This window comes from Poromitra crassiceps (genome assembly GCF_964638095.1).
Source record: "Poromitra crassiceps genome assembly, chromosome: 3".
Taxonomy (NCBI): Eukaryota; Metazoa; Chordata; class Actinopteri; order Beryciformes; family Melamphaidae; genus Poromitra; species Poromitra crassiceps.
Window position 1 is genome coordinate 85,120,070 of NC_139625.1, and position 72,089 is coordinate 85,192,158.

At 43.3% G+C, this 72,089-nt stretch overlaps 2 protein-coding genes and 1 pseudogene across 4 annotated transcripts in view; 1 reads left to right on the plus strand and 2 right to left on the minus strand.

Annotated features, from left to right (window-relative positions):
* LOC310773326 (protein phosphatase 1 regulatory subunit 37) overlaps nucleotides 1–4,561 on the minus strand; it is a gene marked incomplete at both ends in the record, with an annotated part of 61,390 nt that extends 56,829 nt beyond the window's left edge. Inside the window, one exon of the mRNA XM_083633200.1 lies at nucleotides 4,399–4,561. Within this exon, the coding sequence (XP_083489326.1) occupies nucleotides 4,399–4,561 (163 nt within the window). The remainder of the gene's footprint in view (nucleotides 1–4,398) is intronic.
* A 7,888-nt stretch (nucleotides 4,562–12,449) lies between these two features.
* vrk1 (VRK serine/threonine kinase 1) lies at nucleotides 12,450–50,720 on the plus strand. Of its 2 annotated transcripts, none has more exons than XM_083632816.1 (13): nucleotides 12,450–12,484; nucleotides 14,035–14,194; nucleotides 18,589–18,644; nucleotides 20,552–20,618; nucleotides 22,563–22,650; nucleotides 23,300–23,408; nucleotides 32,628–32,720; nucleotides 35,153–35,285; nucleotides 35,653–35,773; nucleotides 37,119–37,177; nucleotides 40,938–41,113; nucleotides 48,684–48,783; nucleotides 49,637–50,720. In XM_083632816.1, the coding sequence occupies exons 2-13, from the start codon at nucleotides 14,035–14,037 to the stop codon at nucleotides 49,801–49,803; spliced, it is 1,329 nt and encodes a 442-aa protein (XP_083488942.1). In that variant the 5' UTR covers nucleotides 12,450–12,484; the 3' UTR covers nucleotides 49,804–50,720. The 2 variants fall into 2 exon arrangements, with proteins under 2 accessions (XP_083488942.1, XP_083488943.1); XM_083632817.1 differs by having other exon boundaries at nucleotides 48,687–48,783.
* Nucleotides 44,280–44,894, minus strand: LOC310772876 (protein THEM6 pseudogene; annotated as a pseudogene). The gene has a single exon. The product of its transcript is annotated as a protein THEM6 pseudogene (transcript).
* Nucleotides 50,721–72,089: the final 21,369 nt, after the last annotated feature.

Genomic DNA, 72,089 nt, shown 5'->3' on the forward strand with positions numbered 1-72,089 from the left:
GTGTTAGCATTGTCCATCCACATACTGTTTAACATTAGCATTTGAGCTAACGCTATTGTAACAAACTATATCGAGGATGCACATTGCACATGCAACATTACTAATCTGATTAATATAACATATTTGGGTGATGTACCCTGTTTTAAAGCTAGAGCAAAGTTTGAATGGAAGAATTATTCAATTTGAATATGAAACATATAAATGTTGGTATAATAAACTTTGATTACCAGTCCTTTTCATCAAATTAGTAGCTATAATTTGGAGTGATGGTGTTACAGTAGGCTACTGGTGGAAGTGCACGGTCACAATCTGGCCGTCTGGTAGCAAGGAGATTTTTTTGTGGCCCTCTCTATCATCAAAGTTGCCCATCCCTGATTTAGGTGTTCCCAGGGGCGGACTGGCCATAGGGACATTCTGGACATATCCAGAACGGCCGCCAGGGGGCCGGACCGGCATTATAATTGTTTTTACGTAGTAAAAGTACGTACCCGGCCAGCGCTCATACATACAAATATAGCATTCGGCACATTGGAAGTTTTTAATAAAAGTTCGAATAACGTTTTTATTATTTTGAGAATTTATTTTAGATTTAGAACATAAATGGTCTATAAATTATAATACATTTTAATCTAATGTAATTTCACGTAACATTTATTTTTGGCTCACTGCCCTTCATCCAGATACATTTTTGGCTCTTCATACGAAATAATTTGGGCATCTCTGATTTAGCAGCTGTGCCGGACTGTTACGCTGTTCTGCTGTTGGGATAGGCGCATGTGTGTTCTGATATTCTGAATATATAAGCTACAGTACAGTATAAATAAGGTTGTACATTGATTCCCCTGCTGTGCTGCTGTGTTTGGTCATTAAATAAATGGAGAGAGAGAGTCCTCCAAAGATATCAGTTCAGTCTTTGTTTTTGTATATGTGAATGTTCATAATTAAGAGTGAGAGAGAATTGACTGAATTCTGTATGCAGAATATATAAGGACACAATAATTGTTTTGATCATTGTAAAGCCACAGCATAGTAATTAATGTGATGTGTGTAGTTCTTCATAAATCTAGCCTCTTCATTTTGCTCTCAAAGTGCACCAGATTGATGCATTTTTACTTAAAATAATTTAAAGTTTTCTTCCGGGGGGGGGCATGCCCCCGGACCGCCCTAGGGGGGCTTCGGACCCGGGAGACTCGGATGACGCAAATTACACTAAAGTTCGCCTCAGCGAATGACAGCTCACATATTCGCCCAATTTGAACATTTTCAACTCCAACTGACACATGGTGAATCATTCACAAAATGGAGCCTAGGATAAACTAATAGTGGCTGTTTGTGGGCTCCCGCAGCAATGCGACATCAGTCTCACGGAATAATACAAAGGAGAGCATTTGGAGAAAAGTGAGCGAGAAAGTTGGACTGAAGTGGAAAATTCTGAAAATATGTGTTTTATTCAAACTATCGGTTGTACTTTGCTATGAACCAAGTTAGTACAAGCAGCCTGTTTGCACAGCTGATAATGTTTTTGGATGTTTTTTTTTTTTGCATGTTTTTTTAGCAGGGGGTTCCTATCTGGAGGAAACCCCACGGGGGCACGGTGAGAACATGCAAACTCCACACAGAAAGGCCCTTTTTGACGACCCCCCACGTAGCCCGTAGTAGGCATGCACTGAGGACATGGGGGAGGGGACACACCCTCATCGCCCACAGTGTCCCAGGCCTGAATCGAACCCAGGACCTTCTTGCTGTGAGGCGACAGCGCTACACTGTGCCAGCGTGCCCCGATAATGTTAGCTGGAATAAAGTAACAGGAAGTAACAGACACATATTTTCAGAACTTACCAGGCAGTCCAACTTGCTGGCTTTTCTTCAATCCCTCTCCTTTTTTTGGTCTCTGTGCCAGGAGACTTGTTTCATATAACAACTTAGCACAAGCATTAGCCGATGTTAGCTAGCTGTTGATGTTTCATACAACTCCCAGGGCCCACCCAAGTTAGCACAAGCATTAGCCAATGTTAGCTAGCTGTTTCCCAGGGCCCACCCAAGTTAGCACAAGCATTAGCCAACGTTAGCTAGCTGTTTATGTTTCATACAACTCCCAGGGCCCACAAGTTAGCACAAGCATTAGCCAACCTTAGCTAGATGTTTATGTTTCATACAACTCCCAGGGCCCACAAGTTAGCACAAGTATTAGCCAACCTTAGCTAGATGTTTATGTTTCATACAACTCCCAGGGCCCCCCCAAGTTAGCACAAGCATTAGCCAACCTTAGCTAGATGTTTATGTTTCATACAACTCCCAGGGCCCACAAGTTAGCACAAGCATTAGCCAACCTTAGCTAGATGTTTATGTTTCATACAACTCCCAGGGCCCACAAGTTAGCACAAGCATTAGCCAACCTTAGCTAGATGTTTATGTTTCATACAACTCCCAGGGCCCACAAGTTAGCACAAGCATTAGCCAATGTTAGCTAGCTGTTTCCCAGGGCCCACCCAAGTTAGCACAAGCATTAGCCAACGTTAGCTAGCTGTTTATGTTTCATACAACTCCCAGGGCCCACAAGTTAGCACAAGCATTAGCCAACCTTAGCTAGATGTTTATGTTTCATACAACTCCCAGGGCCCACCCAAGTTAGCACAAGTATTAGCCAACCTTAGCTAGATGTTTATGTTTCATACAACTCCCAGGGCCCCCCCAAGTTAGCACAAGTATTAGCCAACCTTAGCTAGCTGTTTATGTTTCATACAACTCCCAGGGCCCACCCAAGTTAGCACACGCATTAGCCAACGTTAGCTAGATGTTTATGTTTCATACAACTCCCAGGGCCCCCCCAAGTTAGCACAAGTATTAGCCAACGTTAGCTAGCTGTTTGTGTTTCATACAACTCCCAGGGCCCCCCCAAGTTAGCACAAGTATTAGCCAACGTTAGCTAGATGTTTATGTTTCATACAACTCCCAGGGCCCACCCAAGTTAGCACACGCATTAGCCAACGTTAGCTAGATGTTTATGTTTCATACAACTCCCAGGGCCCACCCAAGTTAGCACAAGTATTAGCCAACGTTAGCTAGATGTTTATGTTTCATACAACTCCCAGGGCCCCCCCAAGTTAGCACAAGTATTAGCCAACGTTAGCTAGATGTTTATGTTTCATACAACTCCCAGGGCCCACCCAAGTTAGCACAAGTATTAGCCAACCATAGCTAGATGTTTATGTTTCATACAACTCCCAGGGCCCCCCCAAGTTAGCACACGCATTAGCCAATGTTAGCTAGATGTTTATGTTTCATACAACTCCCAGGGCCCCCCCAAGTTAGCACAAGTATTAGCCAACCTTAGCTAGATGTTTATGTTTCATACAACTCCCAGGGCCCCCCCAAGTTAGCACAAGTATTAGCCAACCTTAGCTAGCTGTTTATGTTTCATACAACTCCCAGGGCCCACCCAAGTTAGCACACGCATTAGCCAACGTTAGCTAGATGTTTATGTTTCATACAACTCCCAGGGCCCCCCCAAGTTAGCACACGCATTAGCCAACGTTAGCTAGATGTTTATGTTTCATACAACTCCCAGGGCCCACCCAAGTTAGCACACGCATTAGCCAACGTTAGCTAGATGTTTATGTTTCATACAACTCCCAGGGCCCCCCCAAGTTAGCACACGCATTAGCCAACGTTAGCTAGATGTTTATGTTTCATACAACTCCCAGGGCCCCCCCAAGTTAGCACAAGTATTAGCCAACCTTAGCTAGATGTTTATGTTTCATACAACTCCCAGGGCCCCCCCAAGTTAGCACAAGTATTAGCCAACGTTAGCTAGATGTTTATGTTTCATACAACTCCCAGGGCCCACAAGTTAGCACAAGTATTAGCCAACGTTAGCTAGCTGTTTATGTTTTTGGAGACACAACAGCTACAGACGGGGAGAGCTTCCTCTTCTCCATGCCGTTTATACAGAAGAGAAAAAGCGCAGCCTCAGTTGTGATTTGTGATACAGCAGAATAAAATGGTGCTAATATCGCAAAAAAAATTCTGCCCCACGATATGTATTGTCACATTTTTGTACTGCAATTTATTAGTATATATCGCCCCATCCCTAGTAACCACTAAACGTATGTTTTCCATGAAGTAAATGTATTGTTGTTGTTGTTGTGGTGTGTGTGTGTGTGTGTGTGTGTGCGTGCGTGCGTGCGTGCGTGCGTGTGTGTGTTTTTGTCGGTAATTTACTGTTAATTAGGTGCGCATTCTGATATGGATAATTAAGCTACAAAGGCAAAAATAAATCATTCCACTGTGACTTTAGCAAAGATAACCAAATGCCACAAGCTTGCATCACCGATTCAGCTGATTAAATCCCACTTGCATTCATACTGAACAGATACCAATATATGAACCACAGCTTACCGTTTCTGGGGGTGTCCTTGTGCTCGGCGAAGCCCGACACTATCTGTTCGTCGGGGGGGAACGACACATGCTTTTCGCCTTTACTTTTCTTCAGGCTCTTGCTTGGCTTTTCGGTCCCGTCGTCGCTGCTGTCATCGTTCTCTTGGTCACTACACCTGGTCATCTCTCCGTCTGCGACTCCACCAACTGCAGAGAGGAGTTTTCAAAAGCCACAGGTCACTTCACCTGGAGCGGCAAAAGCGGGACACGTCAGCAGCAGCCATCGTAGGCGTATCTCTTCAAGGCCCAAGTTTATTCAAGTAATCCTCTTTGCAAAGCGGCAGAAGCAAGAAGCCAGTGATGTACCAATAATTGTAGGGCCGACCACGCTTGGCTGTATAAAGTGCTGCTCTCACCACTCTGTGGCATTTGGAAAGACAAGGCACTAAAAGAACAATATCTTATTCATGAGTTGTGCACCGGCTTGCAAGTGAAATCCAATATCTTTGTATCAAATGACAGATAAAAAAAAACGTAAAGGCCCCCAGTCAGTTTCTCTACCTGTGTGACGGTTGGTGTTCCATGTCAAAGACAAATGAGCGCACACTGCATAATCTCACGTAATAATTTACGCCAAAGAACTTCCATTGATAAGAACCAAAGGCTAACAGCTTGTTCCACTGCAGCATAATGACTGCAGCACTGTTGTAAAGGAAAACAGAACAGCTTCGCCTCTCGCCTTGATTATACTCTTTGTCTGCACCCACACCAGAAATACCGGAAGCATTAGCCTATACGGCCACTTGTTCCCCACATCTCCGTTAAAAAAAACGTTCGTTTAGAAGCCACAATATTGCTTTGAACTTTGAAAAATATATTTGTATGATATAGAGCTCAACAGTGACCGTCCACATTTTCGCAGCTCCGGTTCCCCATTCATTTTCGTTTTCGTGTTTTAAAAAATCCTTATATAAAGAGTTTTAAGCCTTATATAAAGAGTTTTAACTGTAATTTTGTCCCGCTTTTTTTTTCTTCAGTCAAATGTTTTATGGCTGGTTGGCTTGGTTGCATGCGTAACACTTTATATAGGCTATAGGCATGCGTAACACTCTTTATATAGGCTATAGGCATGCGTAACACTTTATATAGGCTATAGGCATGCGTAACACTCTTTATATAGGCTATAGGCATACATAACACTCTTTATATAGGCTATAGGCATGCGTAACACTTTATATAGGCTATAGGCATGCGTAACACTCTTTATATAGGCTATAGGCATACATAACACTCTTTATATAGGCTATAGGCATGCGTAACACTTTATATAGGCTATAGGCATGCGTAACACTCTTTATATAGGCTATAGGCATGCGTAACACTCTTTATATAGGCTATAGGCATGCGTAACACTCTTTATATAGGCTATAGGCATGCGTAACACTCTTTATATAGGCTATAGGCATGCGTAACACTCTTTATATAGGCTATAGGCATACATAACACTCTTTATATAGGCTATAGGCATGCGTAACACTCTTTATATAGGCTATAGGCATGCGTAACACTCTTTATATAGGCTATAGGCATACATAACACTCTTTATATAGGCTATAGGCATACATAACACTCTTTATATAGGCTATAGGCATGCGTAACACTCTTTATATAGGCTATAGGCATGCGTAACACTCTTTATATAGGCTATAGGCATACATAACACTCTTTATATAGGCTATAGGCATGCGTAACACTTTATATAGGCTATAGGCATGCGTAACACTTTATATAGGCTATAGGCATGCGTAACACTCTTTATATAGGCTATAGGCATACATAACACTCTTTATATAGGCTATAGGCATGCGTAACACTTTATATAGGCTATAGGCATGCGTAACACTCTTTATATAGGCTATAGGCATGCGTAACACTTTATATAGGCTATAGGCATGCGTAACACTCTTTATATAGGCTATAGGCATACATAACACTCTTTATATAGGCTATAGGCATGCGTAACACTTTATATAGGCTATAGGCATGCGTAACACTCTTTATATAGGCTATAGGCATACATAACACTCTTTATATAGGCTATAGGCATGCGTAACACTTTATATAGGCTATAGGCATGCGTAACACTCTTTATATAGGCTATAGGCATACATAACACTCTTTATATAGGCTATAGGCATGCGTAACACTCTTTATATAGGCTATAAGCAAACATAACACTCTTTATATAGGCTATAGGCATGCGTAACACTCTTTATATAGGCTATAGGCATACATAACACTCTTTATATAGGCTATAGGCATGCGTAACACTCTTTATATAGGCTATAGGCATACATAACACTCTTTATATAGGCTATAGGCATGCGTAACACTCTTTATATAGGCTATAGGCATACATAACACTCTTTATATAGGCTATAGGCATGCGTAACACTTTATATAGGCTATAGGCATGCGTAACACTCTTTATATAGGCTATAGGCATACATAACACTCTTTATATAGGCTATAGGCATGCGTAACACTCTTTATATAGGCTATAGGCATACATAACACTCTTTATATAGGCTATAGGCATGCGTAACACTCTTTATATAGGCTATAAGCAAACATAACACTCTTTATATAGGCTATAGGCATGCGTAACACTCTTTATATAGGCTATAGGCATACATAACACTCTTTATATAGGCTATAGGCATGCGTAACACTCTTTATATAGGATATAGGCATACATAACACTCTTTATATAGGCTATAGGCATGCGTAACACTTTATATAGGCTATAGGCATGCGTACCACTCTTTATATAGGCTATAGGCATACATAACACTCTTTATATAGGCTATAGGCATGCGTAACACTCTTTATATAGGCTATAGGCATACATAACACTCTTTATATAGGCTATAGGCATGCGTAACACTCTTTATATAGGCTATAGGCATACATAACACTCTTTATATAGGCTATAGGCATACATAACACTCTTTATATAGGCTATAGGCATACATAACACTCTTTATATAGGCTATAGGCATACATAACACTCTTTATATAGGCTATAGGCATACATAACACTCTTTATATAGGCTATAGGCATGCGTAACACTTTATATAGGCTATAGGCATGCGTAACACTCTTTATATAGGCTATAGGCATACATAACACTCTTTATATAGGCTATAGGCATGCGTAACACTCTTTATATAGGCTATAGGCATACATAACACTCTTTATATAGGCTATAGGCATGCGTAACACTCTTTATATAGGCTATAGGCATGCGTAACACTCTTTATATAGGCTATAGGCATACATAACACTCTTTATATAGGCTATAGGCATGCGTAACACTTTATATAGGCTATAGGCATGCGTAACACTTTATATAGGCTATAGGCATGCGTAACACTCTTTATATAGGCTATAGGCATACATAACACTCTTTATATAGGCTATAGGCATGCGTAACACTTTATATAGGCTATAGGCATGCGTAACACTCTTTATATAGGCTATAGGCATGCGTAACACTTTATATAGGCTATAGGCATGCGTAACACTCTTTATATAGGCTATAGGCATACATAACACTCTTTATATAGGCTATAGGCATGCGTAACACTTTATATAGGCTATAGGCATGCGTAACACTCTTTATATAGGCTATAGGCATACATAACACTCTTTATATAGGCTATAGGCATGCGTAACACTTTATATAGGCTATAGGCATGCGTAACACTCTTTATATAGGCTATAGGCATACATAACACTCTTTATATAGGCTATAGGCATGCGTAACACTCTTTATATAGGCTATAAGCAAACATAACACTCTTTATATAGGCTATAGGCATGCGTAACACTCTTTATATAGGCTATAGGCATACATAACACTCTTTATATAGGCTATAGGCATGCGTAACACTCTTTATATAGGCTATAGGCATACATAACACTCTTTATATAGGCTATAGGCATGCGTAACACTTTATATAGGCTATAGGCATGCGTAACACTCTTTATATAGGCTATAGGCATACATAACACTCTTTATATAGGCTATAGGCATGCGTAACACTCTTTATATAGGCTATAGGCATACATAACACTCTTTATATAGGCTATAGGCATGCGTAACACTCTTTATATAGGCTATAGGCATACATAACACTCTTTATATAGGCTATAGGCATACATAACACTCTTTATATAGGCTATAGGCATACATAACACTCTTTATATAGGCTATAGGCATGCGTAACACTCTTTATATAGGCTATAGGCATACATAACACTCTTTATATAGGCTATAGGCATGCGTAACACTCTTTATATAGGCTATAGGCATACATAACACTCTTTATATAGGCTATAGGCATGCGTAACACTCTTTATATAGGCTATAGGCATGCGTAACACACTTTATATAGGCTATAGGCATGCGTAACACTCTTTATATAGGCTATAGGCATACATAACACTCTTTATATAGGCTATAGGCATGCGTAACACTCTTTATATAGGCTATAGGCATACATAACACTCTTTATATAGGCTATAGGCATGCGTAACACTTTATATAGGCTATAGGCATGCGTAACACTCTTTATATAGGCTATAGGCATACATAACACTCTTTATATAGGCTATAGGCATGCGTAACACTCTTTATATAGGCTATAGGCATACATAACACTCTTTATATAGGCTATAGGCATGCGTAACACTCTTTATATAGGCTATAGGCATACATAACACTCTTTATATAGGCTATAGGCATACATAACACTCTTTATATAGGCTATAGGCATACATAACACTCTTTATATAGGCTATAGGCATGCGTAACACTCTTTATATAGGCTATAGGCATACATAACACTCTTTATATAGGCTATAGGCATGCGTAACACTCTTTATATAGGCTATAGGCATACATAACACTCTTTATATAGGCTATAGGCATGCGTAACACTCTTTATATAGGCTATAGGCATGCGTAACACACTTTATATAGGCTATAGGCATGCGTAACACTCTTTATATAGGCTATAGGCATACATAACACTCTTTATATAGGCTATAGGCATGCGTAACACTCTTTATATAGGCTATAGGCATGCGTAACACTCTTTATATAGGCTATAGTAAGGATTTTTTCGAAACATCTATGGAGAAAATTAGTGGGGAATCCTCTTCTTATGGAACTGGAGTGGGCGGTCCCTGTTGAGCTCTGTAGGCAAAGAAACAACAAGAAACGCATGATAAAATATGATGAGATCAAATCAAACTGTAATCAGAGGAGCATAGTGTTTCTAATGGGTAATAAATAATAGGGTTTCTAACATGTATTTGAAAATTTAGATAACAAATAACAGTCAATTTTCCTGGAATTTTATGCAGACTACATTATAGGCTATATTTTATGTATTTTCTATTACTCGTTCCTACTGTTGTATCTCACGTCTTCTTGGTATCACCTATAAGCAGGGGTGGAAAGAGTACAAACAAAAACTACTCAAGTAGAAGTACTATACTTTTTAGACAGTTTTTGTTTTCTTGTGTTCAGACATATAGGTTTATTAGATGTTTTTTACCTTGACAGTTTGGGCGATAGCTCTGGCCTTCCTCAGAAGCAGTCTACTGACAGCTGGGTATGACGGGTCAACCAGTCGTTTTTACATGACTGGCCGGGTGCCCAGCAGAACCGGCAGGTCTGCTGGGCCGGCCACGCCCACTGTGACGGGGAGGGAGAGCAGGTGGTGACATAGGAGTGAGTGAGAAAAGGATCAAATATTGGTGGTTAAGACTGAATAATGAAATCACAACTGTTCATTTAAAATGAGTTATTCCTCTAAACCTGCCTTCAAATGCCCAAAAATTTTCGCGCTGGCGCCGTTCAGCCCTCAGCAAAAACTGGTAGCAAGAACATTTTTTTGTGGCCCTCTCTATCATCAAAGTTGCCCATCCATGGGTTATGGCATGACAATATTTGTTCGGCCCCCGGCAACAATCTGGGTTTCTCATGTGGCCCCCCATGAAAAATAGTTGCCCACCCCTGAACTAGGCTATGTATTACAAGCTAAAACTATGCATGTTTATGGTGCTATTATTCTAGTTGCCACAGTGCATGTCTGTTGCTGGCTGCATTCTGACTGCTTGCTAATTAAAACTGCAATATTTTGCTCCTTTTTTCTTACAGTATCTCTGCTGGTACCTGAGGCTACAATCACATTTATCAAAGTCCATTGAAGAATACAGGTCAAGTCAACATCAAAAGAGGTGAACAAAGTAACTTGTGTTTAGCCTGTTTAGCCAGTTTCTCGCCAGCGAGAGTTTCCTCCCTTGATTTCAAGCGCATATATATATATATATATATATATATATATATATATATATATATATATATATATATATAGTATAGTATATATATATATAGTATAGTATATATATATATATATATAGTATAGTATATATATATATATATATATATATATATACTATATATATCCCTCGACTCCTTCATGCGCAGCTCATGCTGCTGTCATCACAATTGCTCGAGTGACCATCACTGATCACATTATGGAGTGTTCGAGTGACGTAACTCAGGGCACAATTGCTCAACTTCGCATTATAAACATTGGGACATTTCGTGCGTTCCTTTATCGCAAAAGAACTGGGATGTGGAGGCTAAATGACGTCACATCCGTTTTGTTAGCATTCCATTTGCAGAAAAGTTGAGCTGGGAAGTTCACTGTTCACTGGTCAGATAGCTAGCCAGGCTAGCCATTGTTAGCAATAACAGTTGATAACAAGGCATTTCGTGGCATTTTGCGCATACAAACACTGCAGCCTCATGTCCACACAGATAGAAGTAGGCCGTGCTGTGTGTACAGCTGATTTAATGAGACACAAACAAGACAGAAGTGCTAAATAGCATTTATACGATTATAACTACTGTTGTTGCGCGGATCAGCCATCTTGGATTTTTTACGTCGGGGCTGCTGAGGCTCCTACGAGTTTGGAATGGGAAATACCAGCTCTAGTGACGTCACATCCCAGCTCATGAACTTTGAACCGGTAAGATTACCAGTTCCCAGTTATAAAGGAATGCACGAATAGACATCACTCAGCGCACAATTGCTCAACTTCGCATGTCATAGACTTTGTGACATCATCAGTGACATCACAATTGCTCGAGTGACCATCACTGTTATGACATCATCCAATGTGGGACAAAAATGGCAGAGAAACAGACAAACAGACATAACCAACTTACTCACTGATGACATCACAATTGCTCGCGTGACCATCACTGATCACATCATGGCGTGCTTGAGTGACATCACTCAGCGCACAATTGCTCAACTTCGCACGTCATACACATTGTGACATCATCAGTGACATTACAATCACTGATTACATCATCTGATGTGACACCAAAATGTAAACAGAGAAGCAGACAGACAGAACCCACTTATATAGGCTACTTTGTATATATATATAGGCTATATATATAGGCTAAGGCGGTAATGCAACTTTTTGGATGCCAACCGCCGTAAAACCAAACAGAAGAAGAAGAAGAAGATATAGTAGGCTAATGTTTGTTTAATTTGTAGTAGACCTATTATATTGTTGGTGATTTGGTTACATTATTTGCCCAGATACTAAGCTGGTAGCCTAACTGGCTGAGATAGTTTTCATTTTTTAAACGACACAAGTCCATCAAGACAGACAAGACACGTACAGGACAGGTAGAACAATATAACGTGGGGATAGGCCTAGTTGCTTACCATGTGCAGAACGCAACTGTGCAGTTTTGACAGCTTATTATGATTTTCAGCTGTGCAAAGTTCAACTTTCGTTTGTTGTTTGATGTATTAGAGTAATTTCCTTCCTTACCTGCCCAGCAAAACAAACCCCACTCACACCGCGTGTACTCCTCGTCGCGTCAAGTTACAACTTGACCAATAGAATCTAACCTCGCGTCACCAGGCTCTTCTCAAAACGCCGTGACGTCAGTTCCTGGCGTGGAGTTTTGCGGGAAGTTTGGTCGTTTTTTACCTCGAAGAGAAGGTTTGTCTTCTTATCATGTCAAATGTAGCTAACGTTATGCGTCGGTTTCACGATGGAAACATATCTTTGTATGTGTCTGTTAAACTGACAGTGTCACGAGAATGCGTGGATTTGTCTTAGCTAACGTTAGCTACTGGCAGCCAACTGTGCTAACCGACAGCAGTGCTGACGCTAGCATCACAGCTAACGTTAACTTTGCGTAACAGTTAACGTTAGCTCCTAGTTAGTTCCACTTTGACATACATAGCCCCTAGACTCTTCTACAGTAACGTTACCGCCTTCGGAGACGCCTTTAGCTTAAGCGGAGAGCAATAGCCAAGTTCAACCGTAAAGTATAAGTTTAGCTTAGCGTCAGATATGCTAGTGAATGATGTTTACTTTACTTTCTAAGCTGCTGTGTTGTGACTCAGCTACTGAAGTGCACGCTGGTTCTCCGTCCACGTAAACTAAAGCGTACTGTACTGTTATTAGCAAGAGTCTAGCCTCAACGCGAGACTCATCAGTCATTCTTCCTTCAGAAGGAATGTTTATTCATCGAAGAATGACTGATGAGTCTCGCGTTGAGGCTAGCAAGAGTCAAACTGCGAGGTTAGATTTGATGCGTTAACGTTAAGTCACAAATTAGCCGTCGGCTAAAGTCATGTTTAGTAGTTTCAATAGCTTCTGCTTCCCTGACGCGTCACCGTTGTCATGCCGAGTTGTGCACCCCCGGTGCAGAAAGTCTGATGTTACACTATGGTAAGCAGCACACCTGCAGCTGCTGTGCATTAATAACCTTTGGCTATTATAACTTCACACAAGGCCCAAACAACAACAATAGCTAAATGCAACATATATCACAATAAACGATGCTGTATCGACCACATCAAACCTTTATCAGGCACCTGACAGGTAGTCATGGTAAATGTGAAAGTTAACATAGCTCCTATGGATGGTTAGCAGGCGATAAAACACTCGTTAAACATAAAAGACTTGAGACCTGACTGACTTGGACTTGCAAAAACGACTTGTTCATCTCTGATAATCACTGTATTTTAATTGTCTTGCTATTGGCCATAGTCTTTGGCTAGTGTGCACAGATGAAGTCCAATCTAGCCAGCATTTCACTCTGGCTGGCTTCTGACAGTCTTGCTCCTGTCTCATCCCACTCCTGTCAATCTCTCAATGTTGAGCTTGTATCACACAGTTGTGAGCTGGATGTGAGAACAGACGCCCAGTGACCAGTCTGGCCTGTTTTGCTACATTTAACACCGTTCAAACTAACTCAATATTTTTAATTGACATTAGACAACTATTTTTTTTTTACCATCCATCTCACAGTAGATAATAGTAGAATTGGCTTTGTTAAAAGCACAATCTGTAATTCAAATTTGATGCCACCTTTGGGGCAAATTTACATGTATATTTGAAAATGAATTATTTGCTTTGCATGAACCCTGAGTTTGGGTCTGTGCACATTGCAGAGCTCCATTTGCATGTTGTAAGCCTATATCTGAACTGAAATGCATGAGGAATGAACTGGCGTCATGATACAAATGTGGCTGTTTCAGATGCCTCCTAAAGCCAAGGCACCGGGGAAGGGCAGAGGTCCACCGAAGAGGAAGCTGGCAGAGGAGTTTCCACCTGGAGAGGTCCTGACAGACCTTGCGAAGAAGGCCTGGAAGCTGGGGGCACCAATCGGGCAGGGGGGCTTTGGCCTCATATATTTGGGTAAGGATGGCTAGCCTGGGTAAACCCATCCCCCACGTGACCTGCTCTCAGACCTGTTCTCAGTCACTATGATAGTGACTGGGAACTGAGAGAGCAGGTCACGTGGTGGCTGGGTTTACCTAGGCTAAAGGATGGCTAGTGACCCAGTTCAGAAGTCGAATATACAAAGCCAAATGCCATCTGTAGCATGATGATGAGCTAGGGCTGGGCGATATAGCTAAAAAGTATAACGATATAAAATATCAGTCGATCGATATCGATGATTATTGATCATTTTTAATGACCCGAAAAAAGTTTGCATTTAAAGACGAACTGAACCCAACGGGACCCAAGTAGCGCGAGGGTCGGAGATGTTTCAGAGTCTGAAAACAAATCTTGTTGAGAGCCAGGCCATAATAATAGCGTGTCGATGATTGATTGATTGAAAAGTTTATTTCTATAGGGACAGATACATAAACATAGAGCATTCACATGAAACAGTCTTTGTTATATATCCTGACATTTATAGCCTAAGCTAGTTTGCAATGTTTGTCCCTAGATGTTATAAGGCAAGTATAAAAACAGGGTACAGAATACAGACTATAGAATACAGCTGTTAGGTTACACAAAATATAAAACATAAAACAAATATACATCTGTTATGTACAGTATACAGGATATGTAGTAAATATACATTAGTGTGTTAATGTAATACATTAATAACATCAAGGAAAGCAACATAAGATTAGCAACTTAAAATGGGGAGTTTTATCCACACTCATATTCTCAAATACACTACTGCCGCATGCGCTGGGACGCGTCATCAGTGATGTTATCTGGGGTCGTTAGGTGTTTCGGGTCTGTCAACATCATACACCCTCGCCCAGCAGACCCAGCCGAGGCCAATTAAGACCCCGACTCGCATCCCAGAAGCCGCTCACGGATCAGCCTTACTACTCTATCTGCAACGTTGCCCGCGGGAGGGGTAAACGAGAACGCCCAATCCGCTGCAATAGAGCTAGTGCTACGCCGCAGTATTGGCCCTTCGGTGCATGGAGGATCTAGGCTCTGTGGGTTACTCCCGGCCGTGCTCCTCCTTCGTCTCACCAGACCCTCCCGTGGCAAAGGCAATCCAGAGGCTGAGAGAATACCTCAAGGACGCCTCAAGAGGGCCTGTGCGCTGCACGTCATTTACCTGCGTCGAGCACCTCGCTCTAGCCTGGAGGACCTCAGGCCGCGCCGATCTTGCGCAGATTTTCAGGAGGCTAATCCGTAGCGTTTGTGGATTTCTCCCTCACGAGAGAGCCAAGATGGGGTGCTAATCCCATCCCGTACCGGGTTGCCGTCTCTCCGGCCGTCAACTGCCTCTCCAGCTCGTCACCAAACTATACTTGGTTGTCACCTAGTCTTTCCTAAGTGTCACTGGCCAGAGGCAAGCCAGAATTCTATATTCTCAAATACACTACTGCCGCATGCGCTGGGACGCGTCATCAAAGATGTTATCTGGGGTCGTTAGGTGTTTCGGGTCTGTCAACATCATACACCCTCGCCCAGCAGACCCAGCCGAGGCCAATTAAGACCCCGACTCGCGTCCCAGAAGCCGCTCACGGATCAGCCTTACTACTCTATCTGCAACGTTGCCCGCGGGAGGGGTAAACGAGAACGCCCAATCCGCTGCAATAGAGCTAGTGCTACGCCGCAGTATTGGCCCTTCGGTGCATGGAGGATCTAGGCTCTGTGGGTTACTCCCGGCCGTGCTCCTCCTTCGTCTCACCAGACCCTCCCGTGGCAAAGGCAATCCAGAGGCTGAGAGAATACCTCAAGGACGCCTCAAGAGGGCCTGTGCGCTGCACGTCATTTACCTGCGTCGAGCACCTCGCTCTAGCCTGGAGGACCTCAGGCCGCGCCGATCTTGCGCAGATTTTCAGGAGGCTAATCCGTAGCGTTTGTGGATTTCTCCCTCACGAGAGAGACCCATCCACTCTCACACTTAGTCAATTACACTGGCAACATCCATCTATCCTACACACACACACACACACACACACACACACACACACACACACACACACACACACACACACACACACACACACACACACACACACACACATCTAAAACAAGACACACGCGCACACACACTCGCACACCCACCCCACACATGCACAGCAGATCAGTTACAAGTGAGAGCATGACTGCTGGCTCTTCAAATACTGTTTCACATTGAGTTGATTTGAGCTAATTTGTCAATTCTGGGGACTGGATTTGGCGTTGGCCAATCCTGGCGTGTTCCGCCCCCAAATCGAGTGGGATTCAGCGTGTTGTGGTGCTATGCGAGTGGGATCTGCAGAGTACCAGGCAGCCAGCTGCTTCCGTGTGGAGCGGAGAATCCGATGCATGAGTGCTGCCTGTCCGCCTGAAGTCTCCTTACGTTAACGTTATCCTGGAATGCGAGTTTAACGAGCCAGTTGCATGTCTTTGCATTCATAGACATTACCGTTTGCTTTATTTTGTATGTTACATACAATTGACCAAGTTAGTTAGTTTATGGGCTAGAAATTCTGCCAGATTACAGACACTAGGTGCCCTTTTCTCCTTCGTTTCGAGGAGAAGATTGAAATGGAGATTGATTGACAGCTGCCATGTCGTGATATGATTGGTTGAAATGGGGTAGAAATGTGATGGTACTTATGTGACTATAAAATAGTGAAAAGAGTCCTGCGCACTGCCTGTACTTATGTGACGTCAGGAAACTGTAGATTACTGTTATGAATGAAATTTTGAAAAATGAATTTTTGATGTGAAAAAGTGCAAAAAACGAAGGAAATTTGATTTTGTGATTATAATTTTTTGCATACGTTATTAAATAGGTGCACTGAATACCCAGGTATTTGAACTAAAATAAAAAGAAAAGTAATTTTTGGGTTCAGGTCTTTACTGCCCTGATGAAGGCCATGTGTGGCCGAAACATGTTGGCTTTTTAATCTGTCCAGTAATGGACTAAGCCTTTATATTAAAGCTTTGTTTAATCTTTGAAGAGTGCCTTGGTTCAGCCTTTTTTTGATTACATGCTATATATCGTTCTGTATCAAATTTTTAATTGTGCCCCTAAAATTCTTTATGTGCACTGCTCCTAACTTTTTTTAACTCAGGAGCACATGTGCTCCTTGGGAATATGCTAAGCGTCGAGTCCTGCTGTTAAATGATTGGGTGTGTCATAGGCATGGGTCGATTTCCGGTTTTACCGGTTCGGTTCGGTGTACGAGCCCAAACCGGTTTGATCACGTGCGAACCGAAAAAACCTAAAAAAAAAAATTCTGATTGCACTATTGTTCGTATTGGCCTCTTCTCAAGTTGCACTAGTATCTTCTTCTTCTTCTTTCGGCTATTCCCGTCAGGGGTCGCCACAGCGGATCATCTGTTTCCATCGGTTTCTGTCCTCTGCATCGTCCTCCGTCACGCCCGCTGCCTGCATGTCCTCTTTCACTGCGTCCATGAACCTCCTCTTGGGCCTTCCTCTCCTCCTCTTTCCTGGCAGCTCCATCTCCAGCATCCTCCTCCCAATGTACCCCACCTCCCTCCTCCGCACATGTCCATACCATCTCAGTCTTGCCTCTCTCACTTTCTGTCCAAACTGCTCAACATGGGCGGTTCCTCGGATGTAATCGTTCTTTATCAAGTTGCACTAGTATGCAAAAGTCTTATTTTGTTTATTATGTTGATGTTTGAAGAAAAGTTAAGCTGAATAGTTATGAGAAATAAATACAGGGTGTGTTTGTTACACAGGTGTCCTGCTTCTTTTTATTCAGTATCATTGCTGGTTGACAATACCAGCTTAGAGGTGTATCATCGCTATCAGGTGGACTGAAGTTGCACTACAGACAGTTATGGGCCACACTCGGGGGCCCTGCTTAAAAAAAAAAAAAAAAAAATTAGAAAAAAAATCGGTATACCGGTTCAATCCGGTTTAGACGGCAATATCGACCCGGTTTTAAAATTTTCAAACCGACCCAGCCCTAGTGTCACTTGTTGCACGCTCCATTAACAAGGGACATGATAGGTTGTTTATGAGCCAGGGAAACTATTTTTTTATTGTATTGATGACGTACGTGTCTATCGTCGATATATATTACTATTGTTTTATCTCCCAGCCCTGTGATGAGCATAATTACTCACTAGGCTCTCATTTTCCCCTTCATTGGCTAGTTGATAAAGCTGAACTGTTTTGGACCGTGGACACAGACTATAGTAATAGTAATGCATATGTGTAACTTTTAATCAAATGTTTCAGGTCCTCTTGTAATATTGTACGGTACGAGATATAAACATGCAACCTTTACCATATTATTAGTGTAAAAATTGTTCAAGAAAGTATTCAAATTGTATCCAGTACATTTCCTTTTCTCATTTTTCAGCTGATGAAAGTTCTGCTAAAGCTGTCGGGGCCGATGCTCCATATTGCATCAAAGTGGTAAGATTCTAAGTACTCTCAGCATCAACTCAGGTTATGTATGACGTATACCTATACTGTATGTGTATATCATAGATTATACAATTTACATCCAGTGTTGTCCTTATTGGTGTTTTGATAATGATTATTGATCTCATCCATATGTTTACCATTTATTCTACACTATTGTACATTGCCTGTGTATTGCAGCTATTCACGGTAAACTATTTATTATGTTATGGGTTAGTCTAGGTCTAGGAACCCATCACTTCTTAGGTTTATGTTGGTCTCGACCTAGTTTCAAGATGAGGACCAGTCATGAAGTCGTACTATGCTGCCGGACACATGCCAGGGAAATGCAATCTGTGCTGGAAAATGCTGCTGTGAAGCGGAAAAGCACGAGAGAACAGCTGCTTGTTGCAAGCAGCCCAATTCATCAGTGAATTTGACATCCACGACGCTAATGTTAGCGTCCCTTAAGTTAGCGTCCCTTAAGTAGCTAAGGGGTAGCTAAGCTACCAGTTACTCTAGATTAAATATAGCTTCACTACATTGAAGCTATCCCCAGATAAATGTAGCAAGCTAAGCTACGAGCAACATGGCAAAAGTAGCTTGCTACATCGAAGCAATTCTTTTTTCTTTTTTTTTTACATTGAATCAACTTCATGCCAAATCAATGTTATCTCAGTGATCAAGAACAACTTTCCACCAAACAAATAGGTAGGCAAAAAAGAAGAAAAGCCCAGTTCAATTGGTTAATTTAAAACAAACTAAAACTCACTGCCACAATATTAGTTACTTCAGCACAAGATAAACTCAACTCTCCTCTCCCCTCCCCCCCCCCCCCCCCCCCCCGTCTTGTGTATGTTCCCTTCCCGACGGCAAGGAGTGCAAGGATGTTAATAACTAGGACAAGACAACACTTGTCCGTCATATGGAAGTGGTTGCTTCTATCGGCTACACTGCAGGAGGAGACAGCATTGTCTCCTCCTGTACTATTCCAGACCGCAGCAGAATCTCCGCACTGCCTGGGAGCTTTGCTCTTGGGATTTCTCTGGGAAAGTAACTTGTAGCATTTGTCGGACGCTACCACGCTACTTGGTCTATAAATAGCTTCGTTACTGGAAACGCTAATTGATTGAAAAGGAGCGACGCTACCACCAAGCTACTGAGAAATGTAGTTAAGCTAAATAGCTTCGCTACTTGTAGCAAGCTACTGCCCAACACTGACCGCTGCACGCTGGCACAACTTAAAACTCTCGTCACGGACAAGCCCGTCTTTTATTGTCACACGAACACCACAGTACATGCATGTGGCCACAACACACTCATGCTGATGGTGGCCGGTGAAAAGTGTCCTCTGCATTTAACCCATCCAGGCATGTCCTTTCCTCCGAGGGGCAGGCCAGGAGCAGTGGTCGCTTTCTCGTACAGCGCCCGGGGACCAACTTCGGATGTTGTCGTCACTGGTCGGATGACGATGACGATCTGATCTTCTGTATGTTTTTAGTGGGGGGGTTATATATGGAGGAACCCCCTGGGGGAGCACAGGGAGAACATGCAAACTCCACTCCACACAGAGAGAAAGGCCCTTACGACGAGATACCCCACCTGGGCAGTAGGCACTGAAGATATGGGGGGGAACACAACCACAGCGCCCACAGTGTCCCAGGCGAGAATCGAACTCAGGACCTTCTGCGCCACCGTACCCCCCTATCTTCTATTACTGTCAACACCCGATTTTTTTTTTTTGCATTTTTATCCCTGTATTCTACAGGCCTGGCAGGGCCGCCAGGCCTGTAGAATAGTAGGGGAAACACTGATGTCTTGTAGTCTGGTCTCAATTTGAACTTTCTTGTAGTCTGGTCTCATTTGAACTTTCTTGTAGTCTGGTAAAGTTTTAACTATACCTCCTGTTTTCACCACAGGAGCCCAGTGACAACGGACCGCTGTTCTGCGAACTGAAGTTTTACATGAGAGCCAAGCCTGATCTAAGTACGCTACCTCACCTCTCTCATCATCTTATACACACATGCGCATGCATGCACACACCTAGAAGTAAGCCTCCAAGTCAAACTTACTAGGGATGCGTGCAACTAGTTGGTTAAATGTTCAGACGTCCGCTACTCTCACTAGTCGGCACCAAAACACACTAGTCGGATAATGTAATAATTAAATGAATAATGTACTAACAACACCGGTATAGTATGTCAACTGTTGGGTCTACCGGCAGGTGGTAGGCCCTCTCGAATGCCCAGAGGTAAACACAAGCCACCATGGTTGAAAGTGGAAGTGGAGCTAACCTTAATGTTACAGTGCAGTTTGGCAATATTTTTGATTTAGAAAATGAAAATAAGGTTTGATGTAGGCTGTGTCAGATAAAACTGGCAGATAACCACTTGGTATACAACCACCGCTTTGGATAAAAGTGCTATATAAATGCAGTCCATTTACCATTTACCGTCATGTGGACATGAACCTGTAAGCAGGCTGCTGGTGATTTACTCTCTATGGTGCTAGATAGCACTGCTAGTTAGCCACACACCCTGCAAACGCAGCTCATCAGGGCAATGAATGACAGGGCAAGATATGCTTCTTCCACTCAACTGTGTTGAAGGCAAAGGCTTCTGAAACGTAATGGACTATATTGTAGGGGTGTCAAAAATAATCGATTATAAGATGCATCGCGATGCGGACGTGCACGATTCTGCATCGATTAACAAATATCAAAAATCGATTATTAAATACTTTTTTATTTTTTTATAATCAAATAAAATAGAATGTAAGTACATGCAGTTGTTTATTTTAATTATGGATCATAATACAATGCAATTCCAAATGCACTTTTATTTTAAAAGTAGCCACACAGTGAGAAAAAAGAAAGTGAGAAAAAAGAAATCATGTATTGCGGAAAAAGCGATGCATCGATTTAAGATGCATCGCGATGCATCGTTTAATCGAATCGAATCGAATCGTTGACAGATGAATCGTAATCGAATCGTGAGGCCAGTGAAGATTCACAGCCCTACTATATTGGCCCAAATACACAGTGCCGGGGTGAGTTGTCATGTTTTGTGTAATGTTCATAATAAACGGCGCAGACTAAGTGCCACAGGCAATTTGGTTATTGACTAATGCAAGTAACGGTTTCAGATGGCTCTTCAATACACGCAATATTTTTTGTACAGCGTTTTAATCTTATAGATTAAATTGTGCCCAGTTTTGACTGTTTTCTGGGTGTTTTCTTACTTATAGACTAGTCTAAAAAAAAAAAAAAAAAAAAATGTTTAACCGACAGGGAAATTAGTCGCTAGGAGCATCCCTAAAACGTACCCTCATGATCATAACACAAACACAACATCGTCTCTTAACCACCAGCGCAAACAAATAAAAGAAAGAGAACTTTCTTAATTAAAAGAGACAAACTCGTAACTCGGCCACGAAGGGGCCTCGCAGAGGAAGCCTCTCACCAACAGCGCGCTTTTGGTGGCTCCATTTGCCCCCAGGCCACAGCTTTGCATTTTAATATAATAACAATCCAAATGTCAATCTCCCCTGACAATTAACTGTTATATTACTAAGGAAGTAGAGGCTCATCTTTTATTCATGCTGGAATCTCACGTTGTTGGTAAATATTTGTCCCACCAGCAGATTAGCTTGCGGCCGCGCTGCCCGCTTTCCCCCACGGAATTGTACTCTTATTACTTTGAGCATCACCACCACCACCACCATCACCCACCTCCACCTCCACCAGCAACTTTGATCAACAGCAGCCTGCAGTGTTCACAATCATTTGTACGGAATGTTAACCTGACTTGCTATTCTGTCTTTCATTTATACCATAATGCATTTCCTAGATTTATCCACGCACTTTAGGAACATTTTAGCCAGGAGAAGTAGCTTTACTGATGGGTGTTCTCTCTTCTTCACTCTCTGCAGTTCAGAGCTGGATGAAGTCTCACAAGATGAAATATCTGGGGGTTCCCAAGTACTGGGGCTCCGGTCTGCATGACAGAGGAGGGAAAAAGTAAGCCCTTTTACCTGGACTCAATTGGGACGGGTGCGTAACCCGTAACTGGGTCTATTTCTCACTAGAAGAAATAGCACACAAACCACATTTGTACTCTAAAATTGTATTAAAGGCTCAATAGGCTGTGTGCGACTGACAAGTTCACATTAAATAATAGAATTCCTCATTGTTCAAGATATTTAAAGACCTTTTCAGGACCTGTTGGTGGACAGCCGACATTTGTTGCCAAAGGCTTTGGGAGCCGACTCTCAGAAATCGGCACAGAGAATGAACGGTTGGACGAAGAGAGACACGGCTGGTCCCATTTTTACCACGTGCGGCCTTGTCACCGTTTATTCAGCTCAGTCGGTCAACGATTGCCCCATCTAGCCACGACCCAGGGATGCCTGCCCCCACGGTTGCCGCACGTGGTCCGGGGGCCGAATTTGCCCTTGTTAAAGGGCATTCACTCATTGGCAATAAAAACAGCTTAACGTGTTAATTGCTTCCCGCTTCCTACACATAGGGCCTTTTAAGAAGGTGTGTGAACCCTGTGATACTGCTGAGGATCGCCACACCCACACCAACTTCCTATCATGAGGATTTGTCTGGTGCAGGTTGGTTGACTGCTATTTCTCCATTAAGAATGACTTGCCCTCCCCTCTAGGTATCGCTTCATGGTTATGGATCGGTGTGGCACAGACCTGCAGAAGAAGTTTGAGGAGAGCGGGAAGCGGTTCCCCAGAAAACTGGTTCTGCAGCTTGGCCTACGACTGGTTGGTTATTCAATTATCACATGCTCTTAATTCTTTTTGATATTGTGTAATGAACTGTGATTAAGTAGTCAATGTAATCCATCTAGTTTTGAGAGGTGTATCCCAGACAAGGAGATTTTATTGCAACTTACGGCGATATGCTGCCCTCTAGGGGTGTCACGATACACTAATTTCACGATACGATACACAATATTGGGTTCACGATAACGATACGATACGATATTTTAACAATATTTTTTTTAACAAAAGTAAATAATTTTTATGTATTTATTTATCATTTATTTAACCATGTGAGTCCCGTTGAAATCGAAAACTCTTTTCAAGGGAGCCCTGGGAAAATACTGGAAAAATAGTCTTTCATTTGAAATACACAAAATACAAAACAAATGCTGTTTTTGGAAATTGTTATTATAATAACTAGAAAACAACATGGAAGATAATGCTTCTCTTGCAATAGAATGTGTCACACTGTCACAAACTAAATGTTTGTTGCATGGTGAAAGAAAAATAAAGTATACAATCTATTTCTTAAATAACTCATGCTCAATGGTCCCTAAACTTATGTACCCCTTGAGCTGTTTTGCCATGCCAGTAGTAGTCTACCCCCTCACTCCTGCGTGTTGATTCTGCTAAATTTGTTCTATTATATATATATATTTTTTTACGATATAATTTTTTTCTGACGATACGCATATCGTGACGTTTCGATATCGCGATATATCGTGCGACGAAATATCGTGACACCCCTACTGCCCTCCCTTCAAAACACACAGCTCCCAGGGTGTGTTCAAACTAGGGGTGACCCTAAATAGCCGGCAATTACTGTAGTTTGTATGGGCCTGATTCACAGTCGAATAGTCGCAAAATGTGGTTATGAAACAAGGATAATTCCATTCTGGCTGTATGGGGGTGCTGAATGTCTGATTTTACAGAACTGCTTGGTTTCTCCCAATTCTTGCGGACACACTATCCTCTGGTTATTTTGTCAATGAAAGCCTGCCCGCTCGCACACATGCCTGTTTTGAAGGGGAGACGGCAGAAAGAGGGGTGAAGTGAGCCGTACTACAGCTGCACTACATGCAGCAGCCACTGCGTCTCGCTGGAGTCTGTCTGCTTTATATAGTCTGTGGGTAAACAAACAAGCACATCAATGAAACTGGCGTGATCTGAGCTTCGGTTTTTAACCAGAATATTACGAAAGACCCCACGAAGTCATGTTATAGCAGTCGGGTGCACTTGGTGACAAGCAAGACAACAGTAAAACTGACAGGTTTTTGTATTGAGTTTGGCATGACGCATATGAGAGCGATGTGAGCGTGGGTCTCGTTGCCAAATAAAATCCATTTTGGCCTATTCCACCCTTCCCTTGTCAGGAAAAGGGCAAAGAATTTAGTTGCTTTGTTTTGATTTCTGACAATTATACAAAGACCTTAGTATCTGATTTTAGATTAGATTATATCTTTTTTAATAGGCTGGTGGAATTTGTTTTGCGCACTAAACAGCGAGATAAACACTGAAGAAGATACTTTATTTATATTATATATATATATATATATATATATACATACACACAAAAATATATATACACACATTTATTATACATATATATATATATATATATATATATATATATATACTCTAAAATATAATAAATATATATATACTGTATATATATTAGGGGTGCTCCGATCCGGCTAAGCCACGATCCACGATTTGCAGATGACACCACCGTGACAGGTCTGATCTCCTGTAATGATGAAACAGCTTACAGAGCAGAAGTCTCCTCACTTGTCGAGTGGTGTGCCCAGAACAACTTAACCCTCAACATCTCCAAAACCAAGGAGATGATTGTGGATTTCCGCAAAAATAAAGCTGAACTCCAGCCTTTAATCATAAATGATCAGGCTGTTGAGAAGGTGAAAAGTTTCAAATTCCTGGGGACCACGATCTCCTCTTCTCTTAAATGGAACGTCAATGTGAGCCTTATCGTAAAGAAAGCCCACCAACGTTTGTTCTTCCTGAGGCAACTCAGGAAATTCAAAGTCTCAAAGATAGGGATGTGTCACTTCTACCGAGCTATGATAGAGAGTGTGCTCACATTCTCTATCACAGTTTGGTTTGGTAACTGTTCAGCTGAAGACAGAGAAGAGCTGAACAGGGTCGTGAAAACGGCATCGAAGATCGTAGGTAAGGATTTGCCGAGATTATCCGATATTTATAACGAGCGCATACTGAAGCTAGGGCTGAAGATAATAAGGGACCCCTCCCATCCAGCCAATGCTCTCTTTGCCCCCCTTCCTTCGGGAAGAAGAGTACGCAGCATCAAATGCCGAACCACTCGTCTGCGTAACAGCTCGTACCCTGAAGCAGTGAGGGCCCTTAACTCCTCCTCAGTTCAGTTCACCACCCCAACTTAATTTTACTCCCTGGTCTTTTAATGCACCAGACACTTTAATGCATTGTGCACTTTTTTTGTTGCACTAGCCGCCTGTGCCTACCCTGCACTGTACACTGTATTGCATACTGTTTTGCATTTTGCAGTTGTTTTTGATTGCATGTTCCTACTTTTTATACATTGCAGCAGATGTGTAGTTGTATTGTCTGTCTCTCATGGTCTGTTACTGTGATTGTTTTGTCTGTTGAGCATGCCAAGACAAATTCCAATCAATTTTGGTTGATATGGCAATAAAACTATTGAATCTTGAATCTTGAATCTTGAATCTTGATCCGATCCGATTCCGATTCCTGGGGTCACGATCCGATTCCAGAATCGTTTCCAACGATTCTCGATTCCAGAATCTAGAATCGATTCTCAATTATGTAGTTTTATATTGCAATAACACACAAAGGTAAATCTAAGACAAAACATTACAAATGTATTAATGCTGAACTTCAAATTCAACTTCTGAAGTATTACAGTCAGGGCCTAAATTCATTTTTCAAACTAGGGGGGAATTCCCCCCTTATGTTCTTCAGATAAGATGGATTTATAGACTGGGGGGGATCTGTAGACTTTGAGAAGGATTTATAGATTTTGGGGGGAATACATTAACCAGAGTTCTTAAGTGCAAGAGGTGGTGGCACCGTGGCAGTACAGTACACAAATGACATGAACATTTGGACACTTATTCAGCCGGTATCTTGCATGTTGCGTTCAGGTGCACTGTACTTTTTTTTTTAACAATACGAAGAAGAATCGATCCTTGGGAGTTTGGAATCGATCCAGGAATCGTGGCATTAAGAATCGCGATCCTTTCAAGAATCGATTCTTTTGGAGCACCCCTAATATATATATGTATATATATATACAGTGGGTTCGGAAAGTATTCAGACCCCCTTCAATTTTTCACTCTTTGTCATATTGCAGCCATTTGCTAAAAGCAATTAATTTCATATTTTTCCTCGTTCATGCACACACAGCACCCAATATTGTCAGAAAAACACAGACTTGTAGACATTTTTGCAGATTTATTACAAAAAAACACTGAAATATCACATGGCCATAAGTATTCAGACCCTTTGCTGTGACACTTGTATATTTAACTCAGGTGCTGTCCAATTCTTCTGATCATCCTTGAGATGGGCCTACACCTTCATTGTGCTTAATTATATAGATTGGACTTGATTGGGAAAAGCACACACCTGTCAATATAAGACCTTACAGCTCACAGTGTAAAGTCAGAGCAAATGAGAATCATGAGGTCGAAGGAACTGACTGAAGAGCTGAGAGACAGAATTGTGGCAAGGCACAGATCTGGCCAAGGCTACAAAAAAAATTCTGTTGCACTTAAGGTTCCTAAGAGCACAGTGGCCTCCATAATCCTTAAATGGAAGAAGTTTGGGACGACCAGGACTCTTCCTCGAACTGGCCGTCCGGCCAAACTGAGCATCTGGGGAAGAAGAGCCTTGGTGAGAGAGGTAAAGAAGAACCCAAAGATCACTCTGGCTGAGCTCCAGAGATGCAGCGGGGAGATGGGACAAAGTTCTAGAAAGACAACCATCACTGCAGCCCTCCACCAGTCGGGGCTTTATGGCAGAGTGGCCCGACGGAAGCCTTTTTTGGCAAAGCCCGCATCGGGTTTGCCAAAAAACACCTGAAGGACTCCCAGACTCTGAGAAATAAAATTCTCTTGGTCTCAATTCTAAGCGGTATTTGTGGAGAACACCTGGCACTGCTCATCATCTACCTAATACCATCCCTACAGTGAAGCATGGTGGTGGCAGCATCATGCTGTGGGGGTGTTTTTCAGCTGCAGGGACAGGACGACTGGTTGCAATTGAAGGAAAGATGAATGCAGCCAAGTACATTGATATCCTGGACAAAAACCTTTTCCAGAGTGACCTCAGAATGGGCCGAAGGTTCACCTTCCAACAAGACAATGATCCCAAGCACACAGCTAAAATAACGAAGGAGTGGTTTCAGAACAACTCTGTGAATGTTCTTGAATGGCCGAGCCAGAGTCCTGACTTAAATCCAATTGAGCATCTCTGGAGAGACCTGAAGATGGCTGTCCACCAACGTTCACCATCCAACCTGACAGAACTGGAGAGGATCTGCAAGGAGGATTGGCAAAAGATCCCCAAATCCAGGTGTGAAAGACTTGTTGGATCATTCCCAAGAAGACTCATGGCTGTATTGGCTCAAAAAGGTGCTTCTACTCAGTACTGAGCAAAGGGTCTGAATATTTATGGCCATGTGATATTTCAGTGTTTTTTTGTAATAAATCTGCAAAAATGTCTACAAGTCTGTGTTTTTCTGACAATATTGGGTGCTGTGTGTGCATGAACGAGGAAAAAAATGAAATTAATTGCTTTTAGCAAATGGCTGCAATATGACAAAGAGTGAAAAATTTAAGGGGGTCTGAATACTTTCCGAACCCACTGTATATGTATTATATATATATATATATATATATATATATATATATATATATATATACTGTATATATATATACACACACACACCCTTATATATATATAAGGGTGCTCCAAAAAATCGATTCTTGAAAGGATCGCGATTCTTAATGCCACAATTCCTGGATCGATTCCAAACTGTATATAGTATATAATATAAATAAAGTATCTTCTTCAGTGTTTATCTCGCTGTTTAGTGTGCAAAACAAATTCCACCAGCCTATTAAAAAATATATACGGTAATCTAATCTAAAGTCGGAGACTATGGTCTTTAGTATATATATATATAGACTGTGTATATGTAAGGGTTAATGCACGACGAGCTGTCCATTATCACTTTTTAAGGGACGACGCGAGAAGCGTGAACCGGTCAAAGGAGGACCGGTTGCTTCCGCGAAGTCCCTTAAAAAGTGATAATGGACACCTCGAAGTGCATTAACCCGCTTATACCATGGTCACTTGCCAACAAAACAACACCATTCATTTATATTTTCATGTGTTTTGCAATCAAAATTTAGTTTTTATAACCTTGGAGATGATTTAAAGGTCCCAATTCGTGCAGCTGTAACCTCTTAAAAACGTGTGTCTCTGGTCCATAAAACATGATTCTGGATTAATTTGTCGAAAATATAGCAACCCCGTTTGTTGTGACGGAGTTGTCCCTTCCTCATCTCGTTGTGTCCCAAGAATGGTCTGTTTCTATAATATATTCAGAACTAACAGTCCCATTGGCCGCTGAGGGAGAGCCCGCCCCTAACGTTACCAACGAGCTATCGCTAACTTAACGGTTGCTACGCTAAAGAGGACATCTCAAAATGCCTAGACTTACCGAATGCACCTCCGCAGTTACTGGATCACGTACAGTTGGATCACGTACAGTTGGCGTCGCTCCAGCTAGAAGTGTTAATTTTGTGGCTATAAACAAAATGGTGCAGGTAGCTTGTGTGAGAGAGACCCCGCGCAGTATGCTTAAAGGAGAACTTACCTCCAAAACACTTTTTTTCAGCTTTTAACCAATATATATGACTTTGGGGGTGATGTGTGAAGAATTCTGGTCAGAATTTCCACATTTGAGACCAAACTGTTGCCATTTTACCATTTGTATCATTTTTCAGCAGCATATCTGGCATAAGCGCCCTCTAAAGGTCGAACACTGCTTTTTTTTTCTTTTCTCAAATTAATGGGATATTAGGAACACACTGACGTCACAGTGTTCCCAAAGACTATGGGATTTCAAGATAATTACTCCCCTACCCCCCCTGTACCCTTTCGGCTCCTCAGAACTCCAAGCCTATTCCTATTGAAGTTTGCTCTTAAAATACTGAACCAAACGTCGTCAAAGTTGGCACATGTCTTAATTATAGTTAGTTTCCCGCTGAATGTGTCACTACTTTATTAATATCTTACCTGGATAAGCTCGAATGATGATGTACAGTATATATTATCAGTCCGAGTTGGAAGCAGCTGTCTCCAGCCCAGGCAGGCGGGAGCGGGCGGGAGAGAGTCGTACTGTAAAACCTCATGCACTAGCTCCAAGCTCCGGGGGCGCGCGTTTGCTGCGCGGATTGGGTTTGACCGTTTGATCAAGCAAGTAGCTCCTGTGCTCTTAAAATACTGAACACCACGTTGTCATATTTGACATATGTCTTCATTGTAGACAGTTTATCGCTGAATGTGTCATTACATTATAAATATCTTACCTGAATAAGCTCAAATGCTGTTAGAGGATTATCACACCGAGTCTGGAGCCCTTTCTGCCGACCAGGCAGCAGCTCGTAGGCACCCTGCCTTTTAGAGCGCGAGCACGAGCTGCTGTGTGCTCAGGCAGCGGTGACGCGTGGGCGGAGCTCTTCACATGGAAGTCTGACACTGCCCTGCGCTGCAGTAACTTTTAACAAGAATCACGAAAAGCCCCAAAACGCAAATTAAAAACGGATTTCATTGCGCGGTTTATCACTAGTTGTACGAGGGAATGACGTGGAGAAATCTCGCATTGTGTTACCCCAGAGCGGGGGGTTTCTCCTATTGTGCGGTGTGCTGCTGTAACGAGCCCATGTCACTTTGCTCTCGTAACGTAGTTTGACACTCTGCCATAGAGATACATGCAGAAAAATAATTAAATTTCTAGTTCGCCACTGAATTACCAAATTGATATAACTTTCAACCATTTTCAGATTTTCTGTTTCCATACAGGCCACCAGCGTTGGCTAGTTGTTGATATTTATAAAGATATTGCCCCTCTCAAATAAATTATTTTTGAGGCAGTAGGCAAACTGTAATGGCGTCGATTTCCGAAAAAAAATCTTGACTTGAACACAGCCAAAGAGTCTAGTATAGACAAGAGTATAGGTCCTTGCACATAGAGTCCGTTTTTTCGTCCGAAATTGACGCACGAAAAAAATAAAAATACGACCTCATTTGTGTCAATCATCATTGACACACCGAGTCCGACAATTACGTCCGTCATTTAAGTTTTCGGACGAGGTTCGATTTTCTGCGTTTTTCCGCATCCATGAAATCGTTTTGACAGGTGTTTGACCACTCAGAGCTGCTGTAGTGTTGCTATTCACAATGAAAAATGGCGTCTGAGAAGTTAATTCAGTTCGTCTCCCAGCACAAAGCATTTTATGACAAAGCAGGAATACAGAGATTCGGAATTAAAAGACAGAATGTGCCGTGTGATTGCAGACCAGCTTGGAACGCGGTGTGTGTGTGTGTGTGTGTGTGTGTGTGTGTGTGTGTGTGTGTGTGTGTGTGTATGGGGAAGGGGGGGGGGGGGGGGGAGGGAGAGAGAGCCACACAGACACACTGCCAGTTGTGGATCAATAGGATCGCGGTAGTTTTCTTTTCGTTGCGAATCTTCGCAACGAATATTGGATAATTAACGCATCGGACTCAGTGTGCAAGGTATCTGTGCGTGACGTGTTTTTTTCGGATGACGGATTAAAAAAACGCAGCGAACAATTCGGACTCTGTGTGCAAGAACCTTATATGTCATTTCTTGGTTTTTTCCATAGGTATTTTCAAATCACTGTTCTAATACATATCTAGGGGGTAAGTCCTCCTTTAAGGAAGCGAGTGACATCACATTAACCCGTCTGGGGGAACAGAGCGTTAGGGGGCGTGGCTTGAAGGAGACTGCAGGGGGAAGCTGGATAGGGACAAATCCAACTGTGGCAGTTCTGAGCTTGTGACCACTCATTACAGGGAGGGATGACAGCAGTATATATGCATTTACAACTAAAAACAGCTTTTGCACGGAATGGGACCTTTAAGAATCGCAGAGAAAATAGTCCCCTCGCTCAGACCGCAACATGGGACATGATGCTCACACGTGTTCAGAGGGCAGTTTTGTTACAGTCGGGATTCTGCCTCCATTTCGGCTCGCCCCCGCTCAGCTTGCTTTCTGTATTTGATATGTACTATGTGCGCACAGGACTCTGTGCGCCCAGGGACTACAGATGCAAATTAGCTCTTAGCTATCTCTGGTGCAATATGTTTATTGTGTACTGTCCCTGCTCAAATAAACAATAAAGATAAAGATAAAGAGGCACGCGCGTCACTTAATGGCTCAGAGCCGGCTTCTGTCAGGGGAGGGAAATCTCCGAGTTTTTTTCATAAACTGAGCACACGGGGGATTTAAATACTTACTTTGACTGACTCATTTTTTTTCTCAACTTACAAAAGTGCCATAACCCTTAACCAAACTGCTCTCTTGATAACACTGTTGAAACTATGGCTATTATAACTATTGATATGAATGGTGAACAGACCATTTGGCTGAACGACTTTACCAATTGTACTTTAGCACTTTTTAATGGACACTCTGCAGCCAATCAGAATTGAGTATTCACCCAGACCATGGTATATATATATATATATATATATATATATATATATATATATATATATATATATATATATATATATATATATATATCAAGGGAAAAGTAGGCTACTCGTGCACAATCCAAGCAGGGAGGTGCTGGTCACAGCAAGCAGGATCAAAATAACATAAAAACAGTCTCTACAGGAACAAGTCCATATGAAGTTGACCGCAACACTCCAGAAGAACAGGGTGACCAAAGTTATATCAAAAGATCATATTTATTACTAAAATAAATATGATCTTTTGATATAACTTTGGTCACCCTGTTCTTCTGGAGTGTTGCGGTCAACTTCATATGGACTTGTTCCTGTAGAGACTGTTTTTATGTTATATATATATATATACCGTATATATATATATATATATATATATATAAACACTAACATGGAGACATAAGATCTTTCGTTCTGTTTTAGTTGGATGTTCTGGAGTTCATCCATGAGCACGAGTATGTGCATGCCGACATCAAAGCCTCCAACCTGCTGCTGAGCCACAGTGATCCCAACCAGGTCAGTAGCAGTTCCTACCTAAGAATATTGAAACAATGTGTTTCTTATATCACTGTTTCTCAACCACTGGCTCATGGGCCACGAACGCCCTCTAGTGGGCCACAAAATATTTTCAAGTTGATGCTCAGAAAATTATTGGGCCGTGAGTCCGTGTTTGACGAGGTCTTGGGCGCTCAATTTTTTAATTAATTCTTTTTGCTGGGAAGCAGGTGTAAAATGGCTCCAAAGTTGATGAAGTTTTTGACAAAGGTAAATGGGCATGACTATTTAGCTTGTACAGCTATGTTTGACATGTCAACTACAATGGGTTTAAGAGCTCCAGGGTCCTAAAGACAGTGAAAATATGTTATCACCATCATTACGTTTTCATTGAACAATGAATATAAATAAATATGAATATAAATATATTTATATTCATATTTACGGGGTACGGTGGTGCAGTGGTAAGCGCTGTCGCCTCACAGCTCGAAGGTCCTGGGTTCGATTCCCACCTGGGACGCTGTGAAGCTGAAGGAATGGTGCACGTCCGCATGTCCTCGAGTGCCCACCGCCCGGGTGGAGTCGTCAAAAGGGCCTTTCTGTGTGGAGTTTGCATGTTCTCCCCGTGCCTCCCGGGGGTTTCCTTCATATAGGAACCCCCTTCACCAAAACATGCAATATCCTGGTTGCTAATGTGGTTCCTCCTCTGGTCATTAAGGGCGCCTGTTCGGAGGGAGGGTAACTGGTTGGAATAGCGTGAACCTCCCACGTGCTATGTCCTACCGGTGAAGCTTCCCCTGTCAGGTGAAAAGAAGCGGCTGGCTAACTGCCCATGTCTCGGAGGAAGCATGGAGCCAGTTTCGGCTCTCCCCAGATCGGCAGAGGGTGGAGTAGCAACCAGGATAAATAAATTAAATTAACACTAATGGGGGATAAAAAAAATATTAGAAAAAATTAATATAAATATAAATTAATACAAATTACAATTAAAACCCACATTTTACTGCTAATAATCATGTGTGTCTACTTTAACTAAAAACATTTTCTTTCTGAAAAAATACAGGAATTATCTAAGAAATTGCAATATTATTTTACACACGACCCCCAGTGTTGTTTCAACCCCGTAACGCCATATAATCCCCCCCCCCCCCCCCCATAAAAATAATGGATCAGCCCCTGTAACATGATCTTGGAGGAAGTGATAACACACAACTCTTTTGAACAACATGCTGCAAAGAAAGGCATGTGTTTTTATTGTCTTGTTGAGATTGTCAGGCTCAACAGTTCAACTCTGTTATATGAATAAATCATAGTAAAGATTCTGTTAGGAAAAAATAAACAATAGTTTTGCTAAATATTACAATTTTATGATGTCCTCAATGCCATGTGGTGCTAATGGCTTAGCTAACTAACTATGGAGTTCTGGCATTCAACATTCAACCCCTAACATTTTAAATAGAACACATAAATTCCTATTCATTTTTGGGATTTCATGCCTGAGGTGGGAAAATGTATTTTATCAAAGGTTTAACTAGTCCACTATCAGACCTACTCATCACAAATCCAATTATTTGAGATAATTTTTTCCCCCAAAAAATATGACCTAAAAGGCACAAGTGTGAGAGAATCAACCCCGAGCTCTGCACTTCCTGGTGTTGGAAAAGCAAGGCGCTCTTGACCCCACCATTGTAACTCGGAATGTATTTCTTTGATCTTAATGCGCTTGTGCTGCTTCATTAGATTCAATTAAGGCCTGGAGTGTGTGAGTGTGTGTGTGTGTGTGTGTGCGCGCGCGCCAACAGAGGATTAAATGACAGCAGCAAGGAGCTTTTTCTAGCAAACAAGATGGGGGCAGGGGCAAATATTTAATTTGGAGATTAATAATGTATCGTTGGTGGTGTTATTAAAGCGCTATTTATAAGGGACAATTTAGAAATGGGCCCCCCTCGGGATTTCAGCAGGGGCTAAGCTAAGGTTTTCTGTGGCTGCGCTGGTCTGATACCTTCCCCTGGTGTTATTGGCTATGTTGGCTTGGCTTTTTTATGTTTCTTATGTTTGTGTTTATCTTAGCCAGTGACCAGCTGTAGTATATGAGTATGCTGTAGACACAATGGTAATACTGGAGTTAAGCTCACATAAGTGGCAATAAGATGTGGAGTCCAATTGGTCTTAAATTCAATTTCAGTCACTTTAAAAATGTCTTGCAACTGGTAGATACCCTCTGCGAGTATCCACTTGTTGTTTTGTGAACATGTGTCTTAAGGAGAGAGTTTCGAATCGTCGAAGGGTGCTGGGTTAAAAGTAGAGCATTTGAAGGAACCTGATGAAAATCACTGGCTGATTGAAACGTCGTTCCTTTTACCAAATAAAGTCGAAAAAACTGAGTTCTGGTGTGCGGTTGTGAACATGTGTCTACATGCCTGAATTGGTCTGTGTTTGTTTGTGAACTGTAGGTTTACTTAGTAGATTATGGACTGGCATATAGGTACTCAGTCGATGGTGCCCTGAAGGAGTACAAGGAGGACCCCAAGAAGTGCCACGATGGCACCATCGAGTTCACCAGTGTCGATGCCCACAAAGGAGTGGGTAGGTAGAAGCAAAGACCTACTATTACTGTACTGTGTTTATACAGATGCTTAGAAAGACATAAAACTAAAAGCAAGAAGTCTCCAGTCTAAAGTATCGGATATCGGAATTATCCTCGCCCACAGACACGGCCAATTGTGTCTGTAGGAACCTCTGACCAAACCAGAGAATCATTTGCAACACTGATCATTTGCATTGTAGTCCTCACAAAATAATAGTATTCCATTGATAGATCTCTAGAAATGTCCATCTTAAGTTAAATGATGATGGTGTTATTGATGTTGGTACACAAGATGCTGCTGCTGCCATTTAAGACGGTAATGCTATCACTGCTGCTGCTGCTGCTGATGTGGTTGTTTGGCCCCAGCTCCTGGTAGGCGAGGAGACCTGGAGATCTTGTCCTACTGCATGGTTCAGTGGCTGTGTGGGCGTCTGCCCTGGGAAGACAAGTTGCAGGACCCCGTCTACGTCAGGGACTCCAAGATCAGGTAAGGGCTCCACACCTGGATTACTGCTGCTATGGCTATATGAATATATATGAATATGACTATTCTTTTTTTACATTTTAATGTAGGGTTTAGGGTCAACATTTTTGGTGTTGTTGATAACTTGTCATCGTGGGACATTTTGAAAAGAAAATGCACAATGATAGGCCTGATGACCTCATATGGTCATTGCTCCACGCACAGCGTTGCCTCGTCTGCTCCATTACACACAGCACGGCAAAGTCACTTCAGCTGTTGACCTGTAGTGGTGCACTCTCTCTCTGTGGCTTTGTCTTTGTTCTCTTCCTCCCTGCATTCTAACTGATTCGCTGCACAAGTTCCATTGATTCATCGTTTTGCCTGAATAATCTGTGCCAATAGGAAGTTTTACAAACTATCGTTATTGGCCGAACTTGGCTCTGATAGTGGCCTATGGCTGCGGGGGCCTTATTGTTTTCTCTTTTCAAAACTTTATTCAACGAGAGTAAAGGTCCTTACACACCGAGCACGTTTTTTTCGTGCGATTAATTCGCACGTCGATAATATTTTCCGAACCTATATCAGTCAATGCAACCGTGCATACCAACGGCGAAGTTTCGCGGAGCGTTATTGCGGTGTTTATTTTTTCGAACCACGGTCGATTTTTCAGAAATTCGCTTCCGACGTGTACACATCTGTGGCTGTGATTGACAGGTGGGTCAAAACTCGCATCGCAATTTCGTGCCGTATATTCGCATCACTCTTGATGTGTCAGGACTTTAAAGCACGTCAGATGCGCGGCGGATTGTCACAGTGATAAATTAACTCTTAAATTAGGAATTCAGCGAGTTCCCCAAGCGCCGGTAGCCGGTGAAATCTCCGCCTAATGGCCTTTGTCTGACCTATTTCCGATAGACTTTGTGGGGAGTTGGGGCAGGCTGTATTCACTGAACAAGATGATATTAAATCTGTGCGACTCTGCGGCCGCCAATAACACACACACCCCATTGCCACGTGTTGTTGCATTAAGCGCATATGAAAGTGCACCATCTTTTTTTCCGCCTGTCATTCATGATCCATCGCTGTCATAACATGACTCATGAGCCCGTGAGGTAAGCTAAGTAAATAACATGCTCTGATTCAGCTTTCCAAAGATGAAATATCTTAACTAAATTAGCGCTTATACTGTTAATAATGCTGTTGTCATGTTCATTCATTAGACTTAGATTGACTTTACAAAACGACCTACGTATGTATTTATCTATTTATTTATTTATGTAACATTATTAACATTATTGGCATTTTACCTTTACATTTTACTTTGTTTTGGTGGGAAGAAAAATCATGTTGCTTGTTTTCTCTATTCCAGGAGTCAAGAGAACATCTCTGAGTTCATGTCTAAGTGTTTCTCCTCTCAAGACAAGCCAGGTGAGACACACACACACACACACACACACCACTGACCTAAAAACATATGGACAGAGCTATCCCATTGATTTAGGACTCCCATTTTGAGTTGAAGTGTTGGCCGTCACCATCTTGATTTTTCGTCAGCAGAGTGGGAGGGAGTGGGTTGAGTCCTTGTGCAGCTCATGTGACCCCCCCCCCCCAAAAAAAACAAAGAAGTGGGGGGGGGGGGGGGGAGTATATAATCCCCCCACCCAAAGGCTATAAATCCCCCCTATCTGAAGAACATAAAGGGGGAATTCCCCTCAGTTTGCAAGATTAATTTAATGCACCTGCAATTAATCTATCCGTCTGTCTTGGGGGACATTACCCATTACTAAACTACAAGTGCTGAAAGAAGCAGGAGGTGCAGGAGCAGAAACAAGCGTTTGACACAGGTGCGCTCATCTGGGGAATATGACATGCAGGCTGACAGCAAAGATTAGGAGCAATGCGGCCTTGCATTTAAAATAACTGAATGAAACTTAAACACTAAATAGCCTGGAGAAAAATAAGTCAGCAAAAATAACTGCCAGAAGTCTGACTGAAAATTAAATAACTCGGTTTACATGAGCTATGTGGGCACGGTGGCGCAGTGGTAGCGCTGTCTAGGAGGTCCTGGGTTCGATTCCCGCCTGGGATGCTGTGGGCGCTGAGGGTGTGCCTTCCCCCCCCCCCCCCCCCCACGTCCTCAGCGCCCACTGCCCAGGTGGGCTATCTCGTCGAAAGGGCCTTTCTGTGTGGAGTTTGCATGTTCTCCCCGTGCTCCCCCAGGGGGGTTCCTCCATATATAACCCCCCACTAAAAACATGCAGAAGATCGTCGTCTGACCAGCGGCGGTTAGAAGAAGTTGGTCCCCGGGCCTGAATCATGGAGGAGGACGAGCCAGGATGGGTCAAACTCGGAGGACAAATTTCACGGCGCCTCCAAAGTATGTACTGGCTGCCGTGCACGTGTATATACTGGCTGTCGTGCACGTGTGTATACTGGCTGCCGTGCACGTGTATATACTGGCTGCCGTGCACGTGTGTATACTGGCTGCCGTGCACGTGTGTATACTGGCTGCCGTGCACGTGTGTATACGTGCACGTGTGTATACTGGCTGCCGTGCACGTGTGTATACTGGCTGCCGTGCACGTGTGTATACTGGCTGCCGTGCACGTGTGTATACTGGCTGCCGTGCACGTGTGTATACTGGCTGCCGTGCACATGTGTATACTGGCTGCCGTGTATGTGTGTATACTGGCTGCCGTGCACGTGTGTATACTGGCTGCCGTGCACGTTTGTGCATGCCAAATTTTGCCAAATGTTTGTGACAAAATAAAGATGGGGTTTGTCCATCCGGTTTAATCTTAATCTTAAAGTGGAGCTGAACCTGTTCGTCACGTGCATAGAGTCCGTTTCAGACTGAAAACATAGTTTGTCTAAGATGACAGGTTGAGAGGCGGGTCATAGTATCATGTCGATGATTTTATTTGACAATTCTGGGGACTGGATTGGACTTTGGCCAATCCTGGCGTGTTCCACCTCCAAATCGAGTGAACAATTCCCACAATAACTTGACGCACACCCTCTAAACTGCGGTCATTTTCAACTATTAACCACCCGGTCTTGATTAGACGTAAAACAGACTTGAACCCGCAACTCTCCAAAACTATCCGCAAGCAGGTCTACTTTTCCTGATATCACCGCACGTGACATAGGAGGCACGTAACTTGTTGCAGTCTTTGAGCCTTTTCAACACAAATAATACATTACATTATATATGGTAGTCTACTATACTACTAATAATCATATCAATACTAACACTGACTAGTACTACTAACACTACCAATACTTCTACTACTGCACAATAACAAATGAGAGAACTCTCCTTTATCTTCCTTCACCTCTCCTGGCTCTCCTGTGTGGTTCTGTGGGTAAAGCATGGCACCGATTTTTTATCCCCCATTAGTGCTAATTTAATTTATTTATCCTGGTTGCTGCTCCACCCTCTGCCGATCTGGGGAGAGCCGAAACTGGCTCCATGCTTCCTCCGAGACATGGGCAGTTAGCCAGCCGCCTCTTTTCACCTGACAGGGGAAGCTTCACCGGTAGGACATAGCACGTGGGAGGATCACGCTATTCCAACGAGTTCCCCTCCCTCCGAACAGGCGCCCTTAACGACCAGAGGAGGAACCACATTAGCAACCAGGATATTGCATGTTTCTTAGGTGAGAGGTTCCTATATGAAGGAAACCCCCAGGGGGCATGGGGAGAACATGCAAACTCCACACAGAAAGGCCCTTTTGACTACCCCACCCGGGCGGTGGGCACTCGAGGACATACGGACGGGCACGCACTCCTTCAGCGCTCACAGCGTCCCAGGTGGGAATCGAACCCAGGACCTTCTAGCTGTGAGGCGACAGCTCTACCACTGAGCCACCATGCTCAGTGGTATTTGCACTTTTACTTGGAATTTGTGTACTGCCACGGTGCCACCACCTCTGGGGAAGAATAGGACAATGTAAGAGGCATAGTTAACACATTCACTGCCAGCCGTTTTTTTTTTACTGTAGGTAGCTTCTGCCAAAGGGTTTTTTTGAGGATTCTGGCTCATCTTTCAAGACCCGAGGATTCTTTTCTGCTAAGATTTTGTGAACACAAAATATCTCAAAAGAACTAATAGAATGTGTGCTTTCTCTGTCTAAAAGAGTTAGTTTGTAGAGTTAGTAGTTATGTAGGCATTAGCACTTGAATACAGCATGGTTTCAGCGTCTGAAAATTTAAGCTGAGATAAATAGCTTTTTGTGAAATTCGATAGAACAGTCACTTTAACCATTCATTTTTGGCATCAGTAAGACGTCAGACATCTAAACAATAGTTTTGAACAGTAATTTCCTCCATAACAGCAGGAAACCCCCCTCTCCTTCAAACTCCTCCCTCCGTGTGTGTTCTTCTTGGCTGCAGCGGGCGTGTCACAAGCGAGTTTCTGCTGCTGCTGCTGCTGCTCCTGTCTGCTGGCGGCCGCTGGGCAAGTCTGGATGGGCTCGCTCGTTTCTTGGGGTTTCGGTTGAGAGCTTTGATGAAGCTTTTGCGATTCTGGTCTTATTTATGCTGCGTGTTTCAAAGTGTGTTGCACCCATAATCTATTATGCAAATTTGCAATCCCCCACCGCCAGCAACGAGCGTGAAAACGAAAGCGTTTTCGCCAATCCATTTTACAGTATGAGAATGGTTTCATCGCGCGTTCCCCTGCAGTTTTGGCTCGGCTTTTTCTAGTCTGGAGAGCACTGTCGCCACTTAGTGGGTCGGTGGAATGGGTTGTACACGTTCGGTGGCTCCCATATTTATATAGAAGAAAAAACTTTTTTTTTTTGACGTATCAACTCGTCATTGGCAGTCAACCGTTGGATTTTTTTTGACGTATCAACTCGTCATTGGCAGTGAACGTGTTAAACACGGTGTAAGTGCCTCACCCCCAAAGTCTATAAATGCCCCCTATCTGAAGAACATAAGGGGGGCATTCCCCCCTAGTTTCCAAAATGAAGGCCCTGTGGGTTTTATGGTAACCTGCAACGATGTATGCTGCAGTAGCCAAGTCACTGTTTGGTCTTTACAAAACCTCAATGTAATTTCCACTGACATTGGGGTGAGTAGATAATGATAGGCTTTGATAGGGGTGACATCCTACTGTGTTGTGTTTCAGATGAGATCCAGATAGGCTTTGATAGGGGTGACATCCTACTGTGTTGTGTTTTAGATGAGCTCCAGAGGTTCATGGAGGAAGTGAAAACTGTGGGCTACCATGACAAACCACAGTACGAGAAGCTGCGCAGCATCCTGCAGGCTGGACTGAAGGCCATCCAGGCCAAAGATGACGGCAAGCTGGAATTTAACTCCACTCCACTCAGCGCAGCTGGACCCGCCCCTCGCCAGGTAAACACACACACTCACACTAGGCTTGGGCGACATCCAAATGTATATATTGCGATATAGTCCCAGCCCAAATATTGCTATATACAATATTATCTATGCAGCTCTGATTCGTGCAGCTCTGTGGTGATTAGCTAATGCCTCCGTGGCATTTCGATGATGAAAATTGTCATTTCCTTGTGTGCTGCTTCCCTACACACCTGCCCTCAATGTTGCCCTGTTAGCCATGCATGTGTAGTGTTACTGTAGTGTTGTGACTACTTATACCATGGTCTGGGTGAATACTTGTCTCTGATTGGCTGGCAGGTGTGCATTAGAACCGTGTAACGCACACGTAGTCCGGCTCAAGTCTAATCACATGTTGTAAATTCATCCACTACCCAATCTGCACAGCTGTTTCATCAAACAGCACAGCTAACGTTGTTCAACTCGTTACCTCAGCTTCTAGGAGCTGAGCGGACTAGCTTCCCTGCACCATACCAGCTCTATAAGCTGAGCGGACTAGCTTCCCTGCACCATACCACTCTATGAGCTGAGCGGACTAGCTTCCCTGCACCATACCAGCTCTATAAGCTGAGCGGACTAGCTTCCCTGCACCATACCAGCTCTATAAGCGGAGCGGACTAGCTTCCCTGCACCATACCAGCTCTATAAGCTGAGCGGACTAGCTTCCCTGCACCATACAGCTCTATGAGCTGAGCGGACTAGCTTCCCTGCACCATACCGCTCTATGAGCTGAGCGGACTAGCTTCCCTGCACCATACCGCTCTATGAGCTGAGCGGACTAGCTTCCCTGCACCATACCAGCTCTATGAGCTGAGCGGACTAGCTTCCCTGCACCATACCGCTCTATGAGCTGAGTGGACTAGCTTCCCTGCGCCATACCAGCTCTATGAGCTGAGCGGACTAGCTTCCCTGCACCATACTGCTCTATGAGCTGAGTGGACTAGCTTCCCTGCACCATACCAGCTCTATGAGCTGAGCGGACTAGCTTCCCTGAACCATACCGCTCTATGAGCTGAGCGGACTAGCTTCCCTGCACCATACCGCTCTATGAGCTGAGTGGACTAGCTTCCCTGCACCATACCGCTCTATGAGCTGAGCGGACTAGCTTCCCTGCACCATACCGCTCTATGAGCTGAGTGGACTAGCTTCCCTGCACGATACAGCTCTATGAGCTGAGCGGACTAGCTTCCCTGCACCATACCAGCTCTATGAGCTGAGCGGACTAGCTTCCCTGCACCATACCGCTCTATGAGCTGAGCGGACTAGCTTCCCTGCACCATACCGCTCTATGAGCTGAGTGGACTAGCTTCCCTGCGCCATACCGCTCTATGAGCTGAGCGGACTAGCTTTCCTGCACCATACCGCTCTATGAGCTGAGTGGACTAGCTTCCCTGCACCATACCGCTCTATGAGCTGAGCGGACTAGCTTCCCTGCACCATACCAGCTCTATGAGCTGAGCGGACTAGCTTCCCTCACCATACCGCTCTATGAGCTGAGTGGACTAGCTTCCCTGCACCATACCGCTCTATGAGCTGAGTGGACTAGCTTCCCTGCACCATACCGCTCTATGAGCTGAGTGGACTTGCTTCCCTGCACCATACCGCTCTATGAGCTGAGTGGACTAGCTTCCCTGCACCATACCGCTCTATGAGCTGAGCGGACTTGCTTCCCTGCACCATACCAGCTCTATGAGCTGAGCAGACTAGCTTCCCTGCACCATACCAGCTCTATGAGCTGAGCGGACTAGCTTCCCTGCACCATACCGCTCTATGAGCTGAGCGGACTAGCTTCCCTGCACCATACCAGCTCTATAAGCCGAGCGGACTAGCTTCCCTGCACCGTACAGCTCTATGAGCTGAGCAGACTAGCTTCCCTGCACCATACCGCTCTATGAGCTGAGCGGACTAGCTTCCCTGCACCATACCGCTCTATGAGCTGAGCAGACTAGCTTCACTGCACCATACCGCTCTATGAGCTGAGCGGACTAGCTTCCCTGCACCATACCGCTCTATGAGCTGAGCGGACTAGCTTCCCTGCACCATACCGCTCTATGAGCTGAGCAGACTAGCTTCCCTGCACCATACAGCTCTATGAGCTGAGCAGACTAGCTTCCCTGCACCATACCGCTCTATGAGCTGAGCGGACTAGCTTCCCTGCACCATACCAGCTCTATGAGCTGAGTGGACTAGCTTCCCTGCACCATACCAGCTCTTATCCAAGATTCTATTTACTGGAAGACATGTGCCAACTTTGACGACGTGGTTTTAAGAGCACACTTTTTTTTTTTTTTTCTTTTCCTGAAAAGTTGCTGTTTTGGAGATTCGAGTTTTCGCCCCATCAGCGATGATATGATCTGTATGTGGGTGTAGGCTGTTAATGAACAGAAACATTATGTTGAAACAAACATTTATTTGAAATGTAAACCTGTCTGCAATAGAAAATCATTTCACACAATGGAAAACAGGGTTTTCCTGGCTCAGAATGGGCTTTTGGGGGGTTACTATGCACAAACATGATCATGTGCACATTTGACTTTTGGGTTAGTGTGGTCTTGACTGGTCTTGAAATCAAACCCAGAGTCCGGCTTGTCCGAGACCGAGTCAAGACTGAGGGAGGGCGAGTCCCAGACCGAGTCAAGACTGAGGGAGGGCGAGTCCCAGACCGAGTCAAGACTGAGGGAGGGCGAGTCCCAGACCGAGTCAAGACTCAGGGAGGGCGAGTCCCAGACCGAGTCAAGACTCAGGGAGGGCGAGTCCCAGACCGAGTCAAGACTGAGGGAGGGCGAGTCCCAGACGAGACCAAGACCATCAAAATGCGTGGACTTGAGACTAAATCCGGTCTCCAGTACTCACACACTAGTCTGTGCAGATCTGCAGAGTCTCCCCACCTCCTCCCCTTCCTGAACTCTCTCCCCACACTATTCTAAAGCATGGCACCCATTCTCTTTCTCTTTCCCACTTCCCCTGCTCCTTCCCCACCTCCCCTTCCTTGTCCTCTCCTCCCCCACATTTCATATTCCCTCTGCCCTATGGGACATACTTGTGAATTAGGGCTATACAAATAAACTTGACTTGACTAGATGATATGTAGGCTGAGTGCGCGTGTGTGTGTGTGCGCCCATGTGCGTGCAGATACAGCTCATGATGACATCGTGCTCTGGCGTCACTTGTTCTTGTCTTCCAGTCCACTCTCTGCTCTCAGCGCCTGACTGCTGGCTGTAATGAAGCTGATCCAGTGCTTCAGGTCCTCAGGAAACACTGGACTGTCGATCTTCCTTTTGCAGATGAACTCTATCATCTTGTCTGGGCTGCTGTGCACCACGTTCTGCCTGCAGAACATGACGGCCGAGGTGAAGCCATCCTTCTTGGACATGAAGTGCTGCTGCACATAAAAAGCCTTCTCATCCCAGGCCACCACTTTGGTCCTAATCTCAAAAGCCTCACCGAAGACCAAAGAGCGCCGGTAGCGGATGGTGGAGGCCCCGATCACCATTTTGGCTCCCAGTTTGTGCGAGGCCATGAGCAGCCCGCTTTGCATGTAATGGTGAAAGCGGGCAAAGTCACATTCCCTCAGGTAGCGGGAGTTGTTCATGTGACCCTTGTAGTCCAAGTCATGAGGGAGAACCGTGCCACCAACACTTTGCTCAGCTAGAAGGTCCGTTTTGGGTTGAAACGAGGCCTGGAGAAACACCTGCGCTCCACGGAGGAAGTACCAGACATCCAGGCTGCAGAATAGCAGGAAGAGGGCACCCAGCACCAGCACCAGCAGCAGCAACATCCTGCTTCCACAACAGACTGATACATTTGGCTGCAATGCTTGAACTTGAAGAATTAGAGTGCTCGAGTGACATCACTGATGGCATCATCACCAATGACATCACAATTGCTCGAGAGTGACATCACTGATGACATCATCACTGATGACATCATCAGCGATGATATCACTGATGACATCACCAATGGCATCGGTGATTTATGACATCAGTGTTTGTGTTCTAGGAAAAAATATCATCTGTGATATATGAAAGCTTTACATAGTATTAGACAAACAGAATCCAGGAGGTCTTGCTTGATGTCAGTCCCCAGGTTTTGATGCAGACTACCATGGAATAAAACTAAGGCACTCCGTCTTCAAGTAGAAATATGGATTTAATCGAGCATAAGGCAAATAGACAGACCAACGCGTATCGACCTGCTAGGTCTTCATCAGGGGCTGGTTCCGTTCAGATGGCCCTACCACAATGTCCTGGGTTTGGGACCTACGTTGCATAATTTATCTTCTCTCTCCCCAGTTTCTCTTCTCTCTTTATAAACCAGGGGTCCCCAATTACTTTTCACCAAGGGCCACATTTTGCTGAGAGCTGGCGCCCTTTGGCCGGCAACCTTTGGTCGCCGGTGAAAAATGTGGGACATTTGAAGCCAGATTTAGAGGAATAACTCATTTTAAATTAACAGTTGTGATTTCATTATTCAGTCTTAACCACCAATATTTTATCCTTTTCTCACTCACTCCTATGTCACCACCTGGCCTGCTCTCCCTGCAGGGCTTGAAATTAACTTTTTTGACCACCTGCCAATGGCTGCTAGATTTTAAAGTTATCAGCCAATTCGAATTTCCACTAGCCAAACCCAAAAGAAAAGACTTTATTTTCTTTTAGTTCAAATACCTGGGTATGCAGTGCACCTATTTAATAATGTATGCAAACAAAATCACAACAATCTAATTTCTTTAGTTTTTCACACTTTTTCACATCAAATGTTCATTTTTCAATATTTCATTGATAACAGTAATGTACAGTTTGCTGACGTCACCTAGTACTATCAAATTTTACCCCATTTCAACCAATCATATCACGACATGCAGCTGTCAATCAAATCTTCATTTCTGAATAATTTTCTCTTCCAAATGAAGTAGAAAATGGCGCCTAGTGCCTGTCATCTGGCAGAATTCCTATCCCATAAACTAACTACTAACTTGGCCAATTGTTAGAAACATGAACAAAAAACAAAAACTATAATCTCTAAGAATGCAAAGAAATGTAACTGGCTCGTTAAAACGCGCATTCCAGGGATATCGTATTAACAGCAGCGATAATGGCGCACGCATCCGAGAGCTTGGTTGTCAGGGGTCGCACTTCGGAGATTCCAGGCCGACGTGCTGCACTCTCCGCTCGGCAACACGAAGGCAGCTGGCTGCCTGCGGCTCGCTGAGCTCCATTCCTCCCGTCAAAAGGCTCTTCCCGAGAGGAGCGCCACAACACACTGAATCCCACTCGATTTGGAGGCGGAACACGCCAGGATTGGCCAAAGCCCAATCCAGTCCCCAGAATTGTCAAATAAAATCATCGACATGATACTATGACCCGCCTCTCAACCTGTCATCTTAGACAAACTATGTTTTCAGTCTGAAACGGACTCATTATGCACGTGACGAACAGGTTCAGTTCGACTTTAAGAATGTGCTTACAATTAAAGATATACTAAGGAAGTGTGTAAACAGCTGTGTAACATTGCAATCAAATAACATTGTAGTCAGATATACATAAGAGTAGGTAAAATTAACTTAAATATCGCTAATCGCTCTCCCCCTCTATTTATCAATCCATCTATCCTATCCTTATTTCTTCCCCTTTAGCACTCACTCCAGTTTCTTGTTCTTTCTATGTCTCTCTCTCACTGCATATGGAAGATGCCACTGGGGACATGGCGTTGCCAGCCGAAGGGTTAGCGGTCCCCGGCACCGGTTATTGTATGTAATTATCCCGCCAGTCTGTTCACCTCAGCGGGTGCCGCATGGTGATCATGAGCTAGCAATTGTCAAAATGGAGGCAAAAATGGAGAGGGGGGCGTGGGAGGGGTTGACTGATAGTTCAGGTTTGAGAGTGGAGGTTCATTATACAGTCGGAGGAGTGGAGGGAGGACTTGATTGCCTTTGATAAGTGCATGACTCTTTAAGAGGTCAACTTTTCTGTCTTTATTCCAGACCTAATAAAGTCCTGGAAAACATAGTTCATGGAAATGGTCGCTCGAATGGCTCTGCGTGTCCGCTGCGTTTTTGTGAAACCTAAATCTTTGTTGAGCTTGCCTTCTAAACGAGCTTTACGCGCAGAAAGGAGGGGGAGTGGAAGCACCTGCCATCTCCGTTTGTAGCGTCATATATAATGGCATGTTTTAATTGATTAATGTCTCCGAGGTCTAGCTGGCCAGATAGCGGAGGGATAATTGCATTTGCTCAGACTTCACAGTAAGAAGTGCTGGAGGCTTCGACAAGTCGGCTCGCCTCAGTACCAAGTCCAGGTCTCACTTTAATGTTAACCTCAAACGATGGTCCACGTCTTGTCATTGTCTTTCTTTTGGGGAAAATCCACCCTAAAACACTTGGAAAACATCTATTCCCAATGTACTGTAGCTTGCATTTCCTGTCACATGACAAAATATTTCCAGAACACCTACAATAAAGTTTGATAACAGGGAGAATACAGTACAGGGAGAAAACCATTGTAGAAGAGGCAGAGAGACCAATTTATCCACAGCCAGTAGCCTCAATAGACCAGAATGCAATGCAGCCATAGAAGAGTATAATATCAACACACATAACCCACAGCTGAACTCACTTTCACATTGGTTCAAAAGTTTAGACCCGTTCGCTGGGGTTGTTGAAAGGCATTCTGGGAAATGTAGGAAATAACTAACTGAAGTAGAAGTACTCGAAGCAATTTGAGGTAAAGTAGATGCAACAATAAAAGTAAATTACAACACTTACACTAACTCATCGTGGAATGCACTGAACACAGACTGATGATATCCAATGGGGATGCACCGATTGCAAAATTCTGGGCCGATACCGATGTTTAAAATAACAATTTGGCCAACAACCAGTACAGATATTTTTTTATTACCCCTTTTGTGACAGGGAAACAAAGAAATCTTCATTATGAACAAATACAGTGCACTCCTCTTAAGCCCCTTTTAGATGGCCAAATATCCCACTAATATCCACAAACTAGTGGCATTTTCTTCAGTCTGAAAGTTGCCAAGTCGGGCCGTTTAGCCGATAGAGAGAGATCGCGGCATCTCTGTCTGTGGAGAGATGGTGGTGTCTGTCTACGTGAGACCGCTGTGTTAGAAACAGCTGGAGGCCTAACTTACTGTATGGATTTTCAAGTCAATAACATTCCTTTACATTCATGTAATCTATATATAAAATTGAGTATGTGGGCTCTGTTTCAAATTCTGTGTTCGGCCACAGCTATGCCGTTTTACGTGCGATCGGGCTGAACCCTTCAGGGTGTGTAAAGGGCACCCGTGCGGGTGACCTGACCGAGCCGGATTTTTTAATTAGGCTAATTAGCTAATGATGTGATGTCATCAGTGATGATGTCAAAAGTGATGTCATAAAGGCATACACACACACACAAGGAGGCATTGTGACAAGACTGATCATGTCACGCACACACAAGGAGGCATTGTGACAAGATCAAGTCAGTGATGTCATAGGGGGCACACACACACTGAAGATGTCATCAGTGATATCATAATTTGAATGCATTTCTTTTTCCTCTTTCAGAAGACGCCTAAGAGAAAGAAAATGTCTGATAAAGAGGAGGGGGCCGAGGAAACTGGTGAAAGCACCAAGAAAAAAGTCAAGACGGCCCCAAAGAAGAAAGGTGAAGTTTCCAGTCCTCATTGTGTTCTAAAAATAGAAGATACGCCTTGAGATTACTCTTGTTCTGATTTGGCGCTATATAAATATACATTACAATTGATTGATTGATACCAAACACAAATACATTTTGTACTAACTTTAGAATCACCGAAATTGGCGGCCCTCTTGGGGTGCCATCTTGGATTTGGAACTAATGGTAATTTCACTGATTCAATTGTATTCGTTTAGCCCTAAAACCTAGACACCAAAACCATCTTTCACACAGGAGCCCACAAACAAAAGCTCCCCCACTTGAGTCTCTCTCTCTCTCTGTTCTAATTCATCACGTTACTTGAGCACCAGTAACACAAAGACATTTTCCTTGTATGTGAAAATATACTGTTGTAGAATGGAATTGAACAATAAATAAAGCCAATCTAACTTAAATTTGTATACGTAACATAACTTGGCGAATAAAATAATTCTGATTCTGATATTATATATATATATATATCCATTTTAAGCTCCCGGCAGCCATCTTGGTCGCCATCTTGAAAATGACCCCTTTCCGGAAGTCAGATTTTCCTATATTTTTCTGTGTTATTTAGCATGCCCAATGGTACCAGAAACCATTGAACAACCTTTGCAATTTGTTCAGGGTTCAACCTATATTGACTCTGTTATTGAGGGAAAACTCTTAGTTAATGGCCAACTAGTGGTAGAATATGGTCATGAAGAAGACGGCATTAATAAGTACGTTATGACTAACAAATTATGCTACTAATATGCATGCTATAAGCAACTAGTTGAATAATAATGGTGAATATGTATTATTAAAATTAAAATTCAGACTTTGTTTTCTGTTCTCCCTACAGAGGTGAACGGAGTAAAGAGTCCTAAGAAGACTGCTAGACCAAGGAAGGCCACCACCCCTGGAAAACATGCCGACCCAAAGTCCTTGCTGGTGGAGATGGGTACCCAGACCTCTCCGGGCCTGGCCCTCCAGAAGCCCAGAGGCAGACCCAGGAAGACCAAAGCCTGACTATCTCTCTCCCTTTTCACTCCCTCCTGCTGCATGCTCCCCCCCTCTACTCTGTCTGCATTTTAATAACCCGTTCCTAAAGGTTTTGTACAGTATGGATACAGTGTTTTGTATGTGTTGTGCACTGCTCAGATTTGAAGGTTTTGTTGGTTTTGTTGAGGCTAAATCCATAGTAATAAAGAGGTAATTAAATGTAACATGTGGATGCATCATCAATTCGATCCCATTTTCAATCAGCATCGGCTCTACAGGCAAATAGGTCTAGGGTAGTGAGATCACTAAGTTCAGACTGAAATAAGCTCACCAGCAAAAAACAAGATGGACACTCATCATATGTCTAGTCAACGGCAAAGCCCACACATCTCAACCGAACCAGGCACAGTGCCAGAGATGGCCAGATGAAGGTGATACAAAAGGAAAAGAGAATCAGGATGGGGATGGCCAGGAGAAAGCTGAGGCCACTGAGTGGCCACCCAGTCAGGTCCAGAGGACCCTACCCTTGAATAAAGGAGGGTAAAATATGACTAGAAAGCATATTCACAATACTCACTAAAATTATACTCAGCATTCTAACAGACTTCATATGCTGAGAGCATTGCACTCAATTTAAAATATGATTATAGACTGACTGTTCTTTCCCTGAATGTTGAATGTTTGAATGGGAATTCAAAACGAGGATAAAATATTTTTGTTTTTTCTTGTGTTAGAAAACATGCACATGTCATAATGTTACAAGAAACATATTATTGATGATGTAGAAAAAGTGAATAAGGAATGGAAAGGAAAAAGCTATACATAATGTTGGGACAAACCACAGCAGGACTGTACGTATTGTATTTGATCCCAAATTGAATAACAGAACTGCAAGAGTTTACGGATGATCTTGGGAGAAAACTGTCAAATGTAAGTTTATTCCAATTCCAATGCCAATAAAGTTTATTCATTTTTGAATGTGTGTGCAGACAATTTCATTCTTGAAGGAATTGTCTATTTGGCCAAATGGTATTGACATCTATGGCATAATTATCAGAGGTGGATATACATTAATTTAAGTGTTGTGGCCCAGCCCGCACAGGCTTATAAGACACTAAAAACAAAAGTCTTGCATGGTGTGTAAACAAATCAACAGAAACATATGTATGCATCTATATACATATAAACTGTAAAGGTGGAGGTTACAGGTGTAGCCAGCAAGTGGGACATCCAGGTGGAATGAGGAGGACTCAGAGGAACTAATGCCAGGGTTTTTATTTACAAACCAAATCCCTTGATTGATGATGGAAAATCATGTGGACAGATGATTTGGCCTAAAAGACAAACAAGGTATTAACAAAGGATTTGATCAAACAAGGGAAAACAAATGCAACTGTAAAGTAATATAATAAATCTATTTCGAATCAAATAAATATACAAAGGAAATAACTAACTGTAACAAACTAACACTTTAAACGATGCATCTGCACATGGACAATCAATTGGGAAGAACAGAACAGAGCAGCCTCCTCTCAGCAGCATACATGGCAAACTGAGCTTCACCCAATGAACCACCCTTTATTGAGCCCAGGTGCAGCTCAATCAGGGTGCCAGGTGAGGCTGAAGTAGTGGGGGGATTTTGTACATATACATATGCACGTACATATACACATTACAGAACTCAAATATACAGCATATTTTTTCTCTTTTCCCAGGCTTTAGAAATAAAATTGGCTGTATGGAATGCTCCTTTTCTAAAACATAATTCAAGTTTGTAATCATCCAAATAAAAGAAATTGTATAACAAGCTAATTTTCTCAAAAAGTACATGTCTAAATTCATCATACAGAGGACAGAAGAACCTAAAATGAATCTGGAAAGAGTAGGCTACTGACAAATCTTTCTCAAGTATTGCTACTTTAGTGAAAATTAACTCAAATACAATTAAAAGTACTAGTCCATGAAATTAATCAAGTAAGAGTAAAAAAGTAGCCTATTTAAAAGTACTACAGTTGTGTTACTTTAAAAATGTTTTGTATTTTAATAGGCTACATGCACAACTTCTTTACTTCCTGAAATTAGTACAGCTTCTTTATTTCCTGTCCTATTGGATGAACTGATTAACTCATTGAGTGCCAGCCACTTTTGGAGAACGGGCGCTCCCAGTGCCAGAGTTTCAGAGCGTTTTCAGTGATTTCTCGAGGCCCACAGAATATTGTGTGATATTACTATGTAAACACCGAACACGCACAAAGAACGAGGAGACTCTATTGTATCATCAGCAAAAAAAAGTTTATTGATACCATTTTCCGTTCTTTAGTTATGAGCCGGAGAAGATAGGTTGTTTTGAGCAAAAACAGGCGTTTCAAATTAGAAGCTGAGATATTCCGCCTTTTGTGAAATTAAGCATTTCAAGCACATTCACTGAGTCTGAAGCTAATATTTTCTGATGTAGTGACGTGGTGTAGTTGTGTGGTGCCCTGCGTGCCCCACCCCCCCCCCCCCCCCCCCCCCCTCAGCTGCAAACTCCTCCCCACACTAACACACAGCCTCACGCACCCAGCGTCTATTTTCGGAGTGCTCCGTTTTTGTGCGCCGGCTCCCAGCGCGACAGGGAAAAGCCAAACCGGACTGCTGAGAATGGTTTGGCCCTTCGGCGTCGGGTGCTGCTTTTCTGGCGGCTAATCGTGTGGAGAAACTATACAGCAGAGACAGAGAGGCTCAGTTGTGGCCGCGGATTGACTGCTGTTCGCAGCCAACGTTAACTCCAGCCAGAGCAATCTATATGGCTCTGGCTGCAGCATGAGCGGTTTCTCTTTCATCACAGGGCTTTTTCCAGCTGTTTTCCTGACCTTTCTCTAATCTGGAGAGCACTGTCGCCACCTAATGAGTCCGTAAAATAGGTTATACACCTTCAATAGCTACAATATTTGTACAGGAGATGCAGGAGGCTTTGATCCACGTCCCACCGTCAAACGCATTTGACGTCGATCGACGTCATTGGCACTCTACGTCACTATTTACTTTGACGTCGATCGACATCGTTGGCACTCAATGAGTTAATCAGGTGTGCCTGATCATTGTTGTGACTGCAGCACACCTGACATTAATCAGTTCATCCAATAGTGATGACAGGAAATAAACCCACATGGAAAGAATCTATATGAACATATATGCAACTATATGCAACCTATATGCAACCTATATGCAGCATATATGAGCATATAGGCCATATATATGCCGCATATAGGTTGCATATAGGCCAGATTTAGGTGCATATATGCGCATATAGGAGCATATAGGCCATATATATGCCGCATATAGGTTGCATATAGGCCAGATTTAGGTGCATATATGCGCATATAGGAGCATATAGGCCATATATATGCCGCATATAGGTTGCATATAGGCCAGATTTAGGTGCATATATGCGCATATAGGAGCATATAGGCCATATATATGCCGCATATAGGTTGCATATAGGCCAGATTTAGGTGCATATATGCGCATATAGGCCACATTTATGCCGCATATAGGTTGCATATAGGCCAGATTCAGGTGCATATAAGTGCATATACCGGGCATATAGGTCTCCTATAGCTTCTTTATATCCACATATAGGTACTATATGTGCACATACAGGGCATATATGTCTCCTATATAGCTTCTTTATATACACATAAAGGCCCTATATGTTCATAATACAGGTCATATAGGTCTCACTTCTTTATATCCACATATAGGCCATATATGTACACAATACAAGGTATATGCCTCCTATATAGGTCATTTACAAATCTGTTTGTATACACTGTGTCATAATCCATATATACCCAGCGAGCACAAAACGTTTTTTCAACGTTGATTTTTAGTTTAAATCTGGGTGATATTGGGTTTGAACGTCTAAGACCTGATTTCACCCTCTTTTCAACCGGCTAAAATGCGGTTACAACGTAAACGTGTAAAAAAACACAATTTGGTTCATCATATTGTTAAAACATTTGTTGTAGTTTGGAATAGAGACAATATTGATAGTGTGTGAATTGGCATTTTATTGTCTTTTATTGTGTAACTGAGAGTTGAAATCTGATCTACACGAAAACTACATTTCAACGCATTTTATGTAACATAAATATGGGACTATAGGCTATGTGGTGCCAGCAAAAAGCTTCCAGGACACAACTATGGTTAATAGTTTAGCGCAATACTATAAAATAATTCAGTTCCTGCAGCAACGAGCATGCGCAAGTACTTCCCGATCGCTGACAATTGTGGTCTACTTTGTGTGCGAGAGAGTATATAATGTGCCCGGCTCTCTGCTTAGTACAAGAAAATGTATAGCTCAGCACTAGAGCGCACGGCTTGAACCTTGGAGAACGGGGTTCGAATCCCGTGTGCGCTGCTATTTTTTTTTATTTAAAACCTACATATAGGTACATATATGTACATATAGGTTTCCCATATATGGTGCATACATAAAATTGGCCGATTTCCTATATTATATGTACATATAGGTACATATATGTACCTATACATATAGGTACATATATGTACATATAATATAGGAAAACGGCCAATTTTATGTATGCACCATATATGGGGAAACTATATGTGGCCCTATATTAAAACATATAGGGTACATATAGATTCTTTCCATGTGGGAAGAAGCTGTACTAATTTAATTTCAGGAAGTAGTGGAGTTGTGCATGTAGCCCATTATGCACCCTATTACATTTCTCACATCTAGCACATGTTATGTTACCTAAGCTGTCCCTCTCTTTGTCTACCTTGTCCTTCATACTTTCATAACAGCTGGTTCAGATGCAGCCAGAGATGCTCAGTTTGGCGATTCTCTCCTTTGCCAGACAAACTAGAGCTGCTAGTAGCAGCAACATCACAATCACACGTCCATTTTGCTATCAGCGGTCTCAAATGAAACTGAGATTTCTGAACTAATGTGATGAGGATCATTACAATTTGATTGTCTAATTCAATTGGCCAGTCTTGAGTGATTTAATTTAATTGGCCACTGCACTAACAAGCCACCAGTTTGGGGGCCATAAATGCAGAAGTGATTCTGGACCCGTTGGTGAGCAGTCCCAATGCTGCCATGCTGTTTTCATCGTGCGGTGTGCAAAACAAAAATCTAAATTCACTAAGTGTACATTTAAAAGTACCCAAGTAGAATATCTATTACTAAAATTGCTCAAGTAAGAGTAAAAGTATAGCACTATAAAAAATACTTTAAAAAGCAGAAAGCACCCAAGTGCTTCCACCTAATTATTGGTGGAGACTCTACTACTGTCTTGAATCTGGAGGTGGATAAAAAAAAACTACAACCCACTCACTAATGTATTATTGTAAAGCAGCTGAAGAAATTGGTAATTTTTGTAAAAACTTTAAACTATATGATGTATGGAGAGAAAAACATCCAGGGTTAAAGCCGTTTACATGGAGGTCGCTTGTAGGTAATGAACCAAGATTTGAAACAGAAGGTGTTTAATGCAGAAATTAAAGCTGTTATAAGAACAGATCATCATGCCAATGATTTCAGAGGTCATGATCATAGAACATTTTGGGATCCTGAAAAGGTAGACTGCTTTCTGGGAAAAATAAACATAGATCATGCTTTATCTGAGGAAAATCAACATCTGCTTGATGGACCACTGATGAATGAAGAGTTTCATGATGTTATAAAGAGGCTCAAAAAAGCGCAAAGTAGCCTACTGACAGAATTACATCAGCATTTTATCAGTGTTACTGGGATGTTGTAGGCTACGAAATGATCAGATAGCTGACTTCCATAAAAGAGCTATCTTGAAATTACTCCACAAAAAAGGAGCCAAAGATTTATTGGATAACTGGAGTCCTACATTTCTTAAATACAGATTTCATAATCTTTGCTCATGTGTTAGTGTTACAGTTCGATCCCTCCAGATCATGTGTGGTAGATATTGCTATATTTCTCGAATGTCTTTGTCTTTGGCTGTCTTGATGATTGAAATATGCCTGCTCGCCAAATATGCCTGCTCACCCTTTTTGGGACTTCCATACTGTTCTATATAATGGTCCCCCCCCCCCCTATATCCTCTTTTTATGATTGCGTCGTGCTCAATCATTCACCTGTCGGTCATTATTTCCCCAGTAATCACCGGCTCACTATTCATAGCTTTCAAGCGGCGTTACGTGCTGCCGGGAACGCCCACCTGGCGGTCAAAAAAAAAACTTGTTAATTTCGCTGCCACCCGAGTCGACTAGTTTCTCACGCTGTGTTTGTTCAGCCGTTTGTACACACGTCTCTGCGGCCAACATTTCATCAAAGGTAAGCTCAAGTAACGTTACAATAATGATTAAAATACCCCGTTAACGTTACTTGAGCTTACCTTTGATGAAATGTTGGCCGCAAAAACGTGTGTACTTTGATGGTAGAAAAAAAGCCATTTGCCCTCCCCAGCGACTGAACCACGTCTAATCGCACAAATCCACAACCTCCTCCTGTCTGAGTTTTCTTTCTCCGACGGGATTCTGTAAAAGCACAAGCCAGGCGTGTCTCCTCGTCGGTTAGTGCAACCGATAGCACAACAGGTATCCGGCATTTTGGCTGAACAAACACAGCGTGAGAAACTAGTCGAGGCGGCCAGCGGAATGAACAAGTTTTTTTTTTGACCGCTAGGTGGGCGTTCCCAGCAGCACGTAACACCCCTTGAAAGCTATGAATAGAGGGTATGCACACCCACTGGAACACGCTCCCTCAATCGGGAACGAGTGTCAAAATGAGTGTCAAATTCCTCCCTGAGCAGCAGGTGTCACTTATCTAGGCTGATTACTGCATTCAAGCTCAGTCTTGCTGTGACTCAGTGGGCGTGACCCCACAGTGACTTCTGCCTCTGTGACATCACATGCATACCCTCTATACATTATCCCGCTTAGAACACGGCCTACAACTAAATCATTCAATAATCTGACAAAAATAATTATTCAAATAGATTTTTTAATAGCGTTTTCAACGACAAAGCGGTTTCATTCGTAATTGACACACAAGACACCACAGCTGCAACTGGTTGGCCTAATTAGTTCTGCGTCTCTGTCTGCTGACAAAAGGCTCTTATCAACTGATTAATCCAGGTGTGCCTAATCATTGTCGTGAGTGTTGACACAGCTGGATTAATCAGTATAACCAGCAGCAGAGCAGCGGTCGGTTGTCGAGAAATAATGACCGGTGAATCTTGTTGATTGACCAATCAGAATCGAGTATTCAAGAGAGCCGTGTTCTAAGTAAGGGATAATGTATATTGAGGCGGTGATTACGGGGGAAATAATGACCGACAGGTGATGATTGAGCCCGACGCGCAGCGGAGGGCTTAATGATTCACCTGAAGGTCATTATTTCCCATTAGAACACGGCTCTCTTGAATACTCGATTCTGAATGGTCAATCAACAATATTCACCGGTCATTATTTCTCGACAACCGACCGCTGCTCTGCCACACCTGGATTAATCAGTTGATAAGAGCATTTTGTCTGCAGACACTACTAATTAGGCCAACCAGTTGCAGCTGTGGTGTCTTGTGTGCCAATTACGAATGAAACCACTTTGTCGTTGAAAACGCTATTAAAAAATCTATTTGAATAATTATTTTTGTCAGATTACTGAAATAATTTAGTTGTAGGCCGTGTTCTAAGCGGGATAATGTATAGTGAGCCGGTGATTACTGGAAATAATGACCTTCAGGTGATTGATTAAGCCCTCCGCTGCGCGTCGGGCTCAATCATTCACCTGTCGGTCATTATTTCGCCAGTAATCACCGGCTCACAATACATTATCCCTTACGTAATCACCGCCTCAATATACATTATCCCGCTTAGAACACGGCCTACAACTAAATCATTCAATAATCTGACAAAAATAATTATTCAAATAGATTTTTTAATAGCGTTTTCAACGACAAAGCGGTTTCATTCGTAATTGGCACACAAGACACCACAGCTGCAACTGGTTGGCCTAATTAGTAGTGTTTGCTGACAAAAAGCTCTTATCAACTGATTAATCCAGGTGTGGCAGAGCAGCGGTCGGTTGTCGAGAAATAATGACAGGTGAATCTTGTTGATTGACCAATCAGAATTGAGTATTCAAGAGAGCCGTGTTCTAAGTAAGGGATAATGTATACTGAGCCGGTGATTACTGTGGAAATAATGACCGACAGGTGAATGATTTAGCCCGACGCGCAGCGGAGGGCTTAATATTCACCTGAAGGTCATTATTTCCAGTAATCACCGGCTCACTATACATTATCCCGCTTAGAACACGGCCTACAACTAAATCATTCAATAATCTGACAAAAATAATTATTCAAATAGATTTTTTAATAGCGTTTTCAACACAAAGCGGTTTCATTCGTAATTGGCACACAAGACACCACAGCTGCAACTGGTTGGCCTAATTAGTAGCGTCTGCAGACAAAATGCTCTTACCAACTGATTAATCCAGGTGTGGCAGAGCAGCGGTCGGTTGTCGAGAAATAATGACCGGTGAATATTGTTGATTGACCAATCAGAATCGAGTATTCGAGAGAGCCGTGTTCTAATTAAGCAATATCACACGAGAGGGAGTGCATTGTTGGCTAATATTGGCACTGCTGTGATTCGGTCGCAGGCACGAGGCCGCAGGCCGAGTGCCGTAGATAATCACAGCAGTGCCAATATTAGACAACAATGCACGACCTCGAGTGTGATATTGCTTTTATACAACAGTTCTATTAAACAAAGCTGATTAAAAAAATGACAAAAAGCTGAGAAAATAGATGATTTCTGTATTTATTCCTCCGCCAACAAAAATAGTCCCCCCAGCTTTCCCTTTGCAGAAAATGTAGCCTAATCAGCCTAATTAACTGCAGGCTGTCTACTCTACTACTGTCTACTCTACAGCTGTGAAGCATTTTGTTGATTACGGCAGCTGTGAAGCGGAGTGATCTACACACAGTGAAGCGCCAGTGCATTATCATGAAATATAGGCACTCGTAGGATCCCTCTTGTCCAATCAAATTGCTCGGCCGGAACTACCTGTTGTATAAGCAGTATTATACAACAGTTAGTTCCGACCGGGCAATTTGATTGGACAAGAGGGATCCTACCAGTGCCAATATTTCATGATAATGCACTGGCGCTTCACTGTGTGTCGATCACTCCGCTTCACAGCTGCTCTAATCAACAAAATGCTTCACAGCTGTAGAGTAGACAGTAGTAAAGTAGACAGCCTGCAGTTAATTAGGCTGATTAGGCTACATTTTCGGCAAAGCAGAAAGCTGAGGGAACTATTTTTTGTTGGCGGAGGAATAAATAGAGAAATCATATATTTTCTCAGCTTTTTGTCATTTTTTTAATCAGCTTTGTTTAATAGAACTGTTGTATAAAAGCAATATCACATTCGAGGTCGTGCTGTTGTTGTCTAATATCGTCACTGCTGTGATTCGGTCGTAGGCACGAGGCCGCATATTAGCCAACAACAGCACTCCCTCTCGTGTGATATTGCTTAAATAATGACATCACAACAGTCTAATCCTAATGCTAAATTAAAATTAGATATTCCTCTAAATCTGTCTTCAAACTGCAAAAGGGAAAAAAAAACGTCCAAAGTTTCCTCCCTTGCTTTCTCGCTCACCAGCCGCCACTGATATATATACATACATACATACATACATACATACATACATACATACATACATACTGTACATATATATCGTATTGTCTTGTCAAATGATCAAGCAGGGACTTGACATTGGACAACAACATAATATTACACAGCAATAATCATTGCATCACTGTATATGACAAAAATACCAAAGAAAATAAGAAATTATTCATTTAATCAAATCGTTTTTGTTTATTTATAGTTTATGTATAATAATCATATAATTTTGTTACAGATGGCTACTGACATAGAAAAAAAGATGAGATGAGTTTGCCTTTTCGTGGGCATACAGTATAGCAAATAGCACCCATTTTAATTTGAGTTCTTCTTTGAACACAGCCGTATTCCCCAAGTAGCCAGATGAATAACTCACAAAGGCCTTCTCACAAAACAATATTAGCACGAGAAGTATCTCTGTAAGCAGAATTACAGGGAGACTGCATCATCTCAGGTATACATGAATAGAGTCAAGATTTAACAGGCCCGTTCTACGCCCGGATGGCCCGGTCTCTCTACGGGGCCCCGCCGCCCCTCGGGCTCCAGGCCCCTTACCCCTCGGGCTCCAGGCCCCTTACCCCTCGGGCTCCAGGCCCCTTACCCCCCGGGCTCCAGTGCCACTGCACTGTCTGTATTTACACCCCTGACAGGGAATGAGCAAAAACTCAATCACAATCACATTCCTACGTACAGTCCTAAAACTCAATCACAATCACATTCACGTACAGTCCTAAAACTCAATCACAATCACACTGCCATTCCAATGTAAAGTCCTGGAAAGTCTAGAAATGTATGGGACAAGCATTTGGCATTTTCCTGGTCCTTGATAAGTTTGGAAGTTACATAAACATTTGGGAAAGTATTGGAAAACAAATTTGCACTGTCAATACATACAACACATTTCCTGCAGTTTTAGATCCTGACATCTTACAGTACATATTCTGACATTTGATTTGTGGCTGCCTCATGTAAATCACACTGAATGGGCTACATGCACAACTACACTACTTCCTGAAATTAGTACAGCTTCTTTATTTCCTGTCATCACTATTGGATGAACTGATTAATGTCAGGTGTGCTGCAGTCACAACAATGATCAGGCACACCTGATTAATCAGTTCATCCAATAGTGTAGGACAGGAAATAAAGAAGCTGTACTAATTTCAGGAAGTAAAAAAGTTGTGCATGTAGCCTATACCAGCATCTTCAAATCAGGAAATGAAAGTCTGAAAAAAGTTTGGAAATTGAGAGACTGGGACAGATCACCAGGAGGGACTGTTCCATCTTGAGCTTGAATTCTGAATTCTGGATTCTTCAACATGAATAGATTCCAACCTTAAATGGTCAGGAAACAGGGTTTTCACCACTGCACCATGTTGCTAATCTCACACTCTGTAAGTTCTGAGGTTGTCATATAGGGGTGGCAGAGAGGGGGTTGTTCTCCAATGGTGCTATACTGTAGGTTGGATTTGTATGTATGCCTACTAGTTCAGCATGAAGTAACCACTACAAATTGTGTTTTCAGGAAGTCAAAATAATAGGATTTTGACATTTTTACATTTATGATACACATGCACTAAGATGGTGGTGGGGGGGAATCCTTTTTCATTTCATACTGATTTACTACCTTTGTTGTCTTGACATTGTGCATAAAATGCTGTCTGTGGCCTCCTGTGTCTTCAGTCTACATTCCCTATCTCCGCAATTGTCACAGTTTAGGCAGTAAATATGCATTTGCACCCAAACTCCCGGCTGAAAAGTTGCGATGCGGAAATGACACTCTGTTGGTGCTGTAATTTAGCCCTCCCCTTCCCTTCCACCACAAAAAAATATAGACCCCTCTCTCCCAAAAGAAAAACATTAATATGCACACCAAATAGCAGGTGTGGTGTGCATGCAGTTACGGTGCATTTGCCATTCTAGTTGTGTGTCTAGTTGCTGGCATCAGGACAAGCCGCAGTAGGCACTAAGACACACATCCTTATCAGTGTTGTGTTCAGACTCCAGCACAGTACAGGCGTCCTTATCGGTGTTGTGTTCAGACTCCAGCACAGTACAGGCGTCCTTATCAGTGTTGTGTTCAGACTCCAGCACAGTACAGGCGTCCTTATCGGTGTTGTGTTCAGACTCCAGCACAGTACAGGCGTCCTTATCGGTGTTGTGTTCAGACTCCAGCACAGTACAGGCGTCCTTATCGGTGTTGTGTTCAGACTCCAGCACAGTACAGGCGTCCTTATCTGTGTTGTGTTCAGACTCCAGCACAGTACAGGCGTCCTTATAGGTGTTGTGTTCAGACTCCAGCACAGTACAGGCGTCCTTATCGGTGTTGTGTTCAGACTCCAGCACAGTACAGGCGTCCTTATCGGTGTTGTGTTCAGACTCCAGCACAGTACAGGCGTCCTTATCGGTGTTGTGTTCAGACTCCAGCACAGTACAGGCGTCCTTATCTGTGTTGTGTTCAGACTCCAGCACAGTACAGGCGTCCTTATCAGTGTTGTGTTCAGACTCCAGCACAGTACAGGCGTCCTTATAGGTGTTGTGTTCAGACTCCAGCACAGTACAGGCGTCCTTATCGGTGTTGTGTTCAGACTCCAGCACAGTACAGGCGTCCTTATAGGTGTTGTGTTCAGACTCCAGCACAGTACAGGCGTCCTTATCGGTGTTGTGTTCAGACTCCAGCACAGTACAGGTGTCCTTATCGGTGTTGTGTTCAGACTCCAGCACAGTACAGGCGTCCTTATCGGTGTTGTGTTCAGACTCAGCACAGTACAGGCGTCCTTATCGGTGTTGTGTTCAGACTCCAGCACAGTACAGGCGTCCTTATCGGTGTTGTGTTCAGACTCCAGCACAGTACAGGCATCCTTATCGGTGTTGTGTTCAGACTCCAGCACAGTACAGGCGTCCTTATCGGTGTTGTGTTCAGACTCAGCACAGTACAGGTGTCCTTATCTGTGTTGTGTTCAGACTCCAGCACAGTACAGGCGTCCTTATCGGTGTTGTGTTCAGACTCCAGCACAGTACAGGCGTCCTTATCGGTGTTGTGTTCAGACTCCAGCACAGTACAGGCGTCCTTATCGGTGTTGTGTTCAGACTCCAGCACAGTACAGGCGTCCTTATCGGTGTTGTGTTCAGACTCCAGCACAGTACAGGCGTCCTTATCTGTGTTGTGTTCAGACTCCAGCACAGTACAGGCGTCCTTATAGGTGTTGTGTTCAGACTCCAGCACAGTACAGGCGTCCTTATCGGTGTTGTGTTCAGACTCCAGCACAGTACAGGCGTCCTTATCGGTGTTGTGTTCAGACTCCAGCACAGTACAGGCGTCCTTATCTGTGTTGTGTTCAGACTCCAGCACAGTACAGGCGTCCTTATCAGTGTTGTGTTCAGACTCCAGCACAGTACAGGCGTCCTTATAGGTGTTGTGTTCAGACTCCAGCACAGTACAGGCGTCCTTATCGGTGTTATGTTCAGACTCCAGCACAGTACAGGCGTCCTTATCGGTGTTGTGTTCAGACTCCAGCACAGTACAGGCATCCTTATAGGTGTTGTGTTCAGACTCAGCACAGTACAGGCGTCCTTATCGGCGTTATGTTCAGACTCAGCACAGTACAGGCATCCTTATCTGTGTTGTGTTCAGACTCCAGCACAGTACAGGCGTCCTTATCTGTGTTATGTTCAGACTCCAGCACAGTACAGGCGTCCTTATCGGTGTTGTCCTCCAGCCAGGGGCGGACTGGCCGTCGGGAGGGTCGGGAGGCCTCCCGAACTTACTTAGTCAAACAATTCAGCTATATTTAGAAACAGGAGAGACCATAGAACATTACATTACATTACGTTTACATTACGTCATTTGGCAGACGCTTTTATCCAAAGCGACTTACAGTAACACACTTTTTGTCAGCAATAGAGCAATCAACTATGGAGCACAGTCTATGACAACTACAAATCCTGAAGGAACAGTGGTACGAGTTTTAGTTTAGGGTTTTTTTTTTTTTTTTTTTTTTTTTTTTTTTTTTTTTTTTTTTTTTTTTTTTTTTTTTTTTTTTTTTTTTTTTTTTATTAAATAAAGAGAGAGAAAGAAGAGAGAGAAAGAAGTTAGATCAAGAGGGGCCCAGGTGGAGCCTGAAAAGGTGAGTCTTTAGTCTTTTCCGAAAGATCGGCAGTGATTCAGCAGTCCTGACCGAAGGTGGCAGCTCGTTCCACCATTGGGGTGCCAGGGAGGAGAAGAGTCGAGATCGGGATGAGCGACTTTTGAGCGCCCGTAGCGAAGGAGGAGCGAGGCGCCCTGCACTGGTAGAGGAGCGAAGGGAGCGGTGAGAGGTTTGGAACCTGACCATAGATTGCAGGTACAGGGGAGCTGACTGGTGTACTGCCCTGTAGGCCAGTACCAGTGTCTTGAATTTGATGCGAGCTGAGATGGGAAGCCAGTGGAGGTCCCGGAAGAGGGGAGTGACATGAGAGAATTTGGGTTGGTTGAATACCAGACGGGCAGCAGCGTTCTGAATGAGCTGAAGCGGTCGGATGTCGGTGGCAGGTAGGCCAGCCAGGAGCACGTTGCAGTAGTCCAGGCGAGGGACGATAAGTGACTGGACCAGGAGTTGAGTCGCTTCTCTTGTGAGGAAGGGACGGATTTTGCGGATGTTGTAGAGGGAGAACCTACAGGAGCGTGCTGTCGCAGCTATGTTGGCAGAGCAAGACAGCTGGTTGTCGAGGATCACCCCAAGGTTCTTAGCTGTTTGGGAGGGCAGTACAGTGGTGTTTTCGATGGAGATGGAGAGATCTGTGAGAGGACAGTCTTTCCCTGGGAGGAAGAGTAGCTCTGTCTTACCAAGGTTGAGCTTGAGGTGGTGGGCAGACATCCAGTCGCCAATGTCTTTGAGACATGCAGAGATGCGAGCCTCGATTTGAGTGTCGGAGGGGGGGAAGGAAAGGAAAAGTTGGGTGTCATCAGCATAGCAGTGATAAGAGAAGCCATGAGAAGAGATCACATAGGCAAGAGATCTGATATAGAGAAGAAAAAGTAAGGGGCCCAGGACTGAGCCCTGGGGGACACCAGTGGTAAGAGGGCAGGATCTGGAGACGGACCCTCTCCATAAGACCTGGTATGAGCGGTTCGAGAGATAGGAAGCAAACCAGGATAGTGCAGAACCTGAAATGCCGAGGTCAGACAGAGTGGAAAGAAGGATTTGGTGATTAACTGTATCGAAGGCAGCAGACAGGTCAAGGAGGACAAGGACAGAGGAGAGGGATGAGGCCTTAGCAGTGTGAAGGGCCTCTGTGACAGCAAGAAGAGCTGTCTCAGTGGAGTGCGAAGCCTTGAAACCGGACTGCAGAGGGTCCAAGAGGTCATTCTGGGAGAGATAGAGAGACAGTTGTTCGGACGCTGCTCGTTCAAGGGTTTTGGAAAGGAATGAGAGAAGAGAGACAGGTCTGTAGTTCTGAATAGCAGTAGGGTCAAGGGAGGGTTTCTTAAGCAGAGGCTTGACTCTTGCAGCCTTTAGATCAGGCGGAACAAGACCAGAGGACAGAGAGGAGTTTATGAAGGTAGTGAGGAAGGGAGATATGTCAGGTGAGATGGTTTGGAGGAGAGAGGAAGGGATGGGATCGAGGGGGCAGTAAGTGGCTCGGTTAGAGCTGATGAGTTTAAGCACCTCATCGGGAGAGAGGGGGGAGAAGGAAGGAAATCCAGGGACCGCGGGCCGAGGAGCAGGATTGGAGTTGGGAGTGTTAGTGAGGGTGCTTGGAGGATGGAAGGAGGAGCTGATGTCATCCACCTTTTTAGTAAAGAAGGTTACAAAATCGTCAGCAGAGAGGGAGGAGGGAGGGGGGGGCGGGGGAGGGTTGAGGAGCGTAGAGAAGGTGGAGAACATTTTACTGGGGTTGGATGCAGAGGACTGGATTTCAGAGATGAAGAAGGAGGTTTTTGCTTTGGAGACAGCAGAGGTGAAGTTGGAGTGAATAAGATGGTAGGAAGAGAGGTCTTCAGGGTGGTGTGATTTTCTCCATTTTCTCTCAGCTGCCCGAAGCTCTGTTCGATGAGTTCGCAGAGTTTCGGTTAGCCAGGGAGCAGGGGGAGAGGATCGGGCAGGTTTAGTGGTGAGAGGGCAGAGAGAATCAAGAGCAGAGGAGAGAGAGGATAGAAGAGTGGTGGAAGCCTTGTCAGCGGACAGGAGAGCAAACTGCTCGGCTGAGGGAAGCAAGGAGAGGACGGTAGAAGAGAGGGAGTCAGGTGAGAGAGTTTTTAGGTGGCGTCGGGTGGTGATAGAGTGAGGGGGTGATGGGAGGGAGGAGGGGATGGGGATGGGAAGAGAGAAGGTGATAAAGTGGTGGTCAGATACAGGAAGAGGGGTCACAGTGAGGTTAAAGGTGGAGCAGGATCTGGTGAAGACCAGGTCAAGCACATTTCCTGCTTTGTGAGTAGGAGGAGATTGAGAGAGGTAGAGGTCAAAGGATGAGAAGAAGTTAAGGAAAGCGAGAGAATTTAAGGTTACTGGCTGGATGTTGAAATCACCCAGCAGGATGAGTGGAGTACCATCCTCAGGAACGAAAGAGAGAAGGGTGTCCAGCTCGTCCAGAAAGTCGCCTAGTGGACCAGGCGGGCGGTAGATTACCACAATGTTGAGTTTGATGGGTAGGGATACGGCAACTGCATGGGACTCAAAAGATGAGATAGACAGATGAGAGAGAGAGGTGACAGTGTAGGTCCATTTGGGAGAGATGAGGAGACCAGTGCCTCCACCACGGCCGGAGGGCCTGGGTGTGTGGGAAAAGGAGTACGCAGCAGAGAGGGCTGCAGGAGTAGCAGTGTTTTCTGGGATGATCCAGGTCTCTGTGAGAGCTAGGAAGTGGAGGGTTTGAGATAGAGCATGAGCCGAGATGGTCTCAGTTTTCTTAACCGCCGACTGACAGTTCCAGAGACCTCCGGCAATGGTAAAAGAAGTAGTTGTGCGTTTAGGGTAGGAAAGATTACCAGGGATACTACACCTGAAGCTGCCGTGTCTACGGCGTCTGTGGGTTGAAGCTACAACAGGGATGGGGAGAAAACACATAGTTAGGAAGAGGAGTAGTTATAATAAGAAGTGAGAATAAGAGAAGTAGAAAAAGCCTGTGCTCTGGCCTCCCTGCGACGGACTCCCGCAGAAAGACTCCCTCCGTCTTTGTTCCCGAGTCTTCGTGCCACGAGGGTTAGTGCCGCTTACAGCTGCCGCTGTAGACTGACTATGCTAAGATATACTACATCTACAGGGTTCTATGCCCCGCCCTCTGCAATCAGCCGATAGTTTCACAGCTCACCTGATCACCTGATCACACTCAGCTGTGATTGAATGGCCCACAATATAGGCAGATAGGAGTCTAGCACTACTTTTTTAAAACCACAAGCTAGTCAAAGTAAAAAACCAAACTAACAAACTCACCAGTAATTCTAGCAGGAATATTTAGCAGATAGACAAGTAACAGCACAGCAAAGTTGCTCAGTTGGACTCAAAATGTGTTCTAACTGAGACAATCCAGCTGGATGCCTTTTTAAAGCCAGGGAGTTTCTATGCCCCGCCCTCTGCAATCAGCCGATAGTTTCACAGCTCACCTGATCACCTGATCACACTCAGCTGTGATTGAATGGCCCACAATATAGGCAGATAGGAGTCTAGCACTACTTTTTTAAAACCACAAGCTAGTCAAAGTAAAAAACCAAACTAACAAACTCACCAGTAATTCTAGCAGGAATATTTAGCAGATAGACAAGTAACAGCACAGCAAAGTTGCTCAGTTGGACTCAAAATGTGTTCTAACTGAGACAATCCAGCTGGATGCCTTTTTAAAGCCAGGGAGTTTCTATGCCCCGCCCTCTGCAATCAGCCGATAGTTTCACAGCTCACCTGATCACCTGATCACACTCAGCTGTGATTGAATGGCCCACAATATAGGCAGATAGGAGTCTAGCACTACTTTTTTAAAACCACAAGCTAGTCAAAGTAAAAAACCAAACTAACAAACTCACCAGTAATTCTAGCAGGAATATTTAGCAGATAGACAAGTAACAGCACAGCAAAGTTGCTCAGTTGGACTCAAAATGTGTTCTAACTGAGACAATCCAGCTGGATGCCTTTTTAAAGCCAGGGAGTTTCTATGCCCCGCCCTCTGCAATCAGCCGATAGTTTCACAGCTCACCTGATCACCTGATCACACTCAGCTGTGATTGAATGGCCCACAATATAGGCAGATAGGAGTCTAGCACTACTTTTTTAAAACCACAAGCTAGTCAAAGTAAAAAACCAAACTAACAAACTCACCAGTAATTCTAGCAGGAATATTTAGCAGATAGACAAGTAACAGCACAGCAAAGTTGCTCAGTTGGACTCAAAATGTGTTCTAACTGAGACAATCCAGCTGGATGCCTTTTTAAAGCCAGGGAGTTTCTATGCCCCGCCCTCTGCAATCAGCCGATAGTTTCACAGCTCACCTGATCACCTGATCACACTCAGCTGTGATTGAATGGCCCACAATATAGGCAGATAGGAGTCTAGCACTACTTTTTTAAAACCACAAGCTAGTCAAAGTAAAAAACCAAACTAACAAACTCACCAGTAATTCTAGCAGGAATATTTAGCAGATAGACAAGTAACAGCACAGCAAAGTTGCTCAGTTGGACTCAAAATGTGTTCTAACTGAGACAATCCAGCTGGATGCCTTTTTAAAGCCAGGGAGTTTCTATGCCCCGCCCTCTGCAATCAGCCGATAGTTTCACAGCTCACCTGATCACCTGATCACACTCAGCTGTGATTGAATGGCCCACAATATAGGCAGATAGGAGTCTAGCACTACTTTTTTAAAACCACAAGCTAGTCAAAGTAAAAAACCAAACTAACAAACTCACCAGTAATTCTAGCAGGAATATTTAGCAGATAGACAAGTAACAGCACAGCAAAGTTGCTCAGTTGGACTCAAAATGTGTTCTAACTGAGACAATCCAGCTGGATGCCTTTTTAAAGCCAGGGAGTTTCTATGCCCCGCCCTCTGCAATCAGCCGATAGTTTCACAGCTCACCTGATCACCTGATCACACTCAGCTGTGATTGAATGGCCCACAATATAGGCAGATAGGAGTCTAGCACTACTTTTTTAAAACCACAAGCTAGTCAAAGTAAAAAACCAAACTAACAAACTCACCAGTAATTCTAGCAGGAATATTTAGCAGATAGACAAGTAACAGCACAGCAAAGTTGCTCAGTTGGACTCAAAATGTGTTCTAACTGAGACAATCCAGCTGGATGCCTTTTTAAAGCCAGGGAGTTTCTATGCCCCGCCCTCTGCAATCAGCCGATAGTTTCACAGCTCACCTGATCACCTGATCACACTCAGCTGTGATTGAATGGCCCACAATATAGGCAGATAGGAGTCTAGCACTACTTTTTTAAAACCACAAGCTAGTCAAAGTAAAAAACCAAACTAACAAACTCACCAGTAATTCTAGCAGGAATATTTAGCAGATAGACAAGTAACAGCACAGCAAAGTTGCTCAGTTGGACTCAAAATGTGTTCTAACTGAGACAATCCAGCTGGATGCCTTTTTAAAGCCAGGGAGTTTCTATGCCCCGCCCTCTGCAATCAGCCGATAGTTTCACAGCTCACCTGATCACCTGATCACACTCAGCTGTGATTGAATGGCCCACAATATAGGCAGATAGGAGTCTAGCACTACTTTTTTAAAACCACAAGCTAGTCAAAGTAAAAAACCAAACTAACAAACTCACCAGTAATTCTAGCAGGAATATTTAGCAGATAGACAAGTAACAGCACAGCAAAGTTGCTCAGTTGGACTCAAAATGTGTTCTAACTGAGACAATCCAGCTGGATGCCTTTTTAAAGCCAGGGAGTTTCTATGCCCCGCCCTCTGCAATCAGCCGATAGTTTCACAGCTCACCTGATCACCTGATCACACTCAGCTGTGATTGAATGGCCCACAATATAGGCAGATAGGAGTCTAGCACTACTTTTTTAAAACCACAAGCTAGTCAAAGTAAAAAACCAAACTAACAAACTCACCAGTAATTCTAGCAGGAATATTTAGCAGATAGACAAGTAACAGCACAGCAAAGTTGCTCAGTTGGACTCAAAATGTGTTCTAACTGAGACAATCCAGCTGGATGCCTTTTTAAAGCCAGGGAGTTTCTATGCCCCGCCCTCTGCAATCAGCCGATAGTTTCACAGCTCACCTGATCACCTGATCACACTCAGCTGTGATTGAATGGCCCACAATATAGGCAGATAGGAGTCTAGCACTACTTTTTTAAAACCACAAGCTAGTCAAAGTAAAAAACCAAACTAACAAACTCACCAGTAATTCTAGCAGGAATATTTAGCAGATAGACAAGTAACAGCACAGCAAAGTTGCTCAGTTGGACTCAAAATGTGTTCTAACTGAGACAATCCAGCTGGATGCCTTTTTAAAGCCAGGGAGTTTCTATGCCCCGCCCTCTGCAATCAGCCGATAGTTTCACAGCTCACCTGATCACCTGATCACACTCAGCTGTGATTGAATGGCCCACAATATAGGCAGATAGGAGTCTAGCACTACTTTTTTAAAACCACAAGCTAGTCAAAGTAAAAAACCAAACTAACAAACTCACCAGTAATTCTAGCAGGAATATTTAGCAGATAGACAAGTAACAGCACAGCAAAGTTGCTCAGTTGGACTCAAAATGTGTTCTAACTGAGACAATCCAGCTGGATGCCTTTTTAAAGCCAGGGAGTTTCTATGCCCCGCCCTCTGCAATCAGCCGATAGTTTCACAGCTCACCTGATCACCTGATCACACTCAGCTGTGATTGAATGGCCCACAATATAGGCAGATAGGAGTCTAGCACTACTTTTTTAAAACCACAAGCTAGTCAAAGTAAAAAACCAAACTAACAAACTCACCAGTAATTCTAGCAGGAATATTTAGCAGATAGACAAGTAACAGCACAGCAAAGTTGCTCAGTTGGACTCAAAATGTGTTCTAACTGAGACAATCCAGCTGGATGCCTTTTTAAAGCCAGGGAGTTTCTATGCCCCGCCCTCTGCAATCAGCCGATAGTTTCACAGCTCACCTGATCACCTGATCACACTCAGCTGTGATTGAATGGCCCACAATATAGGCAGATAGGAGTCTAGCACTACTTTTTTAAAACCACAAGCTAGTCAAAGTAAAAAACCAAACTAACAAACTCACCAGTAATTCTAGCAGGAATATTTAGCAGATAGACAAGTAACAGCACAGCAAAGTTGCTCAGTTGGACTCAAAATGTGTTCTAACTGAGACAATCCAGCTGGATGCCTTTTTAAAGCCAGGGAGTTTCTATGCCCCGCCCTCTGCAATCAGCCGATAGTTTCACAGCTCACCTGATCACCTGATCACACTCAGCTGTGATTGAATGGCCCACAATATAGGCAGATAGGAGTCTAGCACTACTTTTTTAAAACCACAAGCTAGTCAAAGTAAAAAACCAAACTAACAAACTCACCAGTAATTCTAGCAGGAATATTTAGCAGATAGACAAGTAACAGCACAGCAAAGTTGCTCAGTTGGACTCAAAATGTGTTCTAACTGAGACAATCCAGCTGGATGCCTTTTTAAAGCCAGGGAGTTTCTATGCCCCGCCCTCTGCAATCAGCCGATAGTTTCACAGCTCACCTGATCACCTGATCACACTCAGCTGTGATTGAATGGCCCACAATATAGGCAGATAGGAGTCTAGCACTACTTTTTTAAAACCACAAGCTAGTCAAAGTAAAAAACCAAACTAACAAACTCACCAGTAATTCTAGCAGGAATATTTAGCAGATAGACAAGTAACAGCACAGCAAAGTTGCTCAGTTGGACTCAAAATGTGTTCACTTGGACCAAAACATAAAAAAACAGGGGATAACAAAAACAACTTTTTTGGGTGTTTTTGTTTTGTTTTGGTCTGAGTGAAATGTTCTATGGTCTCTCCTGATTCTAAATATAGCTGAATCGCTTTTTTTTTTTTTTTTTTTTGATAAAATTTTTATTTTATTTCCATACTAGGACATATTCAGTTTAGACAAGACAAGATCACCAGTTGTTACATCCATTATGCATCATCCACCACAGGAGCATGAGTCATTTCAACACAAGCATACAAAGAATGCAACACTCCTTCTCCTGCCCAACCAAGGCGGTCCTGTCCAGTCCACCAGTCCCAAAGGTTCCCCTCCTCCCTACCCCGGATGGTACAGTACATGACATACATACACACACACAAAAAGAAAAAACTATAAAAACAAAACGGGTACATTTATGTGAATGAGCGCATGCACACACACACACATGCTGTGTACATACACACAAGCACATACACATAACCATACAAAAAATAAAGAAATACACTTTTTCTTTCTCTTTTCCTTTCCTTCTCCTTTTTTTTTTTTCCTTACTACAAGAAAATTAAATGGACCTAATCATAAAACTTGGGTGTACATCAGTAATACAATCACAAAAGATGAAATTTTATAATCTTTGAGTCTCTGAATCGCTTGGTTTCACCAAGTAAAACTATTTTTAAAAGCATTTTACGAAATGTCTATGGGAAAGCAAATGGCGGATGAAATCTCTTGTGGGCGTGACTTTG

Coding starts and splice junctions, on each gene's coding strand:
- vrk1 (XM_083632816.1), top strand. CDS start 14,035: ATGCCTCCTAAAGCCAAGGCACCGGGGAAGGGCAGAGGTCCACCGAAG. Junction 14,195..18,588: donor CTTTGGCCTCATATATTTGG/GTAAGGATGGCT, acceptor CTCATTTTTCAG/CTGATGAAAGTTCTGCTAAA. Junction 18,645..20,551: donor CTCCATATTGCATCAAAGTG/GTAAGATTCTAA, acceptor TTTTCACCACAG/GAGCCCAGTGACAACGGACC.